This window comes from Myxocyprinus asiaticus, chromosome 45 (genome assembly GCF_019703515.2).
Source record: "Myxocyprinus asiaticus isolate MX2 ecotype Aquarium Trade chromosome 45, UBuf_Myxa_2, whole genome shotgun sequence".
NCBI lineage: Eukaryota > Metazoa > Chordata > Actinopteri > Cypriniformes > Catostomidae > Myxocyprinus > Myxocyprinus asiaticus.
Window position 1 is genome coordinate 21,500,274 of NC_059388.1, and position 72,089 is coordinate 21,572,362.

Below are 72,089 nucleotides of genomic sequence, written 5' to 3' on the forward strand. Positions count from 1 at the left end.
CCGACCAATCTTATGGTGGGCGGTAGGAGCCAGGTAAGTGCTTCGATGTCCCTGGACTCAGCACAGCCATGGGGCTCGAGTCCCCTTGACATGGCACCTCGAGCTCCGCCCTGCCGCGAGGCCCCACCTGCCGGTACGTCTGACACGATTATACCCTTGGTCCCCCTCTCCCGGAGTTTGGACGCGTGGCTTGCGCTTTCCAACCTATCTCGATGGCTGACCCGGACCGTCCGACTCAGCTACGTGATTCAGTTCGTCAGGTGCCCGCTCTGGTTCAGTGGTGTCCGCTTCAGCTCGGTGAAGGGCGAGAACGCTGCTATCTTGCGTGCGGAGATCGCGACCCTCCTGAGCAAGGGCGTGATAGAGCCTGTCCCTCCAGCCGAGATGAAGAAAGTTCTACAGCCCTTACTTCATCGTACCAAAGAAAGACGGTGGGTTGCGATCAATCCTGGACCTGTGAGTACTGAACTGGGCCTTGAACAGACTCCCGTTTAAGATGCTGACGCAAAAACGCATTCTAGCGAGCGTCCGACATCTAGATTGGTTTGCGGCGGTTGACCTGAAGGACGCGTACATCCACGTCTCGGTCCTACCTCAACACAGACCCTTCCTGCAGTTTGCCTTCGAGGGCCAGGCGTACCAGTACAAAGTCCTCCCCTTCGGCCTGTCCTTGTCCCCTCGCGTCTTCACAAAGGTCATGGAGGCAGCCCTTGCCCCGCTAAGGGAAGTGGGCATCCGCATTCTCAATTATTTTGATGACTGGCTGATCTTGGCTCACTCTTGAGAGTTGCTATGCGCACACAGGGACCTCGTGCTCCGGCACCTCAGCCGACTGGGGCTTCGGTTCAACTGGGAAAAGAGCAAGCTCTCCCCGGTTCAGAGCATCTCTTTTCTCAGTCTGGAGTTGGACGGCACACAGCCGCCGGCTCTTGGACTGGCCCGTGGCCGCGTTGGCACATCAACTGCCTAGAGTTGTTGGCAGTACTGCTCACCTTGTGGAGGTTTTGGCTGTTGATCCAGGGCAAGCACATGTTGGTCTGGACGGACAACACAGTGATGGTAGCTTACATCAACCGCCAAGGCGGTCTACGCTCCCATTGCATGTCAAAACTCACCCGCCGTCTCCTCCTCTGGAGTCATCAGCGCTTCAAGTCGCTACGAGCCACTCACATCCCGGGCAACCTCAACACCGCAGCGGACGCGCTGTCATGCCAGGTTATCCTCAGGGGAGTGTGGAGACTCCATTTGGAGTCGATTCGGTCGAGCACAGGTAGACCGCTTTGGTACGCCCTGACTGAGGCACCTCTCGGTATAGACGCGATGGCACACAGCTGGCCCCCTGGACTACACAAGTATGCATTTCCCCCAGTGAGCCTACTTGCACAGACCCTGTGCAAGGTCAGGGAGGACGGGGAGCAAGTCATCCTAATAGCACCCTACTGGCCTACCCAGACATGGTTCTCAGATCTCAAGATCCTCACGACAGCCCCCCCGGCGAATTTTCCTGAGGAAGGACCTTCTTTCTCAGGGACGGGGCACCATCTGGCACCCGCGACCAGACCTCTGGAATCTCCATGTCTTTCCCTTGGATGAGACGTGGAGGACTTAAGTGGCCTACCGCCCGTGGTGGTAGACACGATCACTCAGGCTAGGGCTCCCTCTACGACGCACCTGTATGCCTTGAAGTGCCGTCTGTTCACTAAGTGGTGTTGTTCCCGATGGGAAGACCCCCAGAGATGCGCAGTCGGATCGGTGCTTTCCTTCCTGCAGGAGAGGTTGGAGGGGCGGCTGTCCCCCTCCACTTTGAAGGTGTATGTAGCCGCTATTTCGGCTCATCACGATGCAGTAGATGTTAAGTACTTGGGGAAGCACGACTTGATCATCAGGTTCCTGAGAGGCGCTAGGAGGTTGAGACCACTCCTCGTTCCCCCGTGGGACCTCTCTGTAGTCTTTTAGGGTCTGCGGGGAAGCTCCCTTTGAGCCCTTGGAGTCAGCTGAGCTGAAGGCACTCTCTTTCAAGACTGCCCTCCTGACTGCGCTCACTTCCATGAAGAGGGTTGGGGACCTGCAAGCATTCTCTGTCAGCGAATCGTGCCTGGAGTTCGGTCCGGGTTACTCTCACGTGATCCTGAGACCCCGACCGGGCTATGTACCCAAGGTTCACACGACCCCTTTTAGTGATCAGGTGGTGAACCTGCAAGCGCTGCCCCAGGAGGAAGCAGACCCAGCCTTGGTGTTGCTGTGTCCGGTGCAAGCTTTACGCATCTATTTGGATTGCACGCAGAGCTTTAGAAGCTCCGAGCAGCTCTTTGTCTGCTTTGGTGGACAGCGGAAAGGAAGCGCTGTTTCCAAACAGAGGATCGCCCACTGGGTCATTGACACCATCGCTATGGCATATCAAGCTCAGGACATGACACCCCCTGCGGGGTTACGAGCCCACTCTACCAGGAGTGTGGCGGCCTCCTGGGCCCTGGCCAGTGGCGCCTCTTTGGCAGACACCTGCAGAGCAGCGGGCTGGGCAACACCCAACACCTTTGCGAGGTTCTACAATCTCTGGGTTAAGTCGGTTTCATCCCGTGTAGTGGCAGGCACAACCAGGTAAGTTCCGGGACAGCTGACCGGGTGTACCACTTGCGCATATCGCCTTTCCCCTCCCTTGAGGGGAAGACATGCGCTCTTGACTCCCAGTAGTGTTCACAAACTGTGATCCCTGGATGACTTCCTCCTTAGCCCTGTGGTAGTCGAGTTTGCGGAGAAACTCGCTGCCGGCTCTGTAAGTGCGCTGGTAAGGCCCTATACTGAGGTAGGTGCTCTGCATGCGGTGGTTCCCCATAGGTAACCCCATGTGTTATATCTTCCATAAAATCGTTTCCCTCTTGGTAAACTATGTGTTCCTTGAGCAGAGGGCCCTCTGCTCCAGTCGCCATGCTTGTAGAAACTCCTCCCCCCTTGGGTATGACCTACCATGCAACTCTCCACATGACATACTTCCGACAAGACTCTGTAAGACCATGTGATGTATTTCCACTTGAAGTACCCCCCCTTTTCTCTGGGTGGGGTGTGGTCTCTGCATTGTCTTCCCCTTGGGAGTGACCCCCCCGACGTGGACACTCATGGATCCCAGTCCGTTAACAAAATTCCACTCTTTTTGGGGAGAAAAGAGGGACAAGAGGCCTCAGCTAGCCTGTCCCTATTTGTTGAGCAGTCGACTTGTTCCTGAAGGACCATTCAACGCTCATAGCAGCGTTGGGGGAGGTTACGTGATGGCCTGATGCACTGGCTATGAGGCACACAGCAGTCTGCCTGTCACACACCGCCAGTTCACGCAACACAGTTCAGCTAGTTGTGGTGTTTTGTATAGGGACCCCTAGTGTCACTACATCTACACAACGTCGAGTGAGTGACAGATAGGGAACATCCTGGTTACTTTCGTAACCTCTGTTCCTTGATGGAGGGAACGAGACTTTGTGTCCCTCTTGCCACAATGTTGAACTACCTGCTGAAATGGCCGGGACCTGGTCTCGGCTCCTCAGCACAAAACCTGAATGAGTGGTTGCATACCAGCTCCTTTTATACCCGTATGTCCGGGGGAGTGGCATGCAAATTCCGCTCGCCAATTCTCATTGCCCTTTTTTAAAAAAAGCAGAGGTGTTTGGGGCTCCCAAGAGTGACCCCTAGTGTCACTACATCAACACAACATCTCGTTCCCTCCATCAGGGAACGGAGGTTACGAAAGTAACCAGGACGTTTTTTTATACCCGTGAATAGGTTATTTCAGCACTTGTTTCAATATCCGAAAACTTTTACTTTTGTGTAAAGCTGCATTCACGCCGATAGGTATTTGCAAGTCATGTATAAAGACCACTGCCATATCAGCCAGTGAAACATAGACAGACATTACTTAGTGCACCTTTAAAATTATACTGCACAAATTGTTCCTAAACCAATTCTCTGAATTTGGATTTGTTGATCAAATCAACCTAATAAAGCTAAAGTACTTTTGTTAGTTGTGTTGGATACACATGTCTCTAAAATACTTTAAATGTAAGCTGGATTTTCTTCTATGATCCAAGTAATTTCTAAAAGTGCTGCAAACATCCTTCCATAGATATTTTCTCATATCTAATGAGACCACTAGTGAAAATGCTTTTATTATTATTTTATGAATAAGAGGTCTCCCTTTTGCTTTAATGACAACAGACACTGGAGCTGGCATGGACTCCACAAGTTTGTGCAAAACCTGATGATCCCTATTATTCCAATATGATTTGAGAATTTTGAGTGCTTCAATGGAGATCAGGAAATCTGATCATTTTTACATGGTCATGTCATAAATTAGCTTATTTGATTGCTTATTTATAAACAGGTTTAAATGGATAGATTTTGAATCCCATAATTTCAATACAGACTCATTGTTGACCCCACTGTATTTCATCAAAAGATCAACATTTCTTGCAACAATATGGTCATAAATAGATGCTGGTTAAAATGTTTAAAAAACATCAAAATGTCTGATTTTGCCAGCTGGGGTGGGGACATTTGTTTTACATGATCAAGACGTGTGCCTGTGCCAGTCACAGTCTGATTTATTATTCATACCAGGGTTCTGGAGTTTTCCATGCACAAGGGGAGAAATCAATTAACCTTTAGGGTGCTAGAATAGACACCGCCCAGCTTGAGAAATGGATTTGGATGCAAAGGTTAGAGGGGTGAATCCCCTGGCACAGTCACATACATGGTCTTTCATGTTTGCATGCATTTGCGATTCATCGGTGTGACAAATCTAAAATAAGTATCACAAATCACAGCACTCACTAATTGCTCCTTGTGCTTCATCATCATTGCAACATATCATTAAAAAAAAAATCTTCAGCTTTGATGTTAATATGCAGTATGCTTGCTTGTAAAACCAGAAGCTTTGTGCATATTGTTCATGCACTAGACATAAGGCAGCTATTGAAGTAAATAACATGCAGCTTAAAAAACAATCAGCATCTAGCGCCTGTCAGCACACCTTGAAAACAGGTCATTTTCAGTTTGGCTGTAATGACTTACATCTGGCCATGGGTCACCGCCACTCTTTTGAATATTAGAGGGTAGCCAAGAGCCTCGATTAAAAAAAAAAAAAAATGCACAGGTAGGTGGCTAATGTATGTAAAATCATGTTTGATGCTATATTGTGGGGAACTCTAAAAAGAGGCTGACTGAAGGACAGTGTTTTAAAGGCAAAATTTAAAATTGAACCCAAAACATTTCTCTGGCTGGAGAAACTACATTCAGTTCAGTCAGTCACACTCACACACTTCAGGACAGAATCGCAGCAATCTGAATGGATGTTTGTGTGTTATCTGTTTGCAGAGTTATTTACCTGCTATAATGCTTGAATATGTTGTTTGGTAAGGTTGTTGAAGATAATAAGCTAATATGTGACATGTTTACTAATATTTAGGACTTCTGAAATTGACTTTTGGTTATTGTTATATTACATATTAAAGCAGAATATTTTTATCTTTCACAAAGTATATTTTATCCCCGTCATAATTGAATCCTCGTTTTTTTCAGTTTACGGTGTTATTGTGTGCATTAGTGTTGTCAAAAGTACCTGTACTTTGTTACCAAGTTGATACTAAAATAAAAAAGATGTAACAATTGCAGTACTGGTAGTACCAAACACCGGCTCTGTCCGGTAGCAGCGCGCAGTATGACTGACACACGACAACTTTAAAATGCTCACAGGCTTAATTTGAATGTGTTTATTTATGTAGCATTTAAAACAACGGAGTTGACCAAAGTGCTTCACCGTAATAAAATGTAAAACATAACATTTCAAAATTACCACATACACAAACACCAGTAATCTAAAATAAAAACACGCCAAAACTGTGTCCTACATTTCATTTGTCAGACTCAAAGGACAGTGTAAACAGATTTCAGACATGACTTGAAAATCTTCAATGATCACACTGGGCCATGTCGCGAATTGTTTATCCAGAAAAGTGACGCTTCTGGCAAAAAAATATACGTATTAATAAAGCCAGGTTCAAAATATAAACTAGAAATTGAAGAAATCAAATAAAAACTTGTATCAAAAAATATTAATACAACTGTATAGTAAAATGTAATATTATCTGTAGTAGTAGTAATAATAATCAATTTATCACAAGCAAGACAGCTGTTGATCAAGGTTTGGCAAAAAAAATTAAAAAAAATGCAATGACGTTAGATTTTTACTTATTACAATTTTTAAGAATTAATTGATTAGACACCATTTTGATTATTAAATTAAAATGTAAACATGTTCTGGAAAATAATTAACTATATTCAAATAATTATTAAAAATAACTAAATGTGCTATTGAACACACCAGTTATCATCAGTGTTGGGGAGTAGCTAACTACAAGTAGTGACGCTACTAACTTAACTACATTTTTCAGTAGCTTGACAGTAGCAAAGCTGCTTTTAAAACAGTGTAGCTTTTCCAGTGGCAAACGACTTTTTCCAGCAAGTAGCTGTGTAGTGTGACCAAACGCTACATCATGTTTTGGTTTGATTATAACTAATAGCCTTCTTTATTTCGTAGAAGCCAAACTTCTACCGGCAAAACATCTGATGAACTTGAAGCCTATTCTGGCTGCTGCTCAGAATCAGACAGTGTTATTTTTTCTTCTTCTTCTTCTGTTACTGCAGATCACAAACTAAAATTGTGCATAACCGCCACCTACTGGCAGCTTAGTAGGGCTCACAATAAAAGAGATTGTCTGATGATTATGTAAAGCGACACACCACAGTTTGTTACTTTACAAGGTGTGCAGTGCCAGATAAATCTGAAAATGATAAAAGAACACGATTCTATTCTGTGAAACAAAGAAAGCCATTTTGTTGTTAATAGACAACATAGCAAATTTACCTACACTTTTTTAAATAAAATAATTTAAAAAGTTATTATTGCCTACTGAGGGATATTTTTTTTCCTGTTCTGAATATGTTTATTTTGCTTCTAATTATCTGTGCGTTATTGGGAGCAGCGAGAGAAATAATTCCTATCATGCTTACCTATTTGTTTTCTCCATTACTTAGCATTAACTATTATTTTCATGTAAATAAATATAATTTTTGGTAAAATAAATAATTTATAATGGCATGTATTATTATGCGACAATCTGTTATAGGGTGACCTCTTTTTCCCAACATATCCTCTTTTTTTGGACCAGAATAAAGTGTCCTGCTGAGATTTCAAAATTGCCTCTATATGTCCGGGAGATTTTTGTAGAGCAACTTCTGTATGTGACCTGTAAAGATGGCACTTGTTCATCAATGGCAAAAAAGTCAGAAAATACAATGAACATGCACACAGGTGACAGGAGAAACAAGCCCTTAGTCTCTATTCACATATTATCCATACTCAATATTATGTGATAAGCACAAAACGTCAGCCCAAGGAGAGTTTGTCATAAAAATGTGATCTTTAGGGAAGTAGGCTACACCTGGGTACAACAGGAAGACTGAAAAGTGTGAAGTGTAGTATAAAAATTATTTTTTATTGGTGTCTGATTTTTCTGTTTATATTTTATGGCCATTATTAACTGTATTAATGTTACTATTCATTAAATGAATTAAATACTGAACATTTAATGTTATTTAATTAAATATATTAAATGTATTTAATTAATACATGTATTAATAAATGTTATTAGTGTAAATTTTGTTGTTAATATTATTGGTTTGATAGAAACATTGTAAAAAAAAAATATTGCCTCATTAAGTAGCTTCAATATAGCTAGCTACTTTTTGATAGTAACTTGTAGTGTAGCTAACTACTTTTTCAAAAGGGTAGCTTGACTGGAGCTTAACTACTTTAAATGATGAGTAGCTTGTCAAACTACAGTTTCAAAGTAGCTTCCCCAAAACTGATTATCATATTTTTGCTGTGTTATCGAAATTGGTATTGAGAACCAAGACATTTCTCTGGTATTGGTACCGACTACTGAAATTTTGGTACTGTGATAACACTAGTGTGAGGAGGCAGATGGCGAATGGGGATCTAAATGCAGCTTTTAATGAAACAAAAGATAAACAAGATAACTCGGAATAAAAGGAAACACAACACAGGGAGCCAGGCACAGAACATGACAACACATGTGAAGACTGACAAAGAAACCAGGGCAAACAAGGGAATGAGGAACACCTCGGGAAAACAATCAGGGGAAAACCAATCATGAAAAGAAACTACAAAGGACTACAAAACTAACAGGAAACAGAAACGGGGAATACGTGACAACTAGTGTGCATTGCATAGACATACTAATTTAGTATTATGGTTCACTTGCATTATGCCATATCACAAGTTTCACCTCTTAAATTGATGAGTGTAGTACAATACAAACATTAATAGTAGATAAAGCACTTGAAAAATCATATTAAAATATACTGGTAACTGATGATAATTGAGGAGATTGAGTCCCCTGTTCTCTATGTAAAAGTGTTTTTATCTTCATCATAGCAAGTAAAATTTCAGTTTTACATTTTCAATTGTATAATATAATATCAACATGAAAATAGCACATTATGACTCAGGCTCTGAATATCTCCCAGTCATGATCACATACAGGAGATGTACAGTTAAGCTCAAATCATGAGATTAATTTGCGAGAAGAGCAGTGATGAAACATGACTGACGTAAAGTGTGCTTCCCAAAGCACAAAGTTACTTAGTTCAGCTTTGAAATACATGGCACTGTGTTTGATATTTTGTTAACTAATGCTATTGCATTCATACAATTTTAAGTGTGGCTTAAGTTTCCAAATAGCCTACTTTTTGGGACCACTGAATAATCATTCTTTTAACTTTATCTTAGAGGTAGTATCATCACTATTACTTGATTCAAAGCATAAAACAGCACTTTTGGCAAACACATGACTAAGCATAACACTTCTGCAGCAATTATCCAGCTAGATCCACACAGGTGTATCCTGTCTCTCTATGGTGTGCTCAGTAGCTCTTGACATTAAGCAGTATTCAAGAGGGTAAGCACATTGAGGATCATTCGCGTTGGGTTACTGATCACCTTGTTGAGTTTATTTTTATTTTTTGCTACAAAAATCGGTTGACTGTACATTATCCCTTACTAAGACTTTTGCACAGTAGGCTACTGTATATATACTATATATCGTCAAAGTGCATGTCTTCATTTGAATGGCCGTCAATGGAAAAAGATGCTTTGTAGACCGATATGGTGTAGTGATGGTATCTACCAGCAAGGCTGCCATGCTAACCAAACAAACCCTGACCTCTGGCTTACCTTGACTAAGGTCCATAGGCGGTTAAGAAACTGTCTGCATGCTACTTATTTACTGAAGTTATGTTTGATATCTGAAAAATAGAAAGTCATTCATCATTAGTAAAGTACAGACAGTATCATCATCTGCAAAACAAACAAAATTTGTAAAAGTCTGAACTCCTTTACAAATGAGCTTCTGTGTCATCCCAGTCATTTTCCCTTTATGGACTCATTATACAAAGATTCTCATTCTAGAAATGAAACCAGGTCAACTCTCATAAACATGGTCTTATTATAATGCATTGACTCAGAGCATGGTACAATCCTGCATGACTCACTAGCTTTGCCATTTTAAACATGTTCCACGACCCAAATTATGATTACTGCCTTATCCATTGGGGCAATTAATAAACAAGAGGTCCTTAGAGGGGAAAAACAGAGCTCATGAAATTCAAACTAAATCATCAAAATGATTCACAATGCTGATCTGACTTTGTTTTCAGAAAGATGCATCAGTGGATTCTTTCAGGCTTTCTTAAGGAACAGAATCACTCAGCTCTGTCTACAAACAAATACTATTGTTATGCTTTGAAAGATTAATTACTGGAGTAACAAGGTTTATTGTGGGTTTTAACTCATTAAGCTGAAGAGTCAAGCTCTTGAGCTATCCTCTAATCCACTTAAGGGCCAAATTAAACCACTGAGAAACTCAGTGCCTAGAGGCAACAGAGAGAACACTCCATGCAAAAGTGCAAAAGTGCAAAAGTCTTTTTGGAGCAGCTATCAGGGGTCTTTATTGATGTCATGTTGGCTGCCTTTTTCATGTTTGCAATTCTCAGTCGACACACACTGAATGCTCTCCTTAACACACTGGAGGTGAAGTTAGGACTCCCACAGTATCACTTTCTAATCAGTTCTCACAGTAGGCCACTTTTCACCAGTTCTAATTCATATTGCTCTCATGCAGAGTCATTGCATTGCATGCTTTTAACTTCAATAAAAGGCAATGGTGCAGCCTCTGTGGTGCATATCGGGATCCATCTCTTAAATTAGCGTATTTTATATTGATTTTCAGGGGTGTGTTTCCTGTACAACTACGCAATTCACTGCTTAACCACCATAGTACGATGCATCGTTGGAGAAATTAACTAGCTAGTCGTGACTTTCCCGAAATCATAGTAACTATGTCGCACATTCATCGTTCTAACCACGTTGGTTCTACAATATAGAGCTAATGATGTTACACAGGGGTGGAGCAACAACTTCTGCAGATATCAAATTATAATAGCTCATTTACACATGCTTCAGAAAGCTGTTAATGTGCAAAAGCTGCTGAAGACAAGAAAGCTGCGTGCACTATGTAAATGCGACAGATACATTGCGCTGCAATAGTGGTGGTTCCCTTTACATCAGACTTCAGGGTTCCCCCGTTGCACTTGAGCACATATGCACATGCACTTTTCAAAAATATATAAGAACTTCACTTATGCATAAACACGGAGATGTAAGCCATACTGTGTGACATAAGCCATGTGTGTTAAAGCATTACCTCTTAACAGCCTTGAATCCCTTAAACGGCTGCATTTGCGTCTGTGACATTTCAGAATGCCGCTTTCTGCAAAACACCGGAATAAGCAGTTTTCTTAAGTGTATGTAAAAGTGGTCTTGACTGAATGGAAGATTTATATGGAATAAAAGATAAAAAAAGTATCTGCACAGTCAAATGTTGTCCACACAGCAAATAAACAAGGAACTATGCTGCTAACCACAGGTTTCTGGAAACACCAAATCGTTGAACTTTGTTGGTAACAATGGAACTGCAACCATAGTTGGTTAACGAAATTTTGGGAAACACACCCCTGATCAGGATGCTCAAATACACAAAAAGTTGTATAGATCTTTGTTCCTCAATGCTCCTTGTGAATACTTATGTTCCTTGCACATATCTAAGGCCTATTTATTCCTGCATATGCATTGGTACTAAGCAGCTTACAGTATGCTGTTTATGCCAATGCCAGCATGCATGATACTTTCATGGCACTGTGCTCACTACACTAACACCAATACTACTGAGAGCACAGGGGGATAGCGTCCCATACTAGACGTTCTTTCCCTGACATTGTCTGTAAATTGCAATCCTGGTCCATTTATCTTCTGTCACCAACAACCTTCAGGTCAGATTGGACGTGAGTTTAGAGAACAGAGTGCAGGTCTATCTGTTTGCAGCAGAAAACACAGACTGTTGGATCAATATCAAATCCAGATTTTATTTTGTTACATTCTGCCTGAGAAGGGAACGAAATTACCTTTTCTTTTTTCTTTCTTTTTTTTTTTTTTTTTTTTTTAAACTTGAGCTGTTGGTGAACTCCACAAAAATGTCAGAAATGTACCTACAATTTTACTCTATTGATTTTGTGCTGTTTTACTGCTCTGTCTAACATGCCATATTGTTTTGGAGACCTTCTGCCATCCAGTTGTACAGACATCCTTCCAGCCATCAATCAATGTAACAACCAATGTCATATATACTGTATAGATTATACACTATTATTTCAGTGTGTGGTGTGTAGTGTGCTATAAGTGGATAAGTGTGTCCATTCTGTTTAATGTGTTTTGAACAGAACTGAATTCAATAATAATTAAAAATTACATTTATACACATATCTATAAATAAACTAATTCTATTTCCCATGCACAAGACATTCAATTGCACAAGGAATGTGCAATGGAATGCTGAAACTTCTCAGTTTTTTTTTTTTCTGTTTTAATCTTCCTTGGCTTCTGTTTGTCTTTAGAAGGATGTATCTCAGTGGAAAGGGTGTCCAGATAAACTTGAGTAAGCAAACAGATAACATTAGACAAGAAATCACAAAGTCTCCAAAACTTTTCTTTACAATGATAAAAGGTTTGGCTCACCTTTGGTCTCCAATATTTTCAGAAGTATCCCATGTCAGGTGTGACATGGCAGCTTGATGGAAATAGTCTGATAACATGGACAGAAGACCCCAAAAGGCCAGTGTGCACATATAGGGCTGCGGTGGAACATGTACAGCTGCTGCCAGTGGATATTCTGGACGAAGAACACCTACAGTGCAGCAGCGCAAAACACTTCATGCATACACACAGCAAAGGTCCATGTGTTTACTACTGAGTATAAATTACAAGAAGCATTCTTCTTTGATATTTAGCTAATTTATGTTTTAATTAACAATTAACAATTACTGGTATACTTTTACACGAAGATGTAACCAAATATCCAAGATTGAGGGGAACCAAATGTAAGTTTAATAATCAACCATTATTCTCGCTCAGTGTCAATAGTGGTTACAGACATGTTTTTATTTATTTTTTACGTGTTTAATTTTTGGTTTAATTTCATAACACAGTTGTGTCAAATTGAACTGTGTAATGTTTAAAATAAATTAAACTTAAAATATTTCATTTTTGTTTTATTTTATTAAAAATTACTCAAGTCAATTTGATTTTTGAATTTTATTATGGAACTGAAAAGCACAAATCTTAAAAAATTTTATTTTTTTTGAGTGTTTCCACACTTAACTAATTAATTTCCATAATTAATGATTACTGGATAAAGATTTTTCCTTATTAGTTCTACAAATACTCACAATGAGCTAAATCTAGCTGATGAAATCATAACTATTTTAGACATTTCCACGACCTCATTTTCCCAGCCTAAAAATCACATATTTTGATGCATGATGTGGTGACATTTTTGCCAAATGATGTTACGTGGGTTCTTACATGTAGTACGGCAGTTCCAAGATGAAATGTCCATTAAAAGCCGGTTAAAAGCGTTGCATTTTCTTCCAAACAGATGAGGTTTTTAAGGTTAATGCTCTGTCAAGTTTTAAATCAACAAAACCTACCTACCCACCCTAAACCTAAACATTACAGTGTCATATATCAAATGTAACATGAGAAACACAAATGACACTTTCAGCTCACATGTCCACTCGCATGTTCTTCAGGATTGTACCCCAGTCCTTTGCATTATAATTGTAAAGCACTATGAGTTGAACTACTGCACTTGAACAAGCTTGTATATGTCACTGGTTATCTATAATGCAAATTTTAACATTAGGCCTATCACGATTATAAATTAAACGTCTGATAGTGGTTATTTGAACTAACCTTGATTATTGTGCACTTTTTTTTCCAATCACGTTATATGAATACTTGTGTATTCGGTGAGTAAGTGACAGTCTGAAAAGTCTAGCCACATCGCTAAAACATAGGTGGTCAAAATGTGGTCGGGGGCACAGAGGTTAAAGTGAGGGGCCAACGTTAGTCATGCCCAAGATGATATGAAGAAACAGATAATCTCAAAGGTCTCATGGGTTTAATCGGAGAGCCTTAAATTGATGTGTGAAAGTGAACAATTTTGGATCTAAATATTTTACTATTGCATACTAAAATAATATAATATAAAGGGATAATCCATGGCTAGATGTGCGTTAAATGATTTTAAAAGGTGAAGAACCACCTGATGCGATGCAGAGAATTGATTACTTACAGCTGTAAAATATTTCTTGCAGCGCAAATTTTGACTGGAAGAATAAGAAATAATGGTTAATTTTATCTAAGGGCCATTAGATCTGCAGCTCTGCCTGTTCTGAATCAGACGCAGAGAAAAAGTAGTGCAACCACACACTTGGCCAAAACTATGAATTTAAATGCACAATCCAGATACAATCATATCCACAAAATGTAGAGGGGCTGGCACTCCAGAGACAATTTATTATTTAATTGTTATTCATTGTCATTTTCACATTAATGTGGAAAAACCGACATTAAAAATGTGGCAGTGACAGTAAAAGTAGCACTTACTGTATAATAAGGGGAAAACCATTCAAAACTCTCTGGAACCTGCAGATTTTGACCTCTGAGACATCGGTATGGTATCCATCAAGGCTGCTCGATTGACTGAATTAATGAAATTGCAATTTGTCCCTGCATCACCACAAAAACACATTTACCTGCGTTTTGTAAACAACAGCACTTCTTCAGTGATTGAGTCAGAGATGTGGGGGGCCTCTAGTGGCTATAAGTGGCACTTCAGCACAGAAACATAATATACACAACACATTACAGTTTAAATCGTCTTGCATTGCCTTGCTGGACAGCGAAGGATGCATTTAATAGGTCCTGATTTCAATCTCTCACCTTCCGTGCAAAACAAGCTGAATTCCATTATATTAACTATGTATGTTTTCAATTGCTATAGTTCACTCTGCTTGCTCTGCAATGTTATGTTGCTATGGTTACAAACAGAGCATTAATATTGAACGGTGATTAAGACTGACGGAACTATCTGTGCATTCCATGGTTTGAACCGCATGCATTCCAGCCAATCAGAATCGAGTATTAGAACAGACCATGGTATAATATAATATAATATAATATAATAGCTATTCAGGTTGGCTGGATTCCAATAACAACAGTGTAAATACAAAATGGACCGATATTAAAGTTGACCAAAAAGAGAGACAGATATTTTAAGTATTTTGAAATATTTTGATATTTAAAATATTATGTTTAATGTCATACATAAGTTTTAAAACCTTAAATCATGTAAAAGTTAAATATGAATAAATGACTTCTTTAAGGTTTATGAAGCACACATACACCTATGACAAAATCATGCCAATTAATCGTCATAATCGTGAAAGCCCTAAAATGGAAAATTAATCGTCATAATCATGAGAGCCCTAAAACAGACAATTAATCGGCATAATTGCAATTATTTGTTTGACAATCAATTGTCAGCCAAATTTCATAATCATGACAGCCCTAGTTAAAATGTAATGACTAACAAGTCATGAGCTATACTAAAAGAGTCTGGTGTCATAAGATAGCCCACCATTACATCCATCAAGCACATGAGGGAGATAGACAGAGAAAGAGCATAAAGAACATTCACTTTTAATTCAGAAAGAGCATCAGTGTTTCCAAACAAAGAAATCTAAAAGTCCCTTAATCTTTTTCATGAATTATCAGCTGTTCATTCACTGGAAATCTTCCCAGTAGAGCGATTCTTCAATCGTCCTGTCCAGAGATCTTATATAATGCCCTCTTACATAACCCAGTTTACCTGATTACATAAGAAGCAAGGAGGAGATAAGTTCTCTACAAGGTGTTGAGATAACTTTTAAACAGCCCCAGAACCACCATAAATAACCTTCACACCTCTGTCACATACCCACTCTCGCAAGCCTCTATTGAAGGCAAGTGATTGGGGTGCTTTACATCGAAGGTCTCAGACAGAATTCATGAATAGACGCTCTTAGTGGTCGTGATAGTGGGTTGGTCTCAGTGAATGAATATACTATAAATATCTTTCAATATTTCACCCCCGTAAGCCCGTGCTGAGTGAAGGTTTTATGTGGCAAGGATTTGTTAGTCATGACTTATGCAGTAAAAGCAATACAGCCCTTAGTGGTCACGCTTGATCAAAACGTTTCATTTTAGAATGTTTCAGATGAACACTTCAGCAAGATGTTGCTAAGATGAGCTCAGTTCAAAGAATCTAAAGTAGTTTTATTTCTATAGCATTAAATGCATATGCTATGATCAAATCTTGGATGCATTTATTAGATATTCATTTATTCTTCTTGCATACTGATTAAAGTCCACTTCAAATACATCTTTGTATCATTGGCAAATACATGTATAAGCAGGGCTTATACCAGGCTCGTTCAGAAAGCAACATCCCTACAACGTGAAAGTTTAGTTTTGGCACATGTATGTTAATCATAAGCCACATGTTCTATTAAAACACATTGTGGCTCAGATTGACTGGCATCAGTAGTATTTACTGTATCAAAGTGAAGTTGTTTCTCTTGAATAGTGTTATGAGGTTAATAACAACCATTGACACAAACCACTGACTTTGTGAATCCATGTCATCCATGAGCTGCAAGGCCAGTTTCATAAATCAACGATCCTGTTAATCAGAGCAGTTTGAATGCAGGAGACATGTTTTCTTCAAATTAGGAATGACAAAATTACCAAATTTTGATGCACAGTTTACACATACACGTCTTTAGTACACTGAAAAACTTTAAAGGTGAAGTTTGCAATTTTCTTAAATGTTAAAATATGTTCTCCTATCCCAGCTTAAAATGCAGAGACAATTATACGTAAGCAATTTATAGAATGATTTCCACAAAAAGTGTATATGCTGTGACTTTGGTGCTATCAAAACATTGCTCTGTTTGTTTGAGCATCCCGACCAGCCCGACACAGCAACACTGGCTCAACCAATGGCGTGAACTATGTATTAGTAGACCAATAGCAGACAGATGGAGTTTCTGGAAAACTTGTTTAAAACTAGGGCTGGGTATTGATACAAATTTCCTGATTTGATTCGAATCCGATCCACAAGCTCTTGATTCAATTCCGATTTCGATTCGATATCGATTCATATGGGTATTTTTCAGTTATAATGTCCCTTTTGCTTACATATGAAATAAATTATCTCCTAGCTAATGCTGCTAATTATACAGGGGACATTCTTACTAGGTACATTATGAAAATATAAATTGTACTAATTATATTTTATTAGTTTTTCATCATTTTGGTCACATTTTAGCTTTTTTAAAATGAACAAATCAATGTATTCAATCAATAAGTATGAAATTATTTTGCATATATTATATTTTGTTAATGTTTAATTGCATAATTTGTACTATTTACAAGCATTTACATTGACTTGTTGAACATGTGCTAAAGCCAGTACTATCTCTTTAAGGAAAGCGACATTTCTGTAAAAAGCGTCTATAAATGAGCGCCTGTTAGCGAGAGAGACTAAAATGGCTTTATCTCATCTGTGCTATGCGTGATTAGAATTAAATGTTTATTTATTTATTTAGGCTATTAAAAGAGACATTACTCATTGACAAATGGGTTGTGTGGATCTCGTCTTTGGACACACTGAACAACTTTTACTCTCAACAAGCAGTGAAAGGATCTCGCTGCTGAATACTCCACTACTATACTACACAATTTATTCACTGGTGAGTGAAATCTAAACATTTACCAGCCAGTTGCCAAATATATACTCAAATTGTAGCAGAGGGTTGCGCATAAAGTAAAAAATCGATCTCAGTATTGAGATCATTCAAATGAAGACTGCGATGCATAGGGAAATCAATATTTTACCCACCCCTATATAAAACAATTTAAATATTATTGTTTATATTATTATGGTGCCACTAGAGGCTTGGAAATGACAAACATCAACCTTAAAGGGATCTACACACATACACACATTTGTTTTTTAGAATGCTCTGATTTACTGTTTTTGCTGAGTAGTATGCAGGTAACTTTATAGCTAACAATTTAAGAATGCAACTATCATGTAACCACAAATTTAAAAGCATAACATACTCTTGCATAATACTGCACATATGGTGATATCTGCACAGCCCGCTCAGTCACTAAGGGGTATGAGTGAGTTATTGGAGAGTTACTGAGGTCACAGTCATGTTTTTTCATCACTGTGCCTTTAAGCACTTGGTTATAAACCACTCCAAGGAGATCTCAACCTGTGGTTTTGGATGAAAGATTAAAATCACAAATTTCTCCATAGTCCCCCTTCTTATTATCTCCTTCCTTTGTTTACATTATCAGATGCTGAGATCCTCCTCTCCATCTCTACCCATCGCTCACACACGCCTTGCACAAAAGCTGGTGGCAGAGATTAGTGGTGGACACTCGCTCTAATTAGAGTTTAATTATAGCCCAGCAAGGCGGTAGGGAAGACCTCCACCAGCACACCCCTACCAGTATTGACTAGCGACAAGGTTGCCTTGGCAACGGGGCAATCAAAGAGCAAGGCTGATGAATGGTGAATGTCTGTTTCAGAGTCAAGCTGTGGTCCAGAGCATTCTTGCATGGGTACATTCACACACACATGCACACTTGTTAAGCCTTGGATGAGTTTTGGGGTACTTTATTCTGAAGCATTAATGATATTTTTATGAGGCAATATGAGGTTAAATTGTGAATTTTTTAAATACAGTATACTAAATTATATAGCACATGTTTTGCTGTCTCTCCTGCTTTTGTAATGAGTCACAGCACTTAAAGAGTTAGATTACCCACCCTCATGTTGTTTCTTTCCTCTGTAAAAGACAAAAGGAGATGTTTAGCAAAATGTTACTGTGGGGCATTAGTCACCATTTACTTTCATTAGCTGCGTTTCCACTATTGGGCCAAATGTGGGCGTGCTAGTGCGTGCCAGGGCCAATTGTGTTCCCACTGTCACTTCCGGCACTTCATCGTGCCTCCTTAGGGCTTTCTCGGTGCCAATGGCCCATGGCCTTTGGCCCGCTGATTAACCTTGTGCCAAACAAGGCCAACTGGTGAATAAGGCGGGGTCAATGTGAAACTGTCCAGGTTGTGTATCCAGCACACAACAGTACAGGTTCAGGAAAAATGTAAAACAAATCTGTTAAAATGCACAATGGACAAAGCAGTGCCCAAAGAAAAAACTTTCCACGGTTCGAGATCATGAACGGTGTGCTGGGACGTCATCCCACTGTTAGTGGAGAAACCACTAACTAACATTATGTTAATTGACATAATGTCAGTTACAGTCAGTGAGTTGTTATCTCTAATTTATCTTGCTAGCTATCTAATGTTTACAAATTATATAAACTAGATATTCCAGATAACTAGATAACATGATACCTCATCTTGAGCTTCCCCCTTGCTTGTGAAATGGGTGGGGTGTGTTATGTTGGGACCAGGGTGGTGCGTTAAAGGCAGGTTTTAGTATAACGCTGTGGGGCTATTGGCCCGATGATGTGAATGCAGATCAATTTTGATTGATTTTCGTGGCTCAAGGTCCAAGGATATTGGCACTGGCTGACCAGTTGATAGCCCTGGCTCACACTGGCCCGATAGTGGAAAAGCAGCTATTGTATGGGAAAAAAATGCAATGAAAGCAAATGGTGACTGAGGCTAGCAGTACCTAAAATTCTGCCAAACATCTCCTTTTGTGTCATACAGGTTTGGAAACACATGAGGGTGAATAAATGATGGCAGAATATTCATTTTCACTTCATAACTGATTTAACAGAGAAGGATACACTGATAGGAAAGGATTCATTCCATATTATCACAACATAAACTGAGGAGTTACAAATCTGCTTGGTTTCACAAATCTCCCCTGGTGCTAAAATAGAAGTTGCCAACCTAATTACAATATATTTTGTCTATAAAAATGATCTTATTATCATTATGATCACGTATTGATCAAACACAAGCTAGAGCGACCAAGATATTTCTAAACTATCAAATATAAAATACTACACTAACATGGTTGTAACAGTAGATACTTCAACATGTATTAAGTTTCAAATTTGCTCTGTGTTTTGACATTTTAATGTCATTTGTTACCATGGTGATCCTTGAAATGATAGCACAAACAAGAGGATGCAATAATTGATTTTTGTCGTCTAGCTCTCTCCTTTATTTGATTTCTTTTTTTGGACAAAGGGGCAGGCATAAACATTTTTAATGAAAATTTTATATTTCAGTATTTGTGTTTGAAAATGGCAAAACAATTAGTACACTCAGGTAATTATGTCAAATATGAGAATAAGGATATGGCTTTTGGCTTCTGTAATGGCTGTGCTGTCACATTGTCACAAATATAATAACGATTGGCTGGTAGGAAAAGCTTTTAAATAAATCAGAGGAACATGTATTGCAGGATCCAATTTCCATGTTTATGTTTTAAGATCTGTTTTGTTGATACGCTGAATGTTCATATAAAAACTGGCATTAAACTTCACTTTGATTTGACTTTAAAACAGTACATTAAAGTTGTGGACAAACACATGCCAGTAATGAATAATCCATATTTTCTTCGCTTACTCACATACTCAAATTAGGAAAAATTATCACGGTAATACATTGATTGTTTTTTACATTTTTTGCTTGTTCAAGATGCCTTTATTTTCTGTTGACCCCCTAAGACAGGCTGACTGGATTTAAAAAGAAACCAACACTCTTTGTGTTCTTCTTAGTCTGACAACGCAATGGCCTTGAGTTATCAAAAGTAACTGAAAGCTGCATTCAAAAATGTTAGCCATAAAACATTGTATCAGTGATACTAGTAGCTTGCAAGAAGCATCCTACAACAATTGCTATTTGTGCATTATAATCGTCAGACACTGATTGATTGACATGCACAAAGTAAAGTTTAAAATGTGATACTGCATGAGCAAAATATGTGAAAACTGCCACTTTTGTGAATAATGACTTCCCAGGGGGTGTCCAGAGGGCTAGCCATGCAGAGGTAATCACTCAGAACAGCCCAGTATGTGACTCTCACTAACCTCAGCTCATCTGTAGATGTGTGTGTTTATCAGTATCTGATTGTGTGTGGGAAAAATGAACAGATATTCTAGACCATGTACTGTATGTGTGTATGAGTGTGTCCTTTATTTAAAGTGAATGTGGTTCACCATTGTGATTCTAATGATACATTCACAGTCTTTGAAATATGCATATTCAATGTATCATTGTCTTGTTGCCAATGAACTATGACCTGTAATCATGGCAAATGCAAAGAGAATGTCTCAAATATTATATCACTGCAGTGGTCACTTTATTTGGTAGGATCTCACTATGGTTTAATAATGTTCACATTCACTAGTTTTTTGTTGCCAGGGAATTCATCTTACAATGGGATTCTTGTACATTGAACCATCACACAGATGAAGAATTAATTTAACCTTTAAAAAAATGAGAAGTGATGCAGCATAATATACTTGAAGGCCTAGGATACTGTCTACTGTGTTAAAGGGATAGTTCACCCAAAAATGAAAATTCTCTCATCAATTACTCACGCTTATGCCATCCCAGATGTGTACAACTTTCTTTCTTCTGCAAACCACAAACACAGATTTTTAGAAGAATATCTCAGCTCTGTTGGTCCATACAATGCAAGTGAATGGTGGCCAGAACTTTGAAGGTCAAAAAGCATATAAAGGCAGCATAAAAGTAATCAATACGACTCCAGTGTTTAAATCCATGTCTTCAGAAGCAATATGATAGGTATGGGTGAGAAACAGCTCAATATGAAGTCCTTTTTTTACAAAAAAAAAAAAAAAAAAAAAAAAAAAATCCTTTACTTTCACATTCTTCTTTTGTTTTAGGCAATTCACATTCTTTGTGCATATCGCCACCGGGCAGGGAGGAGAATTTATAATAAAAAAGGACTTAAAATTTGATCTGTTTCTCACCTACACCTTTCATTTAGCTTCAGAAGACATGGATAAAACCACTGGAGTTGTATGGATTAATTTTATGCTGCCTTTATATGCTTTTTAGAGCTTCAAAGTTCTAGCCACCATATCTTACATTAAATGGACCTACAGAGCTGACATATTCTTCTAAAAATCATAATTTGTGTTCTGCAGAAGAAAGAAATTCATACATATCTGGGATGGAATGAGGGTAAAGGATGAGAGAATTTTCATTTTTGGGTGAACTTTCCCTTTAAGCATGTGATTAAACAAAAAACAATAGCTTCTAATTAATGGTCCATCTGAGATTGTCACATTTGACTTGGTTAAAGGTCAACATGTTTCGTTGGAACCAAAAACAAAAAGTCATTAACGTTTATAAACAATTTTTCCCATCTGTTACTATATATGTACATGGACAATTTTAAACCCTGCCATAAATAGAACGTGACTATATGCTTTAGCAAGTCATTGTTGTATACTTTATTAATTTTACATTTTATACACAGAAATACACAAAATATGATCTTGGTCATTGGCTGCACACAGACTGATTACTGTGAGCAAACACCCATAACATTTTTTGATAGAACAGTCAGTTTAAATTATATCTCAATTACAGAGTTTCATTCCGCAAAGGAAACTGGATATAGTGTAAAAATGGACAGATACAAAAGTATGCTGTAAATATATTTCATTTATCTATTAACACTCTTGTGTAATTCCCTGACATGTACTAACATTCAAGATCAAGTTCTTGCACACTGTTTAGACTGCTTAATCGCCCAAACAGCTCTTAATGTCATAAAAACAAATCATAATGTTATACTGTATACTCCTTCCATTGTGAGAGAGTGACATTTTCTCTGTAAATAAAGAGCAATTTCAAAGAGTTATTTGGGTTTTCTGTGTAGAGAATCTTCCTGCTGCTCTAATGGAGGTTTTCCGAGATGTGTGCCGTGGGAGTTTCTGTAATTAATGGCATGCTATAAGAACAGCCCCAACAAAATGCTCACTGATATCACTTATCATAACATACTCATTACTATATATGTCAGAATGTTTAGCATTTATGATTGGTTGTTTAGGAATAAGCACACAGTATTTGATTCTGTATAAATACATTTTTGGATTATCCTGTTTTAATTTACATAATCAAAGGGTGTGGCTATAGCAGCTGTGAGTCTCTTGCTTTTCCACTTCCTACTGTTTGTCAGGATCAAACCAGTGAGGTGGAAATCATCTTAAACCTACCACTCTCTGTTCTCAGTAGTGAGTTATCAAACAAACTAATGCTTACGTTTTTAACTTAAATACTGTATGAGTCTAGTATTGATAAATATGGCAGATATTTTATTTTATAGGAATAGATGACATCTAATAAATTTGGGAAGTTGACATGTCCTGCATTGTGACTTGCTGTACTCCATTTAAAACTACTGTATTTTAAAAAAGCATTTACAATAATAATTATTTTATAATTGTTACGCATTAAGCTTTTATGACCTCATATTAATTTAAAGACTTTGGAATGAATGTTTGTACTTATTAAAGTTTAATTTGTCACACTACAGGGCTATTTAAAATCATGTGAAGGAAACTAGAGAAGCAAAAAGGTGATTAAATATTATGAAAAACTTTACAGGACCTACGAAATACATGTTCTCTTACACACTCTTTGACATTGTAACCTAAAATATAGAAATGTAATGTGTGAACTATTCTTTTATACATTTTATAATTATTCTAAAAATTTGTGTCAAAATTTTAAGCATTCATGTTTCTTATTACATTTCTTACCAAGTGCAAAGAGAGATATGGTCAAATTTACCTAGTTCTAAAATAAATAAATTTGATAAGCAAAAGCTGCCACAACCTCACATACAATAATGATATATGTCAATGTTCAATGGCTGTACCATGCATTGCGAATGCTGTAAGGCAGCTGTACAGCGTGTTATAATTACATTTCTGCCCCACCGACAGCTCCTATTGCTAGCACATTTAGGAGATTTCACCGACAAATCACATGCCTATTAAGCCTGTGTGTAAGTAGTTTTTAATGGCAATCTTTTCAGCATCGAGCACTCATGGAAAGAGACATTCCCTACACATAGCACTCAAACTCACACACTTATAGCTACCAGATCACATTTTTCCACATTTTCCTTGCTGCTCTAATGGAGGTTTTCCGAGATTTGCGCCATAGCTTAAGACCCAACCTGAACATGACAACATCCTAATGGAACACAAAAAATGATTCTAGAACTCTTAAAATGCAAAAAATGCCTTTCATTGGTTTAATTTGAAAATACATTTTTACATTGACAGGATATATCCAAGTATACTGTAGGCGGACATTATATCTCTTTGAAATATTATAAATTGAATATACTTATTGTCTATTAAATGAACTCTGTACTACCATGAGGTATGAACAAGTCTTGTTAAAGGTCAAGTGTGTAATATCTGCATCACTAGTGTCACCAAATGGTAACTCCAAAAATAGTGTCTGTTTTCAAACAGGCTTCCCCAGTACTCTGGGTCTACTATTGGCTGGACAGACAGTCCCACCCCAAACTCCTGCCATTGATTGAGTCAGTTTTACTATCTCTGAATGATTTTATTAGTATTCAATGTAAGTAATTATTCATCTTCCAAGAAGCTATTAATATTGTACATATGTTGCCTCAGTCCAGGCTTGAGTGAACCCACAAACTTTTGTTCTCTATACAGTGTCTGACTTATCATGCAGGCAAAACTATGCACATCTGTGCAACAAACTGTAAGAGCAGCACATTGTCTGGTTGCACAGGGCAGAGTCACATGCATATGGGTCTGCATGAGGATGATGCCTTAACTGCTCCCCAGTTTGCGTTTGGTTGTCAAGGAGATTGTCGGACACTATGAGCGGCCCTGAGTCTAGGACATGGTGTACTCTAATTCATCAGACATGCATTCACAGCCCTCTTTATCTCAATCAAATACATTTAGTTTCTCATCTTTCACTGTTTTTCTATCTGACAGCACAAGTACAGTAAAGTACATATGGAAACTCCTTTATATTGTTAATGTATCATGTAAACAATTTCTGTGAACTATCAAGTAAAACTTTACCAAAAAGCTTTAAAAGTACAATATGAATACAAATACAGACAGTATAACTGATACAATATTGATTTACTATAGCCACATTGATGGCAGGAAGGTTGCCAATGGTTAAACAATTACAACCTTCTAATAAGTAAAAGTAAAAAATGTCTTGAAAAAATACTAGAGGTTTTAACTAAATGCTTTGCTGCCAAGTTTGAAAGCTGAAACCATAGTAAAGTTACCATACATTGTTCAATGTAGTGTATTTACAGCCTCTTTGTCTATCAAAAAGCAAATGCACAGAACAATATGTTCCATTGGAACAGCTTCATTTTGTCTAAATAAAGAAAATAAGTCATTTATTTGCGTCCTGTTTATGATCCTCCCTCTCGAGACAACGTATGTCTCCTATTGGGCAGTGTCGAAATGTCCTTACAATGTTCCAGCGCGCCACAGAAGCCATCACCAGTCTCTGCTTGCGCTTTTGCGCCAAGGACATGGACTTGGATGTGTTACTCTCTCTCCATTCTTATACGCATCAGCTGCGCTCGGCAGCACACATGGTGCCCAAATGAACCCTCGCTCTCACGGATCGTCCAACATACAATGGATTAACAGAAAAGACATGAATGTCCGCAAGGATGATGGCATAAGCCTGTGCCAAAGGGCTCTCCAAATAGTAACGGAGCTGTGCCTCGCCGGGCACGTCGATCGGGAGAAATGCGTGGATATATTTCCACTGGAGAGCAACATACCAGGTAAAGGAAATTCAGGTAAATTGAACGTAAACGTTATCCTACTTTTTTTTTTTTTTTTTTTTTTTTTTTTTTTAAACACTTTTTGCTGAAGTTGTTTCTTTATGTTAGAAAAATAACGAGCAGCCAAGACAACTTTTTGACAAGTCGTGCGAAGTCAAAGGAGGCTACTTTAAAGTGTGAAAAGTTTGTTCATACAGTCCATGGACACAGAAACATTCGCTGTAACATTTACTGCCGAAAGTCAGACTTCTCCCACCTGTAACTTACTAGTGCGCAACAGGTCGTAAGTGGAAAACCTATTCACAAAACTCGCACATTTTTTTTTTTTTTTTTTAATTTGTAATTTTTTTTTTCTGTAGCCGATCAAACTTTATAAAGTGATTTCTGTATGCATGCATTAGAACTAGTGAAAAAGTGCATGCAATTATTTTTTGCTGCATTGTGCAATGCATTAAGCATCTGAACCTGTTGCACTTTTTTAGAAAAATCTACTTTTGTTCCCTCAACATTGCTGTCCTTACAATCTTTGTACGAAAATTACACATTTGGCACTAACTTTTTGCAGCATTTTACAGCGCCTTAATAAATAGGTAAAAATGCAACAAATGTTTAATCCCATGCTACAGCACAAATGTGATGAGTGCGTGTGAACTATATACCTTATATTTTCTATATTTTTCATTAATGTCCTCAGTACACCCAGAGAAATTTCCTTGGACCGCTGTAAGGGAAGCAAAATGACTCTGAGCTCTGCTTTACTAAACAAATGCATTTCAGTCTTCTTTTTCTTATACCTTACCCTCTCTCTCTCTCTCTCTCTCTCTCTCTTCTTTTTCTCTCTCTCCCTCTTTCTCCTGTTTGTCTGTCATGCATCATTTAATGTCACTGGTCCTCTCTGTCTGCCTGTCTGTTCTTCATTATCTTTCTCTCACCTTCTGTTCTCTATTATCCCCACTCTCCGTTTAACACACTCTCCTTTCTTTCTCTATCAAACCTTCATATACTTTCCCCATCCCTCTTTTTGCTCTCTTTCACATCTTCTTGTTGCCTGTAGACATCTCTGTAAGTCTCCTAGCGGTGGTTGTAGGTTTCTGTGGGCTCGCCCTTTTGGTAGTCTCTCTCTTTGTCTTTTGGAAGCTGTGCTGGCCCATTTGGAGAAGCAAGGCGCTCTCGACCAATGCTGACAACTGTCCCCAGGGGGTACTACCTGAGGCCCCCCCAGCCCTGCCTCCTGTGTCTCGTTCTATTTCTCCTCATTCTGATGCCAAGGCAGTTGCAATTGCGGGAAGACAGCCATCACAACACCAGCAGGACGATGAGGATGAGAAGAAAAGAATGGTGCCGGAGGTAAAGGTCAATGGCCGCAGCTCAGTTAAGCTCCTAGAGGCAGCCATGAAGATCAGCCAGACGTCACCAGACATCCCTGCTGAGGTGCAGCAGGCTCTGCGTGATCGTCTAAGCAAGCAGGCCAAGATCCAGCGGCAGACTACCGAACCTACCTCTTCATCCAGGTGATATATACACCTCTGAGTGTCATAGTCCTGCCTATTACATTATATTACATTCTATAGAACAGATCCTCTAATCTGATTGGACAAATGGTATTCCAAGAGTGCCGTTATTTAGTATAACAACACTGGGATGCTTCACTGTTTGTATTACTCTGCTTGTGTTCACGTTGTTCCAGACAGGCTGTCAGTCTGTGCGTTGCTTGGTGAACAGTGTTGGGTGTAATCCAGTTACAAAGTAATTATTTACTGTAATCTAATTACTTTTTAGACCAAAATAGTGTAATGCATTACATTTTAAATACTTGCAATCAGAATACAGTTACTGACTTTCAATTAATTTAATTACTTTTAAGTACATTAAAGGGTTATGCTTATTTCTAATATATTATTTATGTAGAATACATTGTGAAGTCATGTGAAGAAAAAATGTGGGGTGCTGAGTGTATGACTTGTGTGTAACAAAAACAAGAAAGATATATAGACATTATTTTGAACTTGTTAAGTGGAAAAGTGTTTAAGAAAGTAATTTAAAAGCAAAGTAATTAGTAATGTGTAGTATTTTAAAGACTAGAACATTTACCATCTGCATAGAAATGTAGTAGCCTATCTAGAAATCTGGATGGCACAGAATGTTTATATGATAAACAATCCAGAGGCGCTTATAGGCTAATCAACATTGTTCTGTATTTTTGCAAATAATTACAACACATGACCAGCATTATAAAAAGGGAAATTATTAATAGGAAAACAGGGACTATTGAGATACTCTATGTTACAGGACTTTGAAATAATTCTATATTCTATCAATTCTGTGCTAATATTATCACAGCTCTCTTATTTTCACTAATTTACCTCTGGTTGACAGGGTGATGGCATGTCTCCTGGTTTCTGCATACACCCATTAATCACTACAGCTCACCAATCAGAGCCCTGGAGTCACATTGCCATGGCAACAGCATTAAGTGACCCAGCAATTAAACAATCAGCTCCTCTTTTCTTTGTTTCGTGTGGCCTCGCGTTTAAAGCAAGCAGGGATGTAATTAGTGTTGCCACGCAATGGAATTGACGCTGTAACTTTTTGTCCGACTAGGGAAGTGATGAACAGCTGTGTTTGGTTCCTCATGGAATCCATTATTGACTAGACACAGAACTGACATGAAAAAATTCCACAGCATAACAAACAAGGTGTCCTCATAAATTACATGTTGATAAGGTGCACGTAAAGGCCAAATGAAGCTGCTTAAAGGTCAATGTGAAAGACGATTCAGGTGTTCCTGGGTTGGTAATTTTTGCTGTTTCCTTGGTTTCCTTTGCTGTCATTTCACTATGTATAACTTCTTTCTGGAAGCATATTCTTCTTTCACTCTCAGTATTTTTAAATAGGTTGATATGCCATGTGACAATAGCATAACTTCTGCAAGAGACTTAAAGGGGTAGTTCACCAAAAAAATTAAATTCAGTTACTCACCCTCATGTTGTTCCAAATCCATATAACTTTCTTTCCTCTGTAGAACACAAAAGGAGATTTTAGTCAGAATGACAGCCTCAGTAGCCATTTATTTTCATTGTAACAATAAAAGATGCAATTAAAGTGAATTGAGACTGAGGCTAACATACTGCCAAAGAGGGACGTAGATTCCGGGGGGGGGGGGATAACCCCCCCAAAAAAATCACAACAAGCAAGTACAACCCCCCCAATATTTATGCAATGATCAATGGAAACATGTAAATTCTTCACACTGTAATATATATATATATATATATATATATATATATATATATATATATATATATATATACAGTATCTCCTAGATATGATTTGCAGTCACAACACATTTAATGAGAGAGCAGGAAAACATGACATTATTTTTTTTTACACATATAAAATGTAAATGAATATTTAATGCCTAAGATCTTACCATTTTTAGGTTAGCTGAAATTCAGGTCAGTTTCTAATACCTCTACTGTAGGTAAATGTGTAGTGTATCAAAGTGTATAGTGCTATCATCAAAACCTTTTTTATTGAAGTATGTACATTGCTTACTTATATTTATTCAACTAACTATGGACATAGATGTATTATGATATTCCTGCCTTTAAAGGGATAATTCACCGAAAAATGAAAATTATCTCATCATTCACTCACCCTCCTGCCATTCTAGATGTATATGACTTTCTTTCTTTTGCAGAAAAAAAAAAAAAAAAAAAAGATTTTAGAAGAACATTTCAGTTCTGTTGGTCCTTTCAATGCAAGTGAATGGTGGCCAGAACTTTTAAGCTCCAAAAATCACAAAAGGACCACATAAATGTAATCCATATCTTCTGAAGTGATATGATAGGTGTGGGTGAGAAACAGATCAATATTTAAGCCCTTTGTTTGTTTGTTTTTGTCTGTTTTTTACCATAAATATCCACTTTCACTTTCAAAATGTGGAAATAATGTAAAAGTGAAAGTGGAGATTTATAGTAAAAAAGGACTTAAATATTGATCTGTTTCTCACACACACTGATCATATCACTTCTGAAGATATGGATTTAACAACATATGGATACAGCTGAGATATTCTTCTAAAAATAGTTGTTTGTGTTCTGCAGAAGAAAGAAAGTCATATACATCTGGGATGGCATGAGGGTGAGTAAATGATGAGAGAATTTTCATTTTTGGGTGAACTATCCAATTAAAATTAGTTTCCTTTTGCTGTAATATGACAAAAAAGAAATTTTTAGAAATAGAAATAGTTTACATTTCATTAACTAAAACCAAGATGTCATCTCAGCTCAAATTATTTGAGAGAATGGTTTGCAGTTCACCTTAAGTACTCAGTCATCAGTGAATTCTGCAACAGGTGTCTTACTGTTGACGTTTGCACTAATAAGACCTTAACTTTTCCATCTCCTCCTCCTTATGAAATATTCATCCTCCTCTAAGGAAGAGTAGAAATACAAATTCTGAATGCTGGCACTGGCTCACAGAATCATTCAAAATGGTTGGCAAGATATCTCAGAAACACAGCCATCAAACCCTGGGTTTAATAAGATGCGTTCTTCAAAATCTGGAAGAAGCGGTTAATTACTCTCTCTGTGTTCAATTTATATCATTGCATTGTGCTGGAATGTTTGTGAAAATTGCAGGGCACAACGTGCAAGAAACATTTGCAGGTGACAGAAAGGGGTTGGACAAAGTAGAGAGAGAAAGTCTGATTGACAGTGATGAGGAGAGATCAAGCGAGACAAACAAAAAATAGACAGGACTGTGTGGAAAAAAGAATTTAGAATGTTCAGAATTCTTTCACATTTTAATGCCATTTGTCTTTGCTGAATTATATAATCCATTAGAATTTTTTTGGAAAATGCTGTCATTGTCATATGTTTGTTGTCATCTTCCAAAAGGTGCTAGTTGCTAGGAAACACCAAGGATAAGGAGAGATTTATGGTTTTCTCATAGAATGGGAATAGGTTTTATAGACTGAAGATCCAGTCCTAACTATTGTGATGGAATTTTTTGAAATCTGCAACATTCAAGTTGCTAAAAGATGGAATCAAAGAGTTTGAAGAGAAACACTGGGCACTAAAGTGCTTGTTGTCCACTGGTTTGTGACAAACTTTACAAGAGAACCTACAATAGTAAGGAGCTCAGATACTGCATGTTTTCAATAATTATCTATAAAAAGTTCTTCTCTGTTCTTTTTTCCAAGGCACAATTCTTTCCGCCGACACCTGCCACGGCAGATGAATGTGACCAGCATGGACTTCACCATGGACACTCTACCTGTGAGGCAGTCTTCTGCGGTCAGTATTGGCCGTATTAAACCTGAGCTTTACAAGCAGAAGTCAGTGGACTCTGAAGAGGGGTCCAAGGAGCAGGTGGAAACCTGTGGCAAGCTAAGCTTCGCCCTCAGCTACGACTATGAGGAGCAAGCTCTTGTGGTTCGAATTCTAAAGGCCCTTGATCTGCCCGCTAAAGACTTCACAGGCACCTCCGACCCCTACGTGAAGATCTACCTGCTTCCTGAGCGCAAAAAGAAGTTTCAGACAAGGGTCCACCGCAAGACGCTTAACCCAACATTTGACGAGGTGTTCTGCTTCCCTGTGGAGTACAGTGAGCTGTGCAATCGCAAGTTGCACTTCAGTGTGTACGACTTTGACCGCTTCACAAGTCATGATATGATCGGTGAGGTGGTGGTTGACAACCTCTTTGAGCTGTCTGACCTATCACGTGAAGCTGTGGTTTGGAAGGACATCCTTGCTGCCACTACAGTGAGTATGGCATGTTTTTGTCTGGCCATTGACATGCCAACTCATAAATTAACAAGAGCTTGCTGCAAAAATGCCACCAAATGTGACAAAAGTGCCACCGATATTCAGAATGTTGGGGAGAAAAAAAAATCCCCCGTAATGAATTCTTCTGTGTTATTTATTTGTCCTGAAATATTTTTTGTATTTACTCAAATTCTATTCTAGGCGTAAATATTATTCAGATTCAGGTGTTAATTATACAGATATTATTATTTCAATGAACGGATTATAAGTATTAGTCAAAAAAGGTAAATGGCACATAATGTTTAATAGAGGTTAGAAAAAATATGCCATAAGGGGGAAAAAAATTTCTACGGGGCAAATATTTATAAAAGAGTGTAAGGAATGTTCCAAATTCAATACAAGTTAAGCTCAATCGACAACATTTGTGGCATAATGTTGATTATCACAAAAATGTATTTCAACTTGTACCTCCTTTTCTCACACTTACAATGGAAGTAAATGGGGCCAATTCATAAATGTTAAAATACCCATTGTTTCAAAAGTATAGCCACAAGACATAAAGGATATGTGTGTTAACAAGGTTTTAGTTTGATAAAATTGCTTACTAACCTTTTCTTTGTAAAGTTATATCCAAGTTTACAATTTGCCATGATGAAGTAACACAGTAAACCATAAAACGACCGTAAAAACACTGATTTAAACAACTTTACAGCTTAAATAATACACAAGTTTCAACAGAAGAATGAATGTAAGTGCTTTTATAAAATTATAAGCTTTTTTGCCTTTAAACCCTCAAAAAACAGCCCCATTTATTTCCATTGTAAGTGCCTCACTGTAACCTCGAATTTTGCTTCTTTTTTTTTCAAAGAAAAGGAGGGATGAGTCGAAATTATTTGTGGTGGTAATCAACATTATGCCACAAATGCTGTCGATTGAGCTTAACTTGTATTGAACCTGGAATATTCCTTTAACTTACACTGCATCAGTGTATATAAACTTACCTGTCATATACTTCTGTTTCAGTCAAGCTCCACAAAGAAAGATGAACTGCAAGTGTGAAGACCCTTTTATAGGTCTCATTAACGAATAGATTAATCTGTTATGTAAAGCCTTTGCCAGGTGTGAGGGAGGGCTCATCTCCAAACTGACTCACCCTTTCAGGGCACCCATGAACCCCATCCAAAAATAGATTAAATTGCTGGTTATCAATGCCACATGAAGCATGATTATCAAGCCAGAGCCTTCAAACGGCAGCCATGACTAATCCAACAGGTGTAGAATTCAGTTTGTCCTAACAACCCACTGACATCTGAGCACAATGAGAAATGTCACCAGAAGCCAATTTCAGAACTACAAGAATGAAACATAAGCAATTTCCTCCCTTGTAATTTTGGCGGGGGGACTGGCTTCCTAATCTGATTGGGTCCCATGATAATGGAGGACACTCAAATATTAGGCCTCAGGTAATATATCATAGCTTATGTAACTGCCTCAGTCATGTTTTTTTTTTTTTTTTAAGGACAGAAACCAATTGTCTCCAACAATGCAGCATGGATACATTGGTTTTGCAAGGCTAACATTTGTGGCCAGGGACGTGCACTGCCCCTTTGCCCTCCTGGGGAAAAGAATTTCATTTGCAAATATTAATTTTGCAGACGCTTTTTATCCACAGCGTCAAAGCAATTAATACATGATAATTAATAAAAACACTCTCCGCATATTCTTTTTAATTATGTAAACATGCACTAGATGACCGTCTTCGGCAGTTGCGTCGCGTCTCTTGTTGCAGGCAGTGAATCAGGCGCGACGGTGGGGCACTTGACAATTGAGTGGGTCCAAATGTGTAAAAAATGTGCATCAATTAGTACTGATATTGCTTGAGTGGGCACAAATGCGTTAAAAACATGCATTTGTTCACAAGGTGAATGATCAAATGGCAGAGCTAATGTAAGTCTCTGAAAATTAATACTTTTCTTTAATTTCTTTAGTTATTTAAACTTAAATGTAGACTGTCCAATTACTACAATTGCTGCACAGCTAAATCATAAAGTTCTAATATAAATGATAAAGAATGATAAAGTGGGCCCTTCAACTGTTGCTGAACTAAATATATAAAGCAAGCTGTCTTTTACAATTTACGGTGTATTAAAGTATACATACATATATAAAGCCTATGTCAGTCCTAGAAAAATAACAGTGAAGACAGTAATTTAACTGCATAATGTTAAATAACACAGGTCTGCAAGTTAAGCATCACATTACGCTCTGCATATTGTATATGTTCAAAGTGTGTGTTGCACCCTGTTTATAGTACCACACATTCACAAAAAAGAAGATTGAGACAGAAAGAGAAGCACAGGGAGGCTGGTAAAGGGGGTGTTTCTTTGCAGAAATCATGGTTTTGATACTATTAACAATGGTTTTACTACAGTAATATTGTATTCATTTAATAATTATTGGTTTACTATAGTAGTATTGTAGTAACCATGACTGTAGTAACCATGGTTCATTTTGTGTTTACTATAACAAAACAATGGTTAAATATTACTACATAACTGTCAAGGTCATTGTCAACCAATAGACAAAGAGTGTTCAGGATCATACAAACCTGAGATACGTTCAAAAACAAGAGATATATTTCCTGTACTTAATCCAGAACTGCTCCAGTGACAAATCATTAGGATTTGTTCACCCTCTTCAGCGTTTTGCTGTGAAGTAATGCAGTTTATGACTAATCAATTGTGTGAAGACATTCCTTTTTTTTCTCAGTTTGAGCCACTATGCACAGCCCTGCTTGTGGCAGCGGTTAAGCACTTAATGGTGCACTGATACAGAAATTTGTGGCAAATGCCTATAACTGACAACTATTTTTATGCTATGGCAATGCTCTATAATAGATAACATATATCTATTTTCTTTTGTTTGTTGATTAAAAATATGTCTTCACAATGAAGATCCAATCTTTCTCATGTTTCAAGTTAAATCAGACATAGAATTTTTTTTTAATGTACAACAGAAAATATGGAAACAAAATTAGTACTTTTGTAACTTGGCATAAAAAAGTGTTCACTCTTTGATAATATTTGCTTCCAATACTGGCCATTTCAGACCAATAACAATAATTTAAGAAAATTATGATATTAGCCAACATCATATTCACAGATATATTGCACATCCTTAGGTGAACTCAGTCATCTTAAAGCAGGAACTATATGGGTAAATGTTCTTCATATTTAGCGCTAACATTTCATTAATGTTATGAAAGTGTTTAGCCCTAGGCTGAAGGGCCGGAGGGTAGGTCTATAAAAAGGGTTGTGTACTTAAAAGCTTTTGCTGTGTTTTCTCTATAGACCTGGAATATTAAACTCCAGTAAAAGTGGTAGTCTACCTACAAGTTTGACCTTTTGTTGTGTATTATTACAAAAATAATTCTTCTATTACTAGAGATTTTTTAGAGGTGATAGACATCTTACCAATTACACTCACCTCACTTACAGTGACTCATGCTTTGATGCATTTAACAATGACGTCCTTCTGTCTTCCTGATAAATAAAAAAAATTAGTGGTGACAGCATTTTATTCTGATTCTGGTTGAGCTTTGTTGGGGTGAGTCATTCCTGTTTGGGAAATGTAATCTCCTCCTCCTCCTTGTTTGATGCATCAGTCTCTTTAAGGCTCATTAATTTCCAGATTGTTTTGTTTTCCACATGTTTAATCATTTTGTTGACATTCTTCTTGTTGTTTTGTTGATGGGGACATGCGATTTTGTTATATCATGATGTTATTGTCTTTTTCTACCCTTTTGTTAATGTTTGGATCACTCTCAGGCTGTTTTCTTCTCATTCTCTTCACTGACTATTGCTTTCCCTTGTAGCTACAATACAAAATTATTGATTAGCAGGCTAGCAAAGGCAATGGAGAGGTTTCGACCTGTTGTGCTCAGTTATGAGAGAATTACTAATGCCCCTTATGGACAAAACTGACTCTTAGAAGCAGACCAGCTGCTCTTTGGCCCCTGACTGTGGAAAGAGGCTAGTAACGCTCAATTCCCAAAATAGTCAGAGCCGTAGATTGCAGCCTTGCTCAGTTGCGCTTCCGACTGCACACTGAAAACCTTTATTTTGTCTTTAGATGACGTTTGAAGGTCTAATTTTGTTTTGGAGCACATTGCCGCTTTGGTACAAGGCCATTCAGATCTGGAAGAGGGGGAAGTTGGGGAGACATATCAGGAAGGATATTATTACCCCAAGATTTGTGAATTGTTGCAGTCAGACACACACGCCAGTGGGATATGTGACTCCTGAACTCGCCTTGCAGCTCTCTGTATTCACCACTTCTGTTGTGGATAACAACAGCAGTCAGAGGAGGGAAGAGAATGTGACAGAGAGAGTGCTGACGTCAACATAGACGTTGGATATACCATTACAACCATGTAATCAATGTTATTGAAGAACTAGCTTTGGGAGGCTGAATAAGTATCTGGTATACCAACAAGAAAAAAAGTATCTTACCAAGTAACAGAGGTTACGTATGTAATCTCTTTTGAATGTTTACTTGGCCAGATGAATCGTCATGGTTACTTGTGTAACCTCCGTTCCCTGATGGAGGGAATGAAACGTTGTGTCGATGTAGTGACACTAGGGGTCACACTTGGGAGCCCGAGACACCTCTGGTCTTTTATAAAAGGCCAATGAAAATTGGCGAGTGGTATTTGCATGCCACTCCCCGGGACATACGGGTATAAAAGGAGCTGGTATGTAACCACTCATTCAGGTTTTATGCTGAGGAGCCGATATAAGGTCCGGCCATTTCAGCGGGTAGTTCAGCGTTGTAGCACGAGGGACACAACGTCTCGTTCCCTCCATCAGGGAATGGAGGTTACACAAGTAAACATGACGTTCCCTATCTGTCACTCACTCGATGTTGTGTCGATGTAGTGACACTAGGTGTCCCTATACGAAACGCCACAATTGGCTGAACTGTGTTACGTGAACTGGCGGTGTGTGGTGGGCAGACTACTGTGTGCCTCATAGCCAGCACACCAGGTTGACACGTAACCTCCCCCAACATAGTTATGAGTGTCGAACGGCCCCTTGGGGACAAGTCGACTACCCAAAAGATAGAGACAGGCTAAACCCAGTCGTGGCCTCTTTTCCCCTTCTCTTTTTCCACTCCCTGGAAAAGAAGGGGGATTATCCGACTGGGCCGCCAGGTCTAGTCGGGTGGGTGTCCCTCCCAAGGGGAAGACACCGCGGAGATCACACCTCACCCAAAGAGAGGGGGGGATATTTAAGTGGAAAAATATGTCATACGTCTTTCCGACCATGTGGAGAGTCTTCAAGGTAGATCCTACCCAACAGGGGAGGAGTTACTACAAACATGGAGACTGGGGAAGAGGGGCTCTGCCCTAGGAAGACACAGTTTGCCAACAGGGAAACGAACTAGCGGAAGATATATATTGCATGGGGTTAGCCTTACAGGGAACCGCCACATGCGGAGCACCTTCCCCAGAACAGGACTCTTAGCACGTGTACTGGGCCGGCAGCGAGTCTCTCCGAAAACTCGACTGCCACAGGGCTCGGAGGAAGTCAACCAGGGAACAAAGTTTGTGAACACTACTGTGAATTAATGGCGCACGTCTTCAGCTCAAAAGGAGTTGGAAGGCACTATGTGCAAGCAATACACCTGGCCAGCTATCCTGGGCTTATCCGCTTGTGTTGCGTGCCACTACCTGGGACGAAACCGGTTCCACCCGGAGGTTGTAGAAACTTGCAAAGGTGTTGAGTGTTGCCCAGCCCGCTGCTCTGCAAATGTCTGTTAGAGAGGCACCTCTGGCCAGGTCCCAGGAAGCCGCTACACCCCTGGTAGAATGGGCATGTAGCCCTACCGGGGGCGGCATGTCCTGGGCGAGATATGCCATAGTTATGGTGTCAATGAGCCAGCGCTTCCCTTCCGCTGTGCACCAAAGCAGACAAAGAGCTGCTCAGAGATACTAAAGCTCTGCGTGCGATCCAAATAGATGCGTAAAGCGTGCACCAGACACAGCAACATAAGGGCTGGGTCTGCCTCCTCCTGGGGCAGCATTTGCAAGTTCACCACCTGGTCCCTAAAAGGGGTGGTGGGAACCTTGGGCACAGAGCCCGGTCGGGGTCTCAGGATCACGTGAGTGTAACCCGGACCGAACTCCAGGCACATTTCACTGACAGAGAACGCTTGCAGGTCACCTACTATCTTGATGGAAGTGAGCGCAGTCAGGAGGGCAGTCTTCAAGGAGAGTGCCTTAAGCTCGGCTGACTGCAAAGGCTCAAATGGGGCTCTCTGTAGACCCTGAAGAGCCACAGAGAGGTCCCATGAGGGAACGAGGCACGATCTGGAGGGATTCAGGCTCCTGGCACCTCTTAGGAACCTGATGATCAGGTTGTGCTTCCCTAAGGACTTACCGTCGACTGCGTTGGGGTGTGCTGCTATGGCAGCAACGTACACCTTCAAGGTGGAAGGGGACAGCCTCCCTTCCAACCTCTCCTACAGGAAGGAAATCACTGATCCGACTGTGCATCTCTGGGGGTCTTCGCATCGGGAAGAACACCACTTAGTGAACAGACACCACTTAAAGGCATACAGGCGCCCCGTAGAGGCCAGTAGGGTGCTACCAGGACGACCTGCTCCTCATCCTCCCTGACCTTGCACAGGGTCTGTGCAAGCAGGCTCACTGGGGGAGGATGCCATATGCCCCAGGAGCCTCTGAAAAAGTTTCAGTGGAACCACTGTTTTCTGTTTGAACAGGCCAGCACCAACTGGGCATGCTCATTCATGAGTTGCACCATCAAGGAGACTGAGTCCAACTCCAAACCGAGAAAAGAGATGCTCTGAACCGGCAGGAGTTTGCTCTTTTCCCAGTTGACCCGTCCCCAAATCGCCCCCAGTTCTAGCCGCTCTGGCCTCATACCCGTAGGTAGAAGGACCGAGGCGGGGAGCCACTGGGGTGACTTGTTTTTGACCGCAACATTGCCATGATCATGTTCTCGCAGTGAGAACATGAACCATCCACAAACACTTCCTCCATGTGGGTCGCGCCCAGACACGAAAGACAGCGATCATGACCATCCGAAGTTGAGAGATAACGACCGCAACCAGGAATAACACACAATCGGAAAGGCATCTTTAAAAAGACGTGTCTTTAAAAAGACGTTCCGTGTGTGCCGCTCTTTTAGAGAAATATATACTCTTTTAGAGGAGGAAAAAGCTCTTTCAGAAAATGTACTCTCTTGTTTTTCTGCCAAAGCGCCCAGGGGCGTTCTCTGCAGTGCAGAAGCGCTGAGGAGGGAGAAGCCACTGAAATGCGCCGTCAGATCCAGCAGAGGTGAATGAACAATAGTATTCAGCTCAATGAGCATGACCGTTCGGCTCTGAAGAGAAAATCTGAATGAGTAGTTGCATACCAGCTCCTTTTATACCCGTATGTCCGGGGGAGTGGCATGCAAATACCACTCGCCAATTTTCATTGGCCTTTTATCAAAGACCAGAGGTGTCTCGGGCTCCTAAGTGTGACCCCTAGTGTCACTACATCGACACAACGTTGAGTGAGTGACAGATAGGGAACCCTATCTTTAGCAGTCTTTCAGAGATTAATCGATGCATTTTAGTGAATCCAGTACTGAAAAGCTGTGAATACAAAAGTCTATTCTGGCCTTTTGGAATGAACTTTACTGCCTCTGCAAAATGTAGGTTAGGGAAGCTAGATTTATCTAATTTAAAACTATATGCTCCACAGTAACTCTTCCACACAGGCTATAACAGCCGTTATGAAAGTCTTCTTGGAAACAGCTCAACTTCTGAGAACAGTAATATTTCTTTTACAACTATACAGTTGTTTTTGTGTACCTGATTTTTTCCGCCAAAGTTTTCAAAGAAGATATATTTCTGCTCTCTAGATCTAATATACAGGTGCATCTCAATAAATTAGAATGTCGTGGAAAAGTTCATTTCAGTAATTCAACTCAAATTGTGAAACTCGTGTATTAAATAAATTCAGTGCACACAGACTGAAGTAGTTTATGTCTTTGGTTCTTTTAATTGTGATGATTTTGGCTCACATTTAACAAAAACCCACCAATTCACTATCTCAAAAAATTAGAATACATCATAAGACCAATAAAAAAAACATTTTTAGTGAATTGTTGGCCTTCTGGAAAGTATGTTCATTTACTGTATATGTACTCAATACTTGGTAGGGGCTTCTTTTGCTTTAATTACTGCCTCAATTCGGCGTGGCATGGAGGTGATCAGTTTGTGGCACTGCTGAGGTGGTATGGAAGCCCAGGTTTCTTTGACAGTGGCCTTCAGCTCATCTGCATTTTTTGGTCTCTTGTTTCTCATTTTCCTCTTGACAGTACCCCATAGATTCTCTATGGGGTTCAGGTCTGGTGAGTTTGCTGGCCAGTCAAGCACACCAACACCATGGTCATTTAACCAACTTTTGGTGCTTTTGGCAGTGTGGGCAGGTGCCAAATCCTGCTGGAAAATGAAATCAGCATTTTTAAAAAGCTGGTCAGCAGAAGGAAGCATGAAGTGCTCCAAAATTTCTTGGTAAACGGGTGCAGTGACTTTGGTTTTCAAAAAACACAATGGACCAACACCAGCAGATGACATTGCACCCCAAATCATCACAGACTGTGGAAACTTAACACTGGACTTCAAGCAACTTGGGCTATGAGCTTCTCCACCCTTCCTCCAGACTCTAGGACCTTGGTTTCCAAATGAAATACAAAACTTGCTCTCATCTGAAAAGAGGACTTTGGACCACTGGGCAACAGTCCAGTTCTTCTTCTCCTTAGCCCAGGTAAGACGCCTCTGATGTTGTCTGTGGTTCAGGAGTGGCTTAACAAGAGGAATACGACAACTGTAGCCAAATTCCTTGACACGTCTGTGTGTGGTGGCTCTTGATGCCTTGACCCCAGCCTCAGTCCATTCCTTGTGAAGTTCACCCAAATTCTTGAATCGATTTTGCTTGACAATCCTCATAAGGCTGCAGTTCTCTTGGTTGGTTGTGCATCTTTTTCTTCCACACTTTTTCCTTCCACTCAACTTTCTGTTAACATGCTTGGATACAGCACTCTGTGAACAGCCAGCTTCTTTGGCAATGAATGTTTGTGGCTTACCCTCCTTGTGAAGGGTGTCAATGATTGTCTTCTGGACAACTGTCAGATCAGCAGTTTTCCCCATGATTGTGTAGCCTAGTGAACCAAACTGAGAGACCATTTTGAAGGCTCAGGAAACTTTTGCAGGTGTTTTGAGTTGACTAGCTGATTGGCATGTCACCATATTCTAATTTTTTGAGATGGTGAATTGGTGGGTTTTTGTTAAATGTGAGCCAAAATCATCACAATTAAAAGAACCAAAGACTTAAACTACTTCAGTCTGTGTGCATTGAATTTATTTAATACACGAGTTTCACAATTTGAGTTGAATTACTGAAATAAATGAACTTTTCCACGACATTCTAATTTATTGAGATGCACCTGTAGAGTAGGGCTTTGTTTAAACCTGATGAGCAAACATTTGGTCCAATATCTTCCAAACTATCTCCGAGTTGTCATTGGAAAGGCAAATAAAAGTCTCTTTGGAGTGTCAGTCAATAAGGGTTTTGTTAGTAGTCATATCTAGTGTTCCCTGTAGAGAAAAATCATCTTACAATATTTTCTGAAGAGCGTGCTTTTTCTCCAGAATCATTAAATCAATCAGTAGTAATGCTATTTTAGTACATGCAGTACAGACAGTATACAATAGCCATCTTTTGGCATCATAGAGTTAAATCAAAACAATTCTATTCATCAAATCTAGGGACAATATATGCAACTGCATCATTTGCTTTCTGCATTAAAGGTGCTGTAATTGTCTATGGAGCCCCTTAGAGGACAGGGTGTGATTTTTTTTTTTTTTTTTTAAATAGTTTTGCATGCCCTAGCAATAAGTTATGCATTCCCTCGCAATAGTTTTGCGTTCCCTCGCAATAAGTTTAGCATCCCCTTGCAATAGTTTTGCATCCCCTCGCAATAAAGTTACCATGGTTTTACTACATTAACCATATTTTAACCATGATATTCATAGTGAAACCATAGTGATAATAGAGGAAAACAAAAACTATGGTAATAAATATAATAATTTTGTGGGTATCATGGTTTTACTATGCAAAACCATAGTTTAACTATGGTTAATGTACTATGAACTAACAAAAAAAAAATAAAAAAAAAATAAAAATAAAATATTAACTAACATTAATAAAGATTAATAAATATTGTAAAAATGTTTTGTTCATTGTTAGTTAATGATACCTAATGCATTTACTAATGTTAACAAATGTAACCTTTTAATAAAGTTCTACCAATATTGTAGATTGTTATAACCAAAGTTTTTAGCAGAAAACATGTTTTTTTCTATAGTAATATTGTAGTAAATGTGATTGTTTTAGGCTAACCGATTTTTTATTATAATTATTTTATTTATTTTATTTTTAAACGGAAACCATGGTTTTACTATAATAATACTGTAGTAACTGTGTTTTTTTTTTTTTTTTTGGTGGAAACCATGGTTTTAATAGAGTATACTATACTATAGATTAACCATGGTTAATCTTACTATAGTTTTACTACAAATACAGTATCATGGTATTTGTAGTAAAACCATGATACCCACAAAATCACGATTTTCATTGCCATAGTTTTCATTTTCCTGTATTATTACTATGGATTTACTATGAATATCAAGTTTAAAATATGGTTATTTTAATAAAACCATGGTAAATGTATTGCGAGGGAAAGCAAAACTGTTGCGAGGGCACGCAAAACTTATTGCAAAGGAAGGCAAAACGATTGCGATGGAATGCAAACTACTGCAAGGGTACGCAAAACTATTTCAGAAAAAAATTCCCACCTTGTCCTCTAATGGGCTCCACAGATATCACTGAAATAGGTGCCACAAAATATCACACCTGTCTCATAAGATCCCTAGGCTGGGTAAAAAGGGTAAAAGATGTACTAATTCTTTTCCTTCTTTCTCTGTCTTTCTTTCTTTCTTTCAGGAGAGTGTGGATCTTGGTGAAATCATGTACTCCCTTTGCTATCTTCCCACGGCTGGACGCATGACTCTTACCGTCATCAAGTGTCGTAATCTAAAAGCCATGGACATAACTGGCTACTCAGGTCAATATTAAGAAAATGAAAATTACGCTATGTTGTTCTGTGCATTAGATGTGATCAATATACTGAATGAACAAAGCAATTGAGTGGCTTTTCATGCGTTTTGGAAATGAAAAGCTCTAAAACAGTTTCACATTGTGTTCCTGTACTCAGATCCATATGTTAAAGTTTCCCTCATATGTGACGGTCGGAGACTTAAGAAGCGGAAGACAACCACCAAAAAGAACACACTCAACCCAGTTTATAACGAGGCCATCATTTTCGACATACCACCTGAGAATGTGGAGCAGGTCAGCCTGTCAATCACAGTGATGGATTATGACAGGTCAGTGACTGCCTATTCAGACAATATAGTCATAGAAAAACAATAGCCATACAAATTTTATACTCATTCGGGGCCATGTTGAATATAATTTCATCTGACATGAAACACAATGTTGATGCCATTAAGTCAGATAACATGCTTGGCAGTTATTATCCAAATATTTGCAGCAAATAACTTAATCAAGAAGAACTTTCTGTCTGGCCCTGTAAAACTCTGCCGTAAATGAATTAAATCAGCCACAGTAATTTTCTGCATGCAGCTGCACTGTAATAATCAGCAGATTATGCCATCAAAACATCACTCAAACAGCAAGTAGCAAAATATTATATGCAGGTAAATGTGGAACTGTTTATGCCATGGTCCTGTTGTCTTTCAGTTCAGTGCAGCTAGTTTCCCCCTGTATTGTCTAGCCATTATTTTACATCTGGATGTGAACATCTAGAATGTTTTCCCTTTTACTCAGAAATACTGAACCACTCACCAGTAAACTCTTGTTTTAAAGAAGAAAATCTACTGTTTTATTTCTCTTTCAGAGTTGGACACAATGAAGTGATAGGGGTGTGCAGGGCGGGGCCAGATGCGGAGGGTCTTGGGAGGGATCATTGGAACGAGATGCTAGCTTACCCACGCAAGCCCATCACCCACTGGCATGCACTGAATGAGGTAAGAGCCTAGAAAATGTAGTAGGAAGGGGGTCTGCCAAGCTTTTTGGTGATGACACAAAAGAGTTGCAACATTTTGAAAATGCTAAATCCTCTACAGTCAACAAAAATATTAGATCTTATCTTTCACTGTGCATGGCTTCAACAGCTGACTCCATGAAACAGTACAATGTTCATTTAGGCCTGGTGTGGTGCTTTGGACTTATTCTGATTTATTAAAGGAATACAGTATATGTTTGGTTAAAGTTAAAGGGATAGTTCACCCAATAATTAAAATTCTCTCATCATTTACTCACCCTCATGCCATCTCAGATGTGTATGCCTTTATTTCTGCTGCTGAACATAAACAAAGATTTTTATAAGAATATCTCAGCTCTGTAGGTCCATACAATGCAAATGAATGGTGACCAAGTGTAAAAGTAATCCATAAGACTCCAGTTATTAAACCCATATCTTCAGAAGTGGTATAATATGTAGATGGGGTGAGAAACAGATCAATATTTAAGTCCTTTTTTTACTATAAATCCCCACTTTCACTTTCACATTCTTCTTTTGTTTTTGGCAAATTCCATTCTTCATGTATATGGGCAGGGAGTAGAGTTTATATTAAAAAAGGACTTAAATATTGATCTGTTTCTCACCAACACTTTCATATAGCTTCTGAAGACATGGATTAAACCACTGAAGTTTTATGGATTACTTTTACGCTGCCTTTTATGCTTTTTGGACAGTTCATGAAATTTTGGTACCCATTCACTTGCATTGTATAGACCTACAGAGCTGAAATATTATTCTAAAAATCTTCATTTGTGTTCAACAGAACAAAGAAAGTCATATACATCTGGGATTAAATGATGAGAGATTTTTCATTTTTGGTGAGCTATCCCATTAATCTCAGTTGGCAGCATTACCACACGATTACCACAAAAAATATTTCAACTCATCCCTCCTTTTATTTAAAAAGCAAAAATCAAGGCTACAGTGAGGATCTTATAATGGAAATGAATGGGGACAATTTTCTAAAGAGTTTAAAACAGAAATGTGAAGCTTATACTGATAAAACTTGTGTATTATTTTAGCTAAAAAACATTTATATCATAGTTTTTACAGTCGTTTCAGGATTTTAGGGTTTACAGTTTTACGTTGTCATGGCAATGAAGTTGTCAAATTGGCTATAACTTTACACAGTAAAGGTAAGTAGGTGATTTTATCACCCTAAACTCATGCTAAGATGCATATTGTTTAGGTTTTGTGGCTATACTCTTGAAACAGTGAGTATTTTAATGTTTACGAATTGGCCCCATTCACTTCCATTGTAAGTTTCTTTCTTTTTTTTTTTTTTTTTAAGAAAGAAGGGACGATTCGAAATTAATGTTTGTGGTAATCAACAGTATGCCACAGATTTTGTTGATTAAGCTTAACTTGTATTGAACCCAGAATATTATCCAAAGTCTAATATGTCCTAAGCTACTTTGTAGTGATATTTTGTTATCTTCTGTCTTTGCAGTGGCCAGGAAGAGCATCCAGTTTTGAGAGTCAAGGATCATGTCCATCCCCCAAACCCCCACAGACCCCATAACAACTAGGAGTTCCCACAGTCCTAATAACAACACACATTTGGTTTGTATAATTAATAGGGTATATTTTTTCTCTAGTTGTAGCTTGTAACATTGCATTTTAATCAAACTATACAGTACTGGTATCCCTGCTACATACACAAACAAGGATCTAACTCTGAGAGTTTCTGAAACACTTAGCTTTCTTTTTAAACTGGTGCTGAGTTTTTTCGCTCCTAAAACAAATGTTTTCAGGTCGCTTTGAAGCTGACAGTGAAATGATGTGGTAAAAAAGCGAAGCCTCTTCCTGCCTGACAGTATAATGATGCCATGTCATTTTACTGACAGATGAAATTACAGTGTTTATTCATTTCATATTTTTGAGTTTCTGACAAATGCTCTCCTGGTGAAAATATTAAACATGATCACATGTGAAGTCGACATGATGTTTCCGATAGTTTCGGTACTCTAGGATCGGCGACTGTATGCTGACACGTTGACAAGCAGCATTATTATCAGACATGTTTGCAGTGGTGTCAATGTGTTTACTTTTCCACCTAGCGCGATTGGCAGCACGTTGCATCAGCTGCGTGGGAGACAAGGGTTCAAAGGCAGGCAGTAACCACGTTTTAAATAATCAATGACGAGCATGATTCGGAGGTTTCACTTTTCCCTCTAACATTACTTATCTACTCCACTAATGGTTAAGGTAAGGTTTGGGTAGGGGGATAGAATCTATAAATATATGCTTTTCTCTTCATTGTATAACATCCTATAAAGCTGAAAACAACTTGCTTCACTACTAGCTTTTGATGGCCTCTCCTGGACATAAATGGAGCTCACACGTGCCCATATGCCCTACAACACTTACTGCTTTGGCCACTGGGGGCATTGTTTCGGAATTTCTGTCAACGCATACCGATTTTGACAAAAGAAAAGTCAATTTACTTTTTTTCAATTTCACTGTGAGATCAGGTTGAAATAGTTGACAAATTTGATTCAGGGTTAGGGTAGTAAAAAGAAAAAGCTTTGAAATATGAAATCAGGACTTTTGGCATGGAGGTTACAATAAATCAAGATTACTATTATTACTTAAAGTATCAAGCATCTAAAACTTCTTCTTTACTCAAAGAATGGATTAGAATAGTTAAAAAAAGAATATTTTTTTCAACAAAGACACATCAGTCACTTGAGATATCAAGGTGTTATTACTGGCATACCACATTGTGCTTTATCTATGACAGACTGCTTTTGCGTGATATGAAAGCTGGATATTCGTTATACAGTCTGTATTAACTTATCTGAGATTAAGAAGAAAGGAGAGAGAAAGCCACTTTGAGTCAATATTTGAGTCTAGCTTTTTTCAATGCATATACTACCAGTGATGGGTGAATTAGATTACAAAGTAATTAGTTACTGTAATAGAATTACTTTTAGTCAAAAAAGTAATGTAATGCATTACATTGTAAATTCTTGTAATCAGATTACAGTTACTTTCTTTAGTTTAAAGTAATTACTTTTAATTACATGCACTGAAGTAATATGTATAATACATTTAATGTATTCATTTATATGTAGGTCTGTTAGCGTTTCTGTGACAGCTGATGGGTGTGCGACAATGAATGAGAAGAAAATATAGGCATTTTGAATTTGAGCGGAAAACCAAAAACTTTTCTGGGAAAAGTGATTTAAGAAAGTAACTTAAAAGTAAAATAATTAATAATGTGATTATGTTTTAGATTAAGTAATCAGTAAAGAATTATGATTAAATTTTTAGAGAAGTAATTAGTCATTTGTCGTGGGTTACTTATTTTGAGTAACTGACTACTACATATGTTATAAATCTACTAATTGAAATCATGTGCTTGTTGATAGCTTCTAAGTACATTTTTCTGAATAAAAACTGCTATATACAGGTATATTGATTTATAGACACAATATAAATGTAATCAACAGTATTCAGTAGCCATTCTCTTTTTAGAATTACCACATGTGTTTATCTTATCTGTTTGTTCCAAAGTTGGTGTCTGCCCCTTTCTTTGAAAAAAATCCAATAATACATTTCATCAAATAGATTGAGAAGCTGGTCTTCTCACTTTCCTCATTTTCCACCATGAAAACATTGAGAAAAGAAAAAGGGAAACTAAAGACAAAATTATAAACAGAGATATAAAAACATTTTCCATGGGTGTAGGCACCAAAAGCCTCTAGTGTATACTCGGCCATTGATTAGACTGAATGACGCCATGCCTTTAAGAGCAGTCACGATGTGAACAAATCTAAATCCATTTGAAAACCTAAAAAACAATGGAATTTCCAAGATTTCTCTGCATCAAACCAACTTTCAACTTTTCTGCTAGTATATGCTGAAATTAATGTTGTTTAGAGGGGAGTTTACCTCAATTCAGAACAAAACATCTTTTTGATTATTACTGTTTAATTAATATCCAGGTTAATATTTTAATGAGTTCTTATTAAGATCTTTAATCTTTTCAAATACATGTAACACTTCCCAAACATTACATCCTCATATCCATCTATATTTCATATCTATAAACAATCATCTACAGTATCTCCCTCTCCCTTACAGGTGTACAATTCCATTTTCAGTGCTAAAAGGCAGACAGTATAAAACTGTTGCAAGTGAGACACAGCATTGTTCCTAAAAGAATATACAAAGTAAAATAAAATTTGATGATGTCTTCGATGCTCGCACAGTGAATAACACAGTTGGAAAGTTGTGTGCAATTCTGTTAAGGCTGTAAAAATATTTCATCAAGCAAATATTGGTGAAATATGCTATATAGAGATCCATCTTCAGATGACAGTTGAAGGGGAAATCATTGCTGATATGTTATTAATGAGGAAAAATTGGAAAATTAGCTTTCTTCTGAGGTGGTCAAGGATGAATTGGTTCAGGGTAAAACTTGAATGTTTTTTTTTTTCTCTCCCCTTTTTCCTCTCCAATTTGAAATGCCCAATTCCCAATGCGCTCTAAGTCCTCGTGGTGGCGTAGTGACTCGCCTCTATCCGGGTGGCGGAAGACGAATCTCAGTTGCCTCCGTGTCTAACCACGTCTGACAGTCAATGTGTGCATTTTATCACGTGGCTTGTTGAGCGCGTTACCGCGGAGACATAGCACGTGTGGAGGCTTCACACTATTCTTCGCGGCATCCACGTACAACTCACCATGCACCCCACTGAGAGTGAGAACCACACATTATAGTGACCATGAGGAAGTTACCCCATGTGACTCTACCCTCCCTAGCAACCGGGCCAATTTGGTTGCTTAGGAGACTTGGCTGGAGTCAAAACTTGAATTTTCAATTAATCGTTACCATCTAAAGCAATTAATGTTATTGAAACATTTTTCTTTCAAGTAAGAACTGTGAAATGAGAAGAAGTACTGTCACATAATATAGGTACAATTCATGAAATATTTACACATTGTGGTAATTTAAAATGGGTGGACAACAGACAATAGAGAAGAAAAAAACCTTCATTTACTTTTGCCTGTTGATTGGTGCCTAATGTGGTTGAATTTTGTTGTATCATTGCAGTGAATTATTCATTGTGTGAAATCATCCAGCATTTATTCAGTCAGTATGCAAATAATATGGCACAACATGGTAATTGCACACCTACCTACTGTATCTTTTTACAGCTGGACCCTTGATTGGGTTGTCTGAGTATTACTTGTGTGTCCATAAGTAATAATACAATCAAACATGGCAATTACACAAAAGGCTGTGTACTGTTAACTGAATTGCACATTAAGACAGTGCTTCTACCCAGAGCTCGGTCAGAGTAATAGAACAAAGATAGTGTATTCTTGTAGCATGCTGATACCAGTACCTAGACTTGATTGATATCATTTAGAAATATAGACTCCTATTATTCCTCAAGAGTTATTCTTTTTTATTTAGTTTAGATTTGCCAGTGCCAACGTGTGTATATACTTGAGAATTTCTTTAACAATTGTTATCTTGTTAAAGTGCATTTCTATGGATTGTTTGGTGGTGATTTGTACTATGGGCTTGTGATCTTGAATAACTTTATACACAATTTGCATATATTGTGTAATGGCTTCTCAAAATGTAAACCTGTTTTGATTAGCACTCAACTTCATGGGATTATTTCTTGTTGAGCTATTGATGAATCGCTTCTCAGTAAAACAGTAATTCTTTGTCATCCTTGCACCTGACAACAAAAATGATTGCTATATGTTGTTATGATGTGTACAGTTTGTGATAACTTTTGTAAACAAAAAATTGCAGTAAATATTTGAAATATAATTTTACTGGATGTTTCAAATGTATTTTTAACTAAATAAACTCTGAAATGTCAGTGTGTTTTACAAAGTGTCTTATATTATAGTTATTTGCTGCTTATAGTTTTAGAATTCAAGCTGAAAAAAAAAAAAAAAAAAAAAAAAAACCATACACTTACTGTCTCAGAGACTTCTAGTCTCTGAAACAGAAATTTCAAGCAAAATCCAGTGCTGTTATAGGAACATTCTGGGTTATTTTGAACCTGATGTCTATGTACAGCATCTGTGTCAATTACAAAAGACAATAATACAATGTAACTCCATTGTCTTCACATGAAGTTGACTTTTTTTATATAAACCAAGGAATATCGCAACTGTAGGGCTGTGAATGTAAATCAGGAAGGGAGTCGCATTTAGTTGCATATTTACATAATAACCCTAACAAGCAGAATTAACAAACAGCACAGTGTTTTCCTCCCTCACTACCTGGTTTGACTGTATTCTTGATTTTTCTGATTGTATTCTGGAAATTTCAAGGGAGCTTTTTCTCTAAAAATCTGTGTTTTGCATTTCACAGATATTTGGCTTAACATTCTCAGAAATGGGTAGATGAACTGGAAGATCCTGAATAGGTTAGCTAAGCATACAAAATGTATATGGTACTTTCAGAATTAAAGATGGACATGTCTTTCTGATAGTGGCAACCGAAGGTAAAAGCTCTGTATGGTGTGCAGTCACCATTTCTCAGACAATTTACTTAATGGCGTCACACTGTTCAGATGTAATTAGGCTGTCTCTGATATTTAATAATTAATGACACAGACAGAGTGGGAGAGAGAGAGAGAGAGAGAGAGAGAGAGAAGAGAAAATGAGATTTTGAGCCTTTTAAGGAAATGAAATGTAAAGAATCTCAGCAAAGTGCCTCTGATTTGATCACATTTTAGTGAAAAATGGCTCATCGATATGTTGTTGCAGCCCTTATCTGTGTCTCAACGCTGATTGGCTTTGAAGGAGAAACTGTGAACAATTTATATTGAGAAATGTGCGTTTAACCTACATCAAGGCCAAGTTAAACAAGAGACCAGAGCCAAATGGCTTACAGAGAAGAAAGAAGCACCAGCCATCATTGAAGATGATGCATGTAATAAAGAGCAAACAACATGCTTTACACAAAAAGAGATGCTGCTCAAAAGAGGGGATGCTTTCTATCTTACCTCTGAGCCTCGGACTGCTGAAAGCTGTTCATCAAAAGCCTGGTGCACCTAAGAAAACCTTGATCAGGCTGACAGGCATCTGCCATTTCCTTCATCTCTGTGAATATCAAAGAGTCGTCTGCCTCAGTAGTCAGCAATCCATTCAGTCTGCTGTGGAAAGAAATGGCAGAAAACCACTTGGTTCTAATGTTGAGTTTATAACTTGTTACCATGAGCAATGAACTGTGAACACATACAGTCCTGGGCTTGTATGATTAACCCATTTAGATTGTTATTCAGCCTGCATAATGTTTTGTGCATAATATAATTAGATAATTAGACCATGACAAAAAAACAGCATTTAAAACAATATAACAGTTTAGTTAAATGCTGTGTGCAATGGAATTGCAAAAATAACTGTTTTTAAACAGGTTTCCTAAACACACTAAACCCATCATCCACTGTTCAAACCCACAACCCCACACCAATGGTTAAGCAAATTGTGCTTTTCAAATCAACTTATGAATGGCTTACTAATAGCTGTCTGTGTACATTTAACTAGAATAAAACCACATTGTATTTTAATATTGAAAAAAGTACATACACTGAATTTTTTTTATATAAATTATATAAAATATAACAGAAAGGTTAAGTACTTTCTGCATTGAATATATTTACATTTATTTGGCAGATTATTTTATCCAAACAACAAACAAAAGAGGTATAATACATCATAAGCAATTCATCTTAAGGAGACAGTATGAAAAGTGCTGCATTACAAAGTTTCAGCTGCATCAGAATAATAGTATCCAAGACAGATTAGTGTGCAACAAGAATATATATATATATATACATACATACATATATATATATATATATATATATATATATATTGTAAGTGCATGGTCAAGTGCTGATGGAAAAGATGTGACTTTAGCCGTTTAAGTGTGAACTTGAAAATATTAAGCAAATTCTACTTTCAAACATTAAAAATTATTGCTCTAGCTTGTACGTTAATATTATTATGATTATTTTTTTACTTTTTTTTTTACAATGTGTCATCATGTATTAATCTGAAAGGTGCACTCAGTATTTTTTTTCTCATTAAAACTCATGAATTGTAATTTTGCAATATATGTAGGAAATCATGATCACTCACATTAAAATGTGATATCATTTCAGTAACCTTATAAAAGCTGTTGTATTCTACATGGAGAGGGTCCGTACATGGGAGCAGCCATGTTAGAATCGCATGACCAGACAAATATTTCTCGCTTAATCTCAGAAACTGTCCTGTTATTTGACTCTTTCACTCATTGATTTGCAAAAATAATACTAAATTTCAACAATGGCATCTGAAATTAATTTAAATTAAATTAAGCTGCATCCAAGCTGCTAGGTGTAAGTCTAAGATGACACAAAGAGAAAAGTTACTGAGTGCACATATAAAGTAGAAAACCTTGTCATATTTATTTGCTTATTTGAGTACATTTCACTAGTAAATTAAGGAAATGTTACTTTTTAACCAAACGTAACTTTTAGTGTTATGTTTGGTTACTTCTTGTTTTCTGCAGAATTAAGTTCATTTTCTACTCAAAATTAATTGTGGGGGAAATCTCAATTTCACCGTTACCCTGTAATAAAATATCTCTTTCAGCAGGTTTGGAAAGTCTGATATGAAATGTGTTTTAGATTTTAGCCAACAAACATTGAAAACACACACAAATGTCCTTAAATATATTACATAGATCATAATTAAGTGCTGAGTCTCTCTTTTAAACTGTAATTTCTATCTGCAGAGTGACAATTACATGTCACCTGTTGGCAAACAGGTGTCCATCATTTTCATCAGTAATGATATGCATTGGAGAATAGTTTTAGGCAAGAGTCATTACAAAGCACTCCTGGATTCTGTGATAAAGGAGCGATTGGACATCAGGGGCAAAAGCTCTTGTGTTAGCTGTTTTGCATCTTGTAAAATCTACAGTGCACTATGTCTCCTTAAAAAGAGCCTGCAGGGCCACCATGTGTGAATGTGTTCACACATTGTCAGTTTAATTGTTGCACTGTCACTCACAACAAGGAAACTAGGGTCCATTTATATTTCCCCAGGCTGATGTGCTCCAGCCATTTCTGGAGACTAGTTCAAGAGAAAAGGCAGAGATGATCATGAGCAACTTGTGCCTTCCTGGTCTTCTGGAGACTGAAAAGTGCAATTTTAAAAATGAGAATTTTGAATCATTCAAAAGAAATAAGCACTGAAAAAGACAGACAAATACTAAACTTGCATTTTTTTCTCCTAATAATCAAACCTTAATCTCAATTTAACATTCAGGAGAGAGTCACATGTAATAGTGGAATTTAAAGGCATGAACGCCACATAAGAATAAAATTGCATATTATACCAGTTATAATTACATTCCCATGTTTATGTGTGTTTCAACATGACATTGTAAAGAGGACAAAAAGCCTTGACTGAAAATTAAAACTCTGAAAGAACTACCTTTTTCCTTTTATTATCAAGTAGACATCTAGAGGGTTTGATTGATCAATGTTGATTAAGAGGGACTTGTAACAAAGTATATTAAAATAAATGCTTTATAATTGCTTTTTCTCCTGTTGGACAGTGAGACATTTCTTCAATGTTAGCACTAAAACACAGTCATGGCTATTTCATAATGTGTATGATCTGGTCTGTGATTAGGCTTCAATTGCGTCTATTAGCACACCAGGTAGTGGCAGTCAACTGTCTTACTTTGGTTCAGGTAAAGACTTCTTTTTCAATGTTAAAAATGCCCCTCAAATCTCCTAACCTAATGTGCATACAAAAACAGAGGAATATGAACAAATGCTGCTGTCAAGGCTTGATTTTTGGTAGATTGTACATACTGGTGTTGGGCCTCATGTATTCAGATAGAAGACAAAAGCAGGCCTAACAGTCATAAAAACATAACTCAAGCCCCCACCTTCTAAGTCGTAAATTTTACTGATAAAAATCGCGCCAAAATCAAACAAAGGGAGTCCAAAACAGACTACAGATCCATGAAGCCTTGCTCACTAAAGGATCGAGTGCTCAACTCCTATTGGATGAGGCACACAACAGAACGTCCCTCAAACATGACATCATCAGGAGTTCAAATAATTCTGAAATGCTTCCAGAATTCGCTTCCAGCGACTTGGTCCACCGAATATAGATGTAGTTTTTTCGCTGCTCTCCGGTGCAATCTCGTGGCACAAGGAAGTAATGTCCGACTTGAAACTGTAGCCATACAATCTCCATCTCGCTGGATGAGTTGAGATTACTCTGTGTTCAACCAAACACTCTAACGGATCCGAAGGAGACCGCCGAGCAATTCGCATCTTCATCCGTTTGCCTACAGAAGTGAAGAGATTAAAGATTTCTCTTCCATCTTCAATCAAGTCGACATTTCTGAGTTCTCCGCCAGCCCCACGAGAATCAACAGCCGTACCACCCACTGACAATCAACAGAGATAGAATATTATAGCGTGTTATTCTTGTGTTTCAAGGTTTTTGCTTGTAAAGTTTACGGACCGCCATGTCCGCTCATTATTAATACTCAGTGTATTAATTATCACAAATTTGTCTTGCTGTATTGTGGTCCAACCAAATTGGATTGTGCAATTTCGCCATCGCGGGTGAGACAGAAACTGAGTTCATCCATTAGAGTCAAATAACGCAGGACTTTTACGAGCCCCGCTCGTAAAACCGCGTCTCTGAGTGATGAGCACAGCTGCTTTCTCTCCCGCTATCGCGAAATCAGCTTCAGGGCTGTCACTTGATAATCTCTCTCTCTCTCTCTCACTAACCACACTGACACACACACACACACTGTCACACACACACACCTTATGTGTTATAGGATTATTTTTATTTCCATATCTAATCATATCACTGTTTAGTTTGTAGTTGTAAGTCGGAAGTTTATTGACTGCATTGTATTAATTATTAATTGATATTACTGCATAAATAAACTTTGTTTATATTACAAAGAGAAGTTTTTTGGTTTGTTTTGCATATGCCTGTGTCATGCTGACGGGATGTCAGTGCTCGGATTCAAACCTTCATTCATTGTTTTTTTCCCGAAAATCGATATTCTTCGGATGCCGATTTTCCTAAGAAAACAATCTAATATTGAGACTGTTTTACTATTTGGTTATTAGTCCCTAATTCCAGTGTGGTGCCCCGTCAATGTTAATCCTTATTAATATTCTATTGATTTTTGATAATTGATAATTATCTTTGATGGTTGTTGAATTTGAATGATCAATAAGCTAGTGTTAATTTTAATTAATGTTTCATCGATGTTAACAATTAAGGATTATCTTTGATAATTGTTGATTTAAAGGATTTAAAAAAGCTAACATTGATTCTCATCAATGTTCTATTGATTTTAATAATTAATAATTATCTTTGATAATTATTAATTATTGCTAATAACCAAACTTGCTCCTAAACGTAGCACACTACATTTACTGGAGCCCCGTATGAGGTTTTAATGAGTTAGATCCAATTAATTAATTTAAATATTAATTAATAACTACAGAAATAATTAATAATTATTTATTATTTCTGATAGTAACACTGATCTAAACAACCAGTAAAGCCCGACACTGGAAAAAAAAGCAAGGGAGAACCGTTTAGGTCCTAATTGATACCATTAGTTGAGCAGTTCACAACCTCCTTTTGATCTCCGACAAACTTCTATCGCAACTTTCTGTTGATTTCACATGGTTTGGGTCTCTAATACTTAAAAAAAAAAAAAATCCTTTGTTGTATTTTGCCAAGCTGCTTGTTTGATTTTGCATTAGCGCTGTCCTGATCAGTGTAAGCCAGAGGTTATTCTATGATATACTGTATTAGTGTTGTCATGTTGAGGGGAAGTAGTGGACAGGCATTGTGGTGCATGGCTCAAATTTGGATACAATGCTTCCATATGCATCTGACTCATAAATACTGCATGTCTCTTTCTATAATCATCAGCAAAGAGCAGTAATGTCATTTGATGGTATAATTATTAGAGGACATCCAATTCACGTTTTTATATTCCACTCACTAGTTGAGTAGTCACTGTCAAGGTGCCCTATCTGGCTGCTACAGTGACTGCTTTCCTGCAACTAGGTTATCAAAATACATTCCACAGCATAAACTGCAAATCCAGTCTATAAACTCCAGTCTGTGCAACAAATAAGCATAAAATACCAAAATAAAAAGCATTAAATTGCATTGTGCCATTAATAATTCATTTTAAATTAACAAACTGAAATAATACAACAGATTCAAAGGAACAATTTTGGCTATATTTAAATCACAATTCTGAACCAGCAAAAAAATAACGAAAATAGTTAGGCTAGAGTGTCTGACTTTCTCCTTGCATCCTACAGTATGCCAGTATTAATATAATTTTAAAATGGAATTAATCCTGAGTGAAGCAAACTAAAAGTGTGATACATTCTTCAAAACAAATTGTACAGATAAACACATTGATTTAATGAAAACATTAACCCGTAGTATCTTATTTCAATACATGTATTACCACTAACGACTACTTAAAGAATGTCTACCAGTTTTCTCATTGAGCATTATGCAGTTTTTGTAAAAACATAATCTATTATTGCCTTTTTTTTTGTGATATACTGGCGAGAGCTCTTATAAAGATGAAAGGTTGCAGTGCCTACTTTCCATGCTTCGGACAGAGGTGCCGGCGGTGAATATGTATTGATATGAGGAACCAGAAATAGACATTTTGCCCCTTGGATCAGAGTGCAGAAATCAGCTTTCATTAGAGCTCTCTTAGCTGATATACTTAAACACACACACGCACAAATAACTTATGAATAAATAAGATTGGTTCATTTAAGTGTGTGCATTGATGGAAAAAACTATTAAATCTAGAGATGCTCTGCATATTTCATGTACAAAAAAGGACATAATCAAATGCATGGATCATTATCTTGTCTTTTGAAAATAACTGACATTCAAATCTTTTTATGGAACACTGGTATAACTTAATTAATGGTCAATTGTTTTGCTAAACTTTGTTGAAGGCACATTTTGAGGCAATACTTAAAATCTTCTCTAAACTAATTTTTGTCTAAAGTTTGTAATTTTATCAGTGTTAAAATACTTTCTCCTATACTAGCTTAAAGGGATAGTTCACCCAAAAATGAAAATTCTCTTATCATTTACTCACCCTCATACCATCCCAGATGTGTATGACTTTCTTTATTGAACAGAACACAAACAAAGATTTTTAGAAGAATATTTCAGCTCTGTAGGTCCATACAATTCAAGTGAATGGTGGCCAGAACTTTGTAGCTCCAAAAATCACATAAAGGAAATATAAAAGCAATCCAAATGACTATAGTGATTAAATTCATATCTTCAGAAGCAATGTGATCAGTGTGGGTGAGAAACAGTTCAACAGTCCATTTATACTCTATATCTCCACTTTCACTTTTACATCTGAAATTCACGTGGCACCTGTTTAGTTTAACTTTCACATCGGAAAGTAAAAGTGGAGATTTAGAGTAAAAAAGGACTTAAATATTGTTCTGTTTCTCACTCACACCTATCACATCACTTCTTAATATATGGATTTAACCACTGGAGTCATATGGATTACTTTTATGCTGCCTTCATGTGCATTTTGGAGCTACAAATGTCTGGCCACCATTCAATTGCATTGAAAGGACCAACAGAGCTGAGATATTCTTCTAAAATCTTTGTTTGTATTCTTTGAAGTGTTCTGTTGAAGTCATACACATCTGGGATGGCATTAAGGTGAGTAAATGATGACAGAATTTTCATTTTTGGGTGAACTATCCCTTTAATATGCAGAGACAGGAAAGCCATTTGTATTTTGATTTCCCTGAAAAGTGTAAATAAATACTGTAGTGCTACCAAAACATTGCTGTTTGTTGGAGCATCCTGACCAGCCCAACACAGCAACATTTGGCTCATCCAGAGGTGTAAGTATTGCGTGGGACTGTTTGCCTGATCAATGTAAGATATGGGCAGTGCTCAAGAAACCTGTTTGAGGACAATCATTATTTTTTCAATTCTGTTAGATGACGCTAGCATCACAGAAATTACATTCTTCAGCTTTAATTATATTATAGTAAAACAGATACATTTGTTAAGACACATGTCCTATGTATTTAGTGTATGCCCTATCCAGCCTGCTCAAAGTTATGAAACTCTCTAGGATAAGTGAAGACTGCATGTGTTATGACAGCATTCCTATCACTGAGGGCTCAGCTCTAATTCCCTGGAATTATGCATTTGACTTTGGCTCACAATCACCTCATGTTGATGGCACTAAGCACTTTTTTTTTTAATCCAAGTATGTCACATTCAGTCAGTCACATTCAGCCTGGTTTTGACTTCAAGCATGGTTGCTGATTGTCATTACCAAGTCTAATCTGAGGATGCTATATCGTAAATCGCTAGCAAGAACAAAGAAAAGTGATGGTGAATTTTAATGGTGACATTCATTACAGTGATCAATGAAGAGTAAGCTAGACAGCCCCATCTCTTTCTTTCTCTCACTTTAAGATCTACATACTGTAACGCTCTCATAAGCACATAAACATTGTACACATAAAATTCTAAATGGCCTTGTTTCCTTTTTTCATTTTTAACTTGCTCGAATTTTAAATAAAGTATTCCTCATTTCACTCTACAAGTTAAAGGGATAGTTCAACCAAAAATGAAAATTCTCTCATCATTTATTCTCCCTCATGCCATTCTAGATATGTATTATTTTCATTGTTCTGCAAAACACAAACTAAGATTCACATAAAGTAGTCCATAAGACTCAAGTGGTTAAATCCATATCTTCAGAAGTGATATGATAGGTGTGGGTGAGGAACAGATCAATATTTAAGACCTTTTTTACTATAAATCTCCACTTTCACTTTCACATTCTTTCACATTTTGAATGCAGTTCCAGCTCATTTCATGCTCTGCAAACAACTCCTAATTTTTTCTTACTATGTTTAGCTTTACCACTTGGTCTCAGCAGAATGAAAGGCAGGTGAATCTGGGCCTTAAAGTAGTATTTAGCAAATATCTGTTTATATGCCCTAAAGTGAGACTGCTGACCATCTGGCATATAAATAATCAGGCTTTTAACAGCAGGCAAAACATCTGTGGTCAGAGTTTCGTGTCCATTATGGGAAGGCAATGCTCTGCCATTGGTTTGAGCAGCAACAAGCTTGGAATTTGAGAAAAAGGATCATCTAGGGGGAGGTAGATTGATGCCCTCATGGTCAGACTACAGCTGTTTGATAGTGTCGACTAAACACAGGTCCCATCTCAATTTGGTGAGCAGTGGAGATAAGCCTGCTAGTGGTGTGTGCTGAGCCAGTCCATCCATCCTGGTGTCAACAGAATGATAAGAAACCCAACACAAGCGTGAGAGCTGGAGGGGCAGAAGGGATACAGTAATCTTGCATACTTAGGCCTAGTTAATTTTAATATGGTTATGCAAGATGCATATGTTGTTAGAAGTCTCCAATAAGAAATACAACTTCATTTGCAACATTATGAATTCTCAGGTGCATGCGTTCACAGTACACAGACCATGACACATGCAGTGCCGAGAGGAGCAGTTATTCCATGCAGTCAGAAATCATGCTCTGCATATCAAACAAAATCACAAAAGACTGATACACAGTCACATGTAAACAGAAGCTTCACTCATCTATCAAAAGTTTTTTCATATCTATCACTTCACTAAAGGCTGGAAAGTTTGAGGGAAGGTATAAGCTGTAGGGTGTAAAGATACACTGTAAAAAATGTCTGTAATATTAACAGTAAAAGACTGCAAAAATGCTACAGAAATAAAACATTAATTGATTAATGAGTATTAACTGTAAAATATGCAGTAAAAATTTTTTATATATTTTAAAAGACAATACAGTTGTTTTTACAATAAAATGTTGTAAAAATATTTTTTTTGATTGAAAAAGTATGATTTTCCTGTATAATTAATGGTAAAAAAAAATGACATGTTTAGCAAGAGAGTACATTTACTTTTTACAGCAAATTATTGTTAAAATTACAGTATAAAGCAGTAATTGGGCGTTCCCACAATTCCCTGCATGACCCATTACATTTCACTATATTTTATGGGAATAGTTATGTTTCTTCTTATTTTTAATATCAGTTACGTACATCGGGGTGTACTGTTTTATATTTTATGTAGTTTAGTTCATGTTTATTACATTATTTTAATTTCACATGTGTTACCCTGATGGTGTTAGGTGTTTGTGTGAGTGACATTGAGCACTGTCTTCTCATGTTTCTTGGTTAATGCTCTTGGAAGAACCACTATTGGTGAACTTCATGTCATCATGTGCTCTTCTGTAGTTACAACAAATACCTGATAAAGTAAAAGCAGATTTTTACAGTTTTAGTAGGCTAATATCAGGTTTATGACGTTTTTTTTTTTTTTTTTACTGTAAATTTAATAGAATATATTTATTTATTTTACAGTGCCATTGTGGTCATGTAAATTACAACAGTTTTAAACTGTAAAATTTACAGGTTGTTCTGTAAAGTTGTTTACATTTTTACTGTATTTTTTACATAATTATTCTGGCAACCACAGCTGCCAATTCTTTTTTTTTTCTTTTTTTTTTTTTTGTAAAAACAACAGATTTTTTTTTACAGTGTAGTTTTAGGGGTTGCTTATTGCAGACTTGGCCTCCAGTGGTCTCTATGGAAACCCCCAGCTTGCTTCAGCAGCCTCTGTATGAATTTAATAGGTATACCTGCGTTCCCACGGTGACCAGACAGCAGATAAAGCTTGTGTCAGTCACAGCTGTTCTTTAAGAACGCATCCTTTATTGCTGGAGCGCACTTGTGATTTAATTGTGCATGAGTAACACTTCATATTATTATATGCAGCTAAACTCCGGTGAATACGCCAGTAGTAAATACGATCAGATCTCTGCGCTGTGATGCAAAGCTGTGAATTTCCTTAACCTCTGATCTATTGGCCATAGGAGAGCAGTGTGGCCAAAAAAGTACTCTAGTGATTTTTTTTAATTTTTTTTTTAAGGATAGCAATTGAACGCATGTGCAACAAAGAATGTGATTGATGTTAATTTTTTGTGCTTATGTTGTCACAAACATAATTAGGGATGAAAGATCCGACAGAGAGATACAGACATCACAATGACAGTAATTCAGTTGTTTAGAGCTTCTCAGTCACATGTTTCCACCTAGTGTTAAAAATGAGAATTGCAATTGAATATGGGTGTCTGCTGTAATCACATCTAACCCTGGAATGACCCAATGCTCCATAAGTGACACAATGTGTGTTTTTCAATGGTTGACTTTTGAATTATCACATTATTAAATGATTATACCCCATCCTTCACCCTAAATATATGATAACATTATTTAATACAAGAATGCAACTTGAAACGTTGAGACTCTTGATGTCACTTTTGCATCATATTGCAGTGAAACTTCAGAGTGATCCAAAGAGCGAGCGCGCTCCGGACCACCGCACATGCATATTAGCAATTAAAAGGAACGAAAGTTGTTTAAATGGCGTTATTTTTCCCTACCCGTATTCCGACAACTCCCGCGCAACAGTCTGGTTCAGTAAGTAAAAATCCCATTAATTTATTCCATAGACGAATAGATTTTCAACAATAATTTATAAAACTTTAGAGACAGACCTATCAAGAGTTCCGAGGTTGTTCATCGATGGTATATGCTTCTGTTGAAGCTATCCGTCTGCGTTATCTCAACTTCATTGCTTAAAAATCGTGTTTGATAGCGGAATCCATAGTAAACAACTACATTACCCATGGTACAGCAGAGAAATATCTACCAATCAGAGAACCGTGTCCAACGAAACCCACGAAAGGTGGCTCGGCGCGACCGCATGCTCCCATGACGCACTGTGAATGACGTAATCGAGTCGGTCTCCCTTCACCCTTAAAGGTGCAGTATGTAACAATTTTCATGTATATTCACCATTTTTTTTTTTTTTTTGCCAATATGTGAACGGCTTGTATCTTAAAAAATTTGCCCTTCCCAGACTTCCTAGGTTGCCTATTAATGCTTATAGACTGATTTTAATGCGAAGGGAGCGGGTCCGTTTTGCCAGGAAAATCCAAAGGATGTGACATTTATGCGTGGTCCTGACAGCCTTCTACTGAATCCCGTCTCGTTAAGCGGGAACGTGATCATGGTAGAGTGAAAACTAGAGTGAACATAGACAGGGCATTTGAGTCCTGGAGGGACCTTCGTTCGTTTTTGGGGATCAAGACCGACCCTGAATTGGCGTTCTTTTCATTGGACAGGTAAGGTTACATAACTGCAAAGCATGTGAAATATAGTGCCAAAAGGATTGATCTGTGTAATTTTAGCTAACTTGATTTTGCTTGCTAACGCTGATGAATTGCAAGCTACCTTGCTTCGTAACTTTCAAATAATCTCAACGATCTTCTCTATATATTAAAAGTCAGGTATACAGGAAAATTTAAGCAACTAAGCTGGTTTCTTGATCATAGTACAACATATGACATACAAAACATACAATAGTGCAACATAACAGTGCAGTGCAACAGTAAACTGTCTGGTATAGTTCGGTAGTATGTAGCTGTGTGTGTGTGTGTATCAGTATGCTATGTTAGCTGATAAGTAGTTTTAGTTTAGTCTCAAAGTTTGTAGTAAAACAATCATAACTGTGTAATTTTAATTATGCTACCTCATCTGTCAACATGATGCCAGTGAGTCACGTTCAGCCTCTGTACGTTACGTCATTATTTTGGCTGATGCTCGCTTGCGTCCCTATGGAGTGTGTGCACAAGCACGAGCAACAGGTAGCTGGCTGCAGTTCACTTAATGGCCACAGGTGTCATTAATAACAAGGGTTTCTGAATCTTACATACTGCACCTTTAAACTTTTTTTTTTTTTTTTTTTTTATAATTATATTTATTTATCACATGTTATACATTTGCACATATACAGTGAAATTCTTTTTTTCACATATCTCAGCTAAGCTGGGGTCAGAGTGCAGGGTCAGCCATGATATGGCACCCCTGGAGCAGATAGGGTCAAGGGCCTTGCTCAAGGGCCCAACAGTAGCATCTTGGTGGTGCTGGGGCTTGAACCCCTGACCTTCTAATCAGTAACCCAGAGCCTTAACTGCTGAGCCACCACTTGCCCCCAAACTACTTGTATATTTAAACATACTGGAATATTTTGCAATAAACGTAAAATATATTGCTTCTATACTTATAATCAACAACCTAAAATGTATAGTTTTATATATTCCCATCGTTTTTTATTCAATGACATCATTCGCAATGCTTCATGGGATTGTAGTTTCTGCCCTCATGAAAGACGATAAGTACACAGCCTTGTACCTTTGTTTTTATGTCCGATTTTCAAATACTTTTTTGACTCAAAACAAAGTTCGTGATGTTGTGATTCATATTGGAGCTGGTTGGATTGGTTCATGGCTCACAACTCTTTTATGAAGGATTTTATTAAAAGTCTATGGAAGAAATGAATAGGAAAATACTTCCGGAACCCAGATGGCTGAAAAAGTGGCGGTCACTGTTGCGCTCTATTGATATAAATTAGACTTAAAATGATTGGACGAAAGTTTTCTATCCATCACCAGCTTCTTATTGGATGGTTATCTTATCCACCTTCAAGATAAGGCATTTGGGTGATTCTATCTTCGGACACTTTGCCATTCCAGCAGAAGAAATCTATTTGTGTTTTTATTTTATCAGTAGTAAATGGCTGAATAAATGTAGTGGAAAGAAAATAATTAGTTATGTGACATCACTTTGTCCTGAACAATAAGGAGTGATGTGAATGAGATTTTTTTTTAATTTATTTTTTTATGACAAACCTTTATTTTACATTTATCTATGGTTTCACTGTATGCCAAATATAAGAATAAGAAATATCAAGGTAACTATCACTTCGCATAAGAAAATTTGTATTTTCTGTGATTATTTTAGACTTTTCTGAGAATGCCGTGGAAAAGAAATACATTATTACATAGAGATGGAATGTGAATAAATTCAGTTTTAGATAGAAAGAGTACAAAAAGACTACATTTATGGAAATGTATATTTATTATCTGAAAAAAAGAAAAAAATTAATGTAATTGTAAATCAAATCAAATCATCATTGTATGGACCTACAGAGCTGAAATATTCTTCTAAAAATCTTAATTTGTGTTCTGCAGAAGAAAGAGAGTCATACACATCTGGAATGGCATGAGGGTGAATAAATGATGAGAGAATTTTAATTTTTGGGTGAACTATCCATTTGTTCTAATTGCTCATTTGAAATAATAGACTTTTTAATAAAAATAATAATAATATTTGCGGAATTAATTAATGATAATAACTTATAGAAAAGAAGTGACAAATTATGTTACATGTCGTGTATTTAGCTGTATGGAAATTAAAATTATATGTGAATATTCCTAACATTCTGACAGTGCAATCTCTGTATGGCATATGTGATATTTCTGAAATATCTAAAATACATGTCTTTATTAAACTAAAAATGGATGGAAATTAAATAACAGCCAGAGGGGTGTCCGGGGTAGCACTGGACACCCCTGACATCCGATTGGCCACCCCGGGTGCCACCCCAAAATTTGATTCGCTACTGGCAGTTGCTGATGCTGATTGACATCTCATTTAACCTCTTCTCAAAAGAAGAGTTTTTTTGTTTTTTTTTTCTCAGGTGTAAGAATTAAGGGTGATTGTATGTAGGTTGGTGGAGTAAGGTAAATCAGGAGATTGTATGTAGAGTGTCAATAGTCCATTTGGTTGATAGGTGGCGGTAATGCACTTATGTGTCTGCGATCCGCCGTTACGGAGGCTCTGAACCACACAGTGGAAAAAAAAAATATAAGAGTGAAAAAAAAAAAACATTTGTGTCTCAGTTCCTTCCTGAGCCTAAGTCTTACATTTTTTTCTCTATTCCTAAAATTGTTTTTTCTCTCTTGAAAAAAAAAACAATTTCTCTCTTGAAAAATTTTCTTTTTCTCTTCAAAAATGTTTTTAAAATTTCATGTTGTATGGGTAATTATTATTAATTACTATGGACAAATTACAATTGCAGGAGATCTGAAAATGGCTGTGCACTGACGCTCCCCATTCAACCTGATGGAGCTTGAGAGGTCCTTCAAAGAAGAATGGGAGAAACTGCCCAAAAATAGGTGTGCCAAGCTTGTAGCATCATACTCAAAAAGACTTGAGGCTGTAATTGGTGCCAAAGGTGCTTCAACAAAGTATTGAGCAAAGGCTGTGAATACTTATGTACATGTGATTTTTTCGTTTTTTATTTTTAATAAATTTGCAAAGATTTCTAACAAACTTCTTTCACGTTGTCATTATGGGGTATTGTATTGTATAGCTGAAAATGGGTGCTAGCCGGGGAAGGGCGTGTCGTGGAGGACATAATAGAGCCGATGGTGCTGGAGCAACTAACCGTTCGTCTGCCCAAGAAGACTGCGGAATGGGTCCAGTGCCATCGCCCCACGTCGGTGGATGACGCTGTCCAGCTGGCCGAAGTCCACATGGCGGCCTACCCCGAAGCTGGCGAGCAGTCCAAGTCTCTCTCTCTCTCTCTCTTCTACTCCCCCTTCTGCCCCTCCCTCTCCTCCCTTTCGACCTGTTCCCACCCCGCGGAAATGGGGGGCATATTTACCCAAACCTTCGCCGTGCTTCCGTGGGCTGCACTACGTGCCAACCCCCTCCCCTACCCCTCTCCGTCATCCTTCCCATGGTGATGTCTCCACCACCACAGGCGCAGCAAGAGCGCCTGGGCCAGTCTGTTGGAGTTGCAGGGAGCCGGGACACGTCTAGGACCGGTGTCCGGTAATGGAAGTGGTGACGTGGATCCGGGTCCCCGACACACCACAGGATGCCCCCGATCGAGTTGGGATGTATCGCATACCGGTAAGGATTAAGGCGTGTACATACCAAGCCCTGGTGGATTCGGGTTGCAATCAAACCTCGATCCACCACGGCTTGGTTCAAACCTCGATCCACCACGGCTTGGTTCATGACAGGGCTTTAGGTACAAATCACAAGGTGTTGGTGAGGTGTGTGCATGGGGATGTTTACGAATACCCAGTAGTGACCACCATTATTCAATTTCGGGGTGTAAAACATAGAGTAGAGGCCGCGGTTAATTCCAACCTCACCCATCCGCTGATTTTGGGAACAAATTGGCAGGGGGGTTATTGAAAGCGTTGTGTGTGGATGGATCCTGCAAACCGAAAACATGGTGTGTGATGTGTGATGCGATGGCTGGGGAGGCGGAGCCGGGGCCGTCCATGTCTGCTCAGCATCAGAATTACGCAGGAGAGGATTCCGGAGGGCGACTTCCCTCTAGAGCAGTCACGTGACGAAACCCTTAGGCACGCCTTTGACCAAGTGAGAGTAATCGATGGCCAACAGCTCCAGCCGGATGTCGCCCTCACATACCCGTACTTTTCAATTGTGATGGATGTTGCCCGGGCCTGAGGCCCTGAAAAGCCCCCAATTCTCCTAAATTAAAGATATGCCTGTTTTTGTGACCAGTACAGAGTCATTGAAATATATATAATTCAATGATAAGATCTTTTAAATGTATTGCTTGCTTACAGATTGTTTGCACATTGGGGCAAGTAGGTTTAGCTGCTGGCCAGAGATCTCCAAATGTGGATGGGATCTACAAAAGAGGGCGTGGTTACTCCAAAAGTGGGTGGGGTTACATCAAAATGGGGTTGCACCTACTCCAAAAGAGAGATTCACTTCCACCCACTGTTAGGGTTAAGGAAAGGGATGGTTAGAGGCTCCTTATATCTTTGCAGCCAGTTTGGATCTCCCGTCCCTTTTTGGTGCTCTGCCTACAGCTATCCCTTTTTGGTCCAAGTAGGTTTGAAACACCAGCCTTGTGCAAAACACCTTTCTTCCAGAATGTGGCAGTCCAAGAATGTATATTTGAGCTTTTTTATTACTTGTTATTTCATGGGTTTTTGGAATAGCTTTTTGATTGATGAGGGAAAAAGGGGGGTCTTTGATAAACATTACTAGAACATAATTTTCTGTTTTGTTCTATAACAGAAATTACACAGTCATACCTCAACTATTGTTATTAATTATAAGTTGCTAAGAAAGGAAGGCTTAGAAGCCTGAGAATGTAGTTTGAAGCAAAACATCATACATACATTTAAATGTTTTTTTTTATTATTTTATTTAAAATGAGAAAAATGTCAAAATGCTTTAAAATGCTCATTCTTTTTTTTTATTTTTTATTCCAATATCACAAAGGTGATGCAATCTGCTTAATATAGAGAGTGAAAAAGGGAAATAACAGAATATAGAATGCCAAAAGCTATAGTAATGGTCTCTTGGTCACTCAGTCCCTTTCAGTCTGACTGGCTCCTCCACCACACCATCATAGTCTGTTATTAAAGAACAAGATCAACTTGTTATGAGATATGATTACATAACTTTTGGCTATCAATTTACATCTGCAGCAGTGGCTTACAATAAATAATTTTATTAATTCTTATCAAAAATACATAGAAGAATGTGCATAGCCTACTATGTTTCTCACAATTACTGAAACAGGTAACTATGCGTAAATATTAATAATTATTACTATACCTTTATTACCATATAGAAAAAAGTAGGCCTAGTTATAAAATTGCAAACAGGCTGTGGCATGGGGGGGCGTGGTCATGTGTCTGTCTGCGGGAGAGGGAGAGCGGTAAGGCTCGTCACCTTGCTTATAATTATCTCTAATTCATTATAGTGATGGCGGAGGAGACAGGGGTAGGAGAGACAGACAAGGGGAAGGGTCCTCTGGACCGGGAGCGGGGTTTGGGCGGGGCTCCCCACCTCCGAGGAGTCGGAACTGGGCGGGAGTGAGGGGAACATGAGGCACAGGGGGTGAAGAGTGGCAAGAAACTGCTTCACCGCCTCCTGGGAACGCCGCCATGTAATCCTCTGCCAGCTGGACGGCTTCCTCCAATGACGCCGGGCGGTGGCACTGGACCCACTCGGACATGCCTCGAGGGAGTTGGGAGACGAACTGCTCCAGTACCACCAGATCGACGACTTCCACAATGCCGCGGGTTCCCCCCACCAGTAACTATTTCTCCTGGTTCTCCTCCAAAGCCGGGTTTTCGGCACCACTATAGCAAAGCTCTTTGTTCGGGCAATGGAGGAGTCAGGAGACAACGAAGCAGGTTCAAGGTCAGTTATTTTAATGTTCAGCTTGGACGGTAACCATCAATACAAACTAAACTGTTCACAACAATAATGGGCAAAACACTCTGTGCTTGGCTGTAGGTCTTCCGGTCACTCTCCCTCTCTCTCTGATGCTCTGGCTTGCCTTTTAAGTCTCCCTCTGCCATCACTATAATGAGAGACAGGTGTTAGAGATAATTATGAGCCAGGTGACAAGCCTTACCGCTCTCATTCTCCTGCAGACCGACACATGACCATGCCCCCCCATGCCACACAGGTCAATACGTTTGTAGTCACAAAGTGTATGGTACATCACACTAAATCTGTCCTTTATTACCAAAAGAGTCATATCACCCTGTAGCTCAAGACTGGTTGCCCACTGAAGCTAAGCAGGTTTGAGCCTGGTCAGTACCTGAATGGGAGACCTCCTGGGTAAAACTAAGGTTACTGCTGGAAGAGGTATTAGGGAGGCCAGCAGGGGGTGCTGTGTGGGTCCTAATGTCCCAGTATAGTGATGGGGACACTATACTCTAAAAAGGCACCGTCCTTCGGATGAGATGTTAAAACTGCGGTCCAAAATCTCTGTGGTCTTTAAAAATCCTAAAGCACTTCTCATAAAGAGTAGGGGGGTGTAACCTTGGTGTCTTGGCTAAATTCCCCCCATTGGCTCTTCTCAATCATGGCCTCCTAATAATCCCCAGCCACAAATTGGCTTTATAACTCTATTCTCTCCTCTCCACCAATAACTGGTGAGCACTATGGTTGCTGTTGCATCATCCAGGTGGATGCTGCACACTGGTGGTGGTTGAGGAGCGTCCCCTGTTCACTGTGTAAAGTGCTTTGAGTGTAGTGTCAGAAAAGCACTATATATAAATGTAACTTTAATTAAATTCTGCTGACTGCCCAAACCAGACACATGTTAAATGCTAGTGTAAAAGCATCATAACTAATAGGCTGCACCTGTTGTTATACAGTAGAATAACAATATAATTTACACACGTTAGAATCAAAGTTCTGTGGTGATTGTATCATCATAGCTTTCATTGATATCATCTACAAAAATAAAATATAATACATAAATAATAAAGCTTTATATCATCCACAATGGGCTCCAGTTTGAAGGGTGATATACAGTATACTGTATTTATAAACATACCTGCTTTAGTATCAGTAATGTGTTCTATTGGGATGACATCCTCATAGCAATCAGGTGTCATCTGCACCTAAAAATACTCAGAGATTCATCTAACTGCAGTCAAAACAAATTTCTATAACATAAAATGATATGACAGATGAATACCTGTTTCATAATCTGGTCTCAGTCCAGCAGTGATGACATCATCATATTTATCTGCTGTGTTCTCTCTCACAATCTTCATCTGCACACACACACACACACACACAATAAACATGCTGCAGTGATCCACTAATTTTTTTTTGGAAGAGACAAGCAGGCAAGTTTAGCATGAGGTCCTACATGACTGACAACACCCTCAGTCACATTCACTATTACCTACAGGAAACCATCAAACTTCAAACAAATCAGAGGCATTTCTGATTTTCTCCATATCATACCTGTCAATGCGGATAAGAATTTGTCCTCCCAACCCATCAAGATGCTACACACACACACACACACACACACACACACACACACACACACACACACACACACACACACACACACACCATTTTAGGGGTGAAAAAGTCATTTGACTTACAGGAGACAGAAAGCACTCTTTATATAAAACACGATTATATAGTCTACAGCATCAAAGCCATACACCTGCAGAGATTAGATAGAAGCATTGATATCTAACTTATGAACAACAACTCTAAATTGATAAACAGTCTAAAGTCTACATTGTAAAATTAATGAAAACATTCTGCTAAAATTAAAAACTAATATTATGTTGAAATACACATGTTTAAAAGACAAGTTTTATCAGTGAACAGACACTTACTGAAAGCACAATGTATGATTCGAACTTGTTTACAGTATGGCAGAAAGGACTGTTACTTTCTGGGGGTGGGGGGGGGTCGGTCTCATATATAGTCTTTGTCAATGGGGCCTTGGAGTGAAAAAAAGTTTAGAACCTCTGATCTAATTTGCACTCTACATTCCCTTTCTTGTGTGCAAAACAAATTTCTTTCAGAGGGTGGCAGTAACAAACTAACAATGTGTAGTTCATCAATTAAAGAACAATTCAACAGTTTCGATTTAAGTGCACAAGGAACATTTAAGTCAGTTTTGAACACAACAGATGAGACTAGATTAGAGACACAGTTGTAAGAGAAACATTTCATTGTGAGAATAATCATGATGTTTAAGCATTGTCCTTAAGATTTCCATGGAATAAAACCCCAATTTTCACCTTAATTAAAATGGAAAGATAAATCATTGCTCAGTGTTAGGTATTTTTTGTAAAATTGAAAATTGTCAGCCTCCTCCACCCTATAGACACTTAATTGAGGATACACAAGCACACATCAAATGGGATAAAATCCCATAACCTACAGTAGAATTTGGATATACAGATATACAGTAATGAGAAAACACTTCTATACAGCATCAGAATCCAACACCTGCTGATATACAGTGCATATAGTGTTATAACACGGCTCTCTTAAACATCCAGTTCTGATTGGTACATTCCAGCATTTTGCCATCAGATATTTTTGTTAATTAAATTGCTCTCTTTTACTTGATTCTGATTGGTCAGTAGTAGCATTTAGGGCTCAGACTATCCTATATATTTGACATAGCACACAATACTTAAATACTATGACACTATGTCATACAAAGTTTCTGGCAAATATAAAAACAAGTAAATTTACACTGATAATGCAGTAAATTGTTTATATAAAAATATTTATTTTTAAGTACTGTAGTATATTGATTGATTTTCTCAAAGTAAAAAAATAAATAAATAAATAAATAAAAGGTAAAAAAAATAAGTGACTGAAATGAATATAAAACATTGCTGGACTGCAACAAAACCTAACAGTACATCAGATCTTCAGAACCATCTCCAAAAGCAGTAAAATGATTTGAAGTTATGAGTTTGTTCCTTGAGTTAAACAGTCCCTCTGTGTTTGTCTGGCACCTTCTCCACATCATCATAGTCTGTTATTAGAGAACAATAACCAATTCATGTCAATACATACATAAAAGTAACATAATAAACAGACCAATATTTGCAGTCAATTTAGCTTTTCAATGATTAGAAAGACTAAGCTTAAATTATTCAGTGTGACCAGTGACGAATTCTCAGGGCTAGCAAAGCCTTCTCTGGTGGCCTAACATGCCAAATAAATAAATATTTTTCATACTTTCATTCTCAATCACCTTTTGCCTATGTATTTTTTAATCGCTTTCCACTCTTAATCTACAAACAATAGAAAAAAACGAAAAGTTTATCCAGTCAGAATTTATTCCTCAACGCTTTCAAGCAAAGTGTGACAACTGTTTCACAAATCGCATGCCCAAAGCAGCGTGTGAGTTTGAGCTCCACCCCCTCAGGCTTTCAGAATTTCTTCAGAATACCTCAACAGTGCAAATGAATGGGCAACTAAAGTCAAATTGTCAGATTCATCAGCCAGTCAGATTGATTTATTTGTTTTTGGTGTGATCTTTAGGATATATCCCGGTCGAGGCCTTCAAGTTGGCCTTGCGTGACGCAATCACGCTTTAAGTGATGTAATTTGAAAGCGAAGAGCGTAAGATGTTGCTGTCTGACAAGTCGGCTGTCATCACTGCTGGTAATGCCTTTGAGAAAGAGATCCTTATGGATTTAAAAACACGAGATGTTCTGCATGACCGTGTGATTGCTTAATTTATTAAACAGGAAAGGAGGACTGATTTTAACTTCAAGCAAATTGGCAAGTGCTTTTTGCATTGTTAAAGCAACATCAGGAGTTTTCTAAGTGTAAATTAGGCTGCTTGAGCATTCAGTGTCGGATCAAGTTTTGAAAAGTAGTGCAGTGTTCCGTTCAACTCGGAAAGTCGGATTTTCCGACTTCCTACTAGGAAACGTGCAATGGAATGCATCTTGAAGTCAGAATTACAACTTGTAGGCTCGTGCAGAAATTCTCAACTCTGATTTCGCAGAGATGCAGGTGCATGATGTCACACAAACATGTCGACACTCAGGGAGATATACAAAGTAATAAACTTTCACTTTATTAATTAATATCGATAAATGAGTTTGTTTCCACATTACATGATATTAAAGCTTGTTTAACAAAGGCAGTTTTGTTTCCTTAAACGTAATCTTCCGAATATTGGGGAATGGAATGCACTCTGACAAAACGAAATGTATTGCAGCAACATTTAAATCGCAAATATTATTAGATTGATTTTTCCAGGTATTATAGACCTCCTTGGTAGATTCTTATGAAAAATTATGATTTTGAATGTCTGTTCGGGAGACGTTCATTTC

General features: G+C 38.0%; 2 protein-coding genes across 2 annotated transcripts in view; one reads left to right on the forward strand and one right to left on the reverse strand.

The window, feature by feature from the left end:
• Positions 1 to 25,070: 25,070 nt before the first annotated feature.
• On the forward strand, positions 25,071 to 49,251 carry LOC127435375 (synaptotagmin-10-like). The gene is made up of 7 exons (XM_051688798.1): positions 25,071 to 25,424; positions 26,464 to 26,920; positions 30,616 to 31,177; positions 42,258 to 42,378; positions 42,529 to 42,700; positions 43,234 to 43,363; positions 44,870 to 49,251. The coding sequence occupies exons 1-7, from the start codon at positions 25,223 to 25,225 to the stop codon at positions 44,939 to 44,941; spliced, it is 1,716 nt and encodes a 571-aa protein (XP_051544758.1). The 5' UTR covers positions 25,071 to 25,222; the 3' UTR covers positions 44,942 to 49,251.
• A 21,463-nt stretch (positions 49,252 to 70,714) lies between these two features.
• LOC127434934 (antigen WC1.1-like) overlaps positions 70,715 to 72,089 on the reverse strand; it is a 65,783-nt gene continuing 64,408 nt past the window's right edge. The window contains exon 12 of the mRNA XM_051687984.1: positions 70,715 to 70,774. Within this exon, the coding sequence (XP_051543944.1) occupies positions 70,725 to 70,774 (50 nt within the window). The 3' untranslated portion in view covers positions 70,715 to 70,724. The remainder of the gene's footprint in view (positions 70,775 to 72,089) is intronic.

Excerpts from the sequence above, each read along its gene's own strand:
- LOC127435375 (XM_051688798.1), top strand. The coding sequence starts at position 25,223 with ATGAACCCTCGCTCTCACGGATCGTCCAACATACAATGGATTAACAGA. Across the intron at positions 26,921-30,615 it reads GAACCTACCTCTTCATCCAG|GCACAATTCTTTCCGCCGAC; the intron begins GTGATATATACA and ends CTTTTTTCCAAG. Across the intron at positions 42,379-42,528 it reads GGACATAACTGGCTACTCAG|ATCCATATGTTAAAGTTTCC; the intron begins GTCAATATTAAG and ends TCCTGTACTCAG.